General features: G+C 38.5%; 2 protein-coding genes and 1 pseudogene across 2 annotated transcripts; all 3 read right to left on the bottom strand.

Annotated features, from left to right (window-relative positions):
- Window positions 1-12,573: 12,573 nt before the first annotated feature.
- On the bottom strand, window positions 12,574-14,853 carry LOC145117048 (exocyst complex component EXO70A1-like). Its single transcript, XM_079053358.1, has one exon. The coding sequence runs from the start codon at window positions 14,606-14,608 to the stop codon at window positions 12,755-12,757; it is 1,854 nt and encodes a 617-aa protein (XP_078909484.1). The 5' UTR covers window positions 14,609-14,853; the 3' UTR covers window positions 12,574-12,754.
- Window positions 14,854-17,598: 2,745 nt separating this feature from the next.
- Window positions 17,599-28,355, bottom strand: LOC145113581 (pentatricopeptide repeat-containing protein At2g15690, mitochondrial-like; annotated as a pseudogene).
- A 2,584-nt stretch (window positions 28,356-30,939) lies between these two features.
- Window positions 30,940-33,501, bottom strand: LOC145117279 (pollen receptor-like kinase 3). The gene is made up of 2 exons (XM_079053586.1): window positions 32,105-33,501; window positions 30,940-32,021 (listed from the first exon to the last, which is right to left on the bottom strand). Exons 1-2 carry the CDS (start codon window positions 33,426-33,428, stop codon window positions 31,288-31,290), a joined length of 2,058 nt encoding a protein of 685 aa, XP_078909712.1. The 5' UTR covers window positions 33,429-33,501; the 3' UTR covers window positions 30,940-31,287.
- Between the last annotated feature and the right edge of the window lie 38,588 nt (window positions 33,502-72,089).

The following is a 72,089-nucleotide window of genomic DNA, read 5'->3' on the forward strand; positions in this document are numbered from 1 at the left end:
ATAACAAAAATCAAGTTTCAAAAACTCTGAAAATTTGAAATCATAATATAAAAAAAGGAAAATTATTTTACATACATACCTTGTTACTGTTTATCATTACTGCCATTTTTCTTGGCAAAAGGTTCACTCGTATATTTTAGTTCAACCATAAACACTACAACCAAGCAATTCAGTTATTCATGGTGAGAACCTTTGGAAAATAGAAACCGAAACTATATTCTCCTGTATCGATTATTTTGCAATGATAGGATAGAATTAATTGGGGAAAATAGTAAACAAATTGATTATAATAGATATTGGAAAAGTCAATGTATACATTCGGACAATAAACCTGTCAGTAGCTCTACCTCGCAAAAACCTGATAGGCTTAAAATGATGAGGTCATGACATTTCACCATCTCGAGAGATCTACAAAACAATAAAACGGTTTAAAAGTTATGACCGATGACCTTTGTTATGCCGCGGCTCGGACTTCTACCCTTATGGTTGTTGCCGCCGACCGGGTTTGCCGCGCCAGCATGAATGAAAAACAGTTGAAAACTTTGCAAGGTGTCATGGAAAGCATAAAGGAGGAACTCCGTGATTCAGAGGCTGAGCGCCGAGTCCTTTCGGAGCAGAATTGTAGTGTGGCCTACGAGAAGGCCGCTTTGGAAGATCATGTGGCCACTTTGGAGGACCAAACAGAGCGACTCGAAAGCCAAGTGAGTTCTCTTACTCGGGAGAAGGGTGTGCTAGCGAGTGAGTTGGCCAGGTGCCAACGCCAACTGGCCCGTGCTCATGTTGATGGTGTTGTCGCCCGAGGTGATTTGCAATGGATGCTGGAGAAGGGGGTGGTTCGCCTAATTAATAAAGTTATCGAAAGCGCGAAATTTTCCAGCGGGATCCAGGGTGTTCGTGAGGCGTGTGAAGCCCTTGGGTTTGAAAAGGGGAAGCAACTAGGTGGTTGTTCCTAAATTTCCGGTGAACCTGAAGTCCCGGATCCTGGCCGTATCGCGAAAAGGACCGAAGAGGTGGATACTGCTCTATCGTCCCTTGCTAAGACGGATTTTACGGGCCTCTTTTGCTTAGGGGTGCTAGATTATGACAGCTTCTGCCAATTTTGTCACAGGCCGAGTCCGAGAGGTTCTTCCTCAGACTCTGAGGACTGATTTGTGTTTGTCCCTTCTATTCGTTTTGTAATGTAGTTGCCTTTCTATGTATCATGTGTATAGTGGAAAACACTGGTTGTTAATAACCATGAACTGTGCGTTTTGCTTTGTATTTGGCATGGAAGTGTTCTCTTCCTTTTTTTGTTTTATATGTATACACATATTTTGAATTGTCCTGTGGTATCTTTAAGGATGGGCTATTCGACGTTTCTACTGTAACTCTTTTCTGCACTCCCCTTTGTTCTAGGGTTCGTATTAATCGGTTAATGTGTGCCTCAAACGTCGTATAACCGCTACTACTGACTTATATTTCACTGATTTGTATGTTGTAACCAGGCTTTTTTATGTTAAGTCAAGAAACGTTGGTCGATTTTCTGGACCATATTTTGAGGTTTAGCTACCTTTATGCTGGCCGAGATCGTCACCTTAAGGCCTTGCACTGCTCAATTGTCAGGGGAAAGGTTATAAATCTTTTAGAACCCTTTTATCTGTGCCATTAATTAGGATTTATACATTCTCAGCTCTGAGATGTTATTGTCACATTGTAGGTAAAGATTATGACTCTTTTAAGACCTACGGTTGCATCCTTGCATAGATTTTTCTCAAGTAGCGTAGATGATAAGTCGTTGTTGCTACTTGGAAAATATGCACAACCTCTATACTTTGTATTTTTGCAAACAAAATTCTGGAAGGCTCTTTCAAAATGCAAGTTATATTATTTCCAGAAAGAAAAAGAAAGACATGAAACAATAGACCCTGAATGTCTACGTATCAGGGCGTATGCCCGGTCTTCGCTTCGACACCTGGAGTATGGTTATCCTGTGTGGAATTTGACTATACTCCTTTTCCTAATCCTGCGCTTTATTTTTGATTGGGTGCTCTGCTATCGCTACCATGTTGCGGCTATGTATCTTTTCCTCATATGCTGAAAGTGCTTCTTGATAGGTTGGGGTTTCTTCTTGTTTCCACCATCGGTGCCCAGCGTGAGAGAGCTGAATTTCGCTGTTCATGCTCTGGAGGTGTGTGGACTTTCCCTTATTCTCGACACAGCGCATGATGCAACCGTGAGAAACGCCTCCCCGCGACCTAATGAGAGTACCACCCGCGCTTTCTTACGCGCCTATCAACCTTGTGTTCTACACTGTCGCTTGGGGTCTCGTTTAGCTCGTTAGAGGCCCTTGTCAGTTTTCTTTTGTAGCAAGGCTTGCGTGTTAAAATGAGTGGCACTCTACGTCTATTTTTGTTGCACCTGGTGCCTATCTCCTACATTCCACAGAATTTTGGTTCATGCTTGGCATCGGCCAACATCTGCTTCGAGTCCCAAATCGCTCCGTGGCTGGGCATGGCTCGGCCATCAATTGCGGGCCATGCTGGTGCCCTTACCCGCCGGTAGACGCTCCTTTGCTTTGCGATTTTTGCTTCATGCTCTGGCTGAGCCATCCTTAGGTCAGCGCTTGTTCCTTTCTGTAGGAGATATGTTGTGAGCCGTCTGAACACATTTCTTTGCCTTTTTCTGGATTTGTGGACCAACGCTCGTGCTATTGCAGTTCTCCGCTGTGGATCTTCCACCTTCTGGCAACTTTCACTTCGACGCAATTGAGTTTGTTGCTTTGTTTCTCGTTGAGCACCGTGTCCGTTATCTGGCTTGGTTACCAGTACCATGGTTGACCCGTAACTCGTACTGAATTTGAGAATACCGTGGAGAGTAGACGGAATTGCTTATAGCTGGAAAAGTGTTGGCCGGCCTAGTAAAATATTGTGTTCAGTCGGTCCATCAACGACCGAGAATTCGAGCACCCTTGTTATGTGTGTTACCCCATCGTGACCGATCAATGTAAACGGGAGCTTGACTGTTCATGTTGGCCAGATGTCGTGACCGGTGAACCCAACTAGCGGGCCTTGGCGTGGTGGTTGGAGGAGCTCTTTCCATTCAATTGGTAACCGTCGGAGGTAGTGTTCGTAGATCATGTTGACCCTACTTCCGTTATCGATGTACACTTGTTCAACACGGTTTTGGCGAATGAAGCCGGTGATGTACAATGGGTCATTTGGATCCCAGTGTTCTGGCATGGGGTCATTCATTGAAAATGTTATGTTGAGTATGTTTTGATGGTATACCTTCATGCCCACGTGTTGGCTCTGGCGATTGCTGCATGGGTGGGGCGCAGTGATGGTAAGTATCTCTGCCCTCCGGTCATGGTCCTTTCCCCATCCTTTTGATTTTTAGGCTAGTGTTTGTCCTCGTCAAATTTTGCCCTGAGCTCTTTGGCTATGTCAACTATGTTTCCGACTAGTTTTTTTTCATCGATCTCCCGCTTCAATACCGTGCACTCGCTGGTATCGTGAGTTTTGCTTTTATGATATTCATAGAACTTGGTCTTGTCCTTGCTCTCCTTTGCTGGAGTTTTGTTGATTGCATGAACATCATTATGACCACTCCTGTTGTCATCTCTGTTGAACGGTTGATACCTCCGTGACATGTGCCTGGAGTGGCGATTATGCCTCTGTTGGTTGCCATCTTTCCTCTCTTGCTGGTTTGGGCTCGGTCGGAACGCCGCTTCTTCCTGTTTGATGTATGCATTAGCCACAGCTTTGATATTGGCCTCCTTTCCTTCTTCACTCTCGATTTGTCTCGGGTATTTTTCAACACAGAACTTGAGTTTGTCCCTGGATCTAGGAACTGTTCCTTGCATCTTCCTCGATAGGGGTCCAAGAAGCAGACCTTGGGCGAAGGCGCCTGTCACCAGGAACTTTTCATGTCCTGGGACATTCAAGGTGGCTAGCGTAAATCGGTCGGAATAGTCACGGATCGATTCTCCTTCTTTTTGCTTGCACGCCATCACATAGTTTGGGTCCCCTTTTCCTTTCCTCAATTGCATGAAGTTGTTGAGGAAAAGGTATTTCAGCTGCTCAAAACTCGAGATACTGCCTGGCCTTAGAGACTTGAACCACTTTCCTGCATTTCCTATTAAGGTGCAGGGGAAATACGTGCAGGTGAAACGACGATCCATCTTAAGAGATGTCATCGTCCACTCGTAGTTGTCGATGTGGTCATCAGGGTCTGTAGTGTCGTCGTACTTTGGCATGTTCGGTATCATTGCAGTGTGCGGGATCTCATATTGCAGCAGTTCATGGCTGAAATTGGAGCTTGTGCTTCGCATGGGGTTGTCCATGTATGAGTACGACATACCACCATAAGCCATGTGTTGTTGCATCTGGTAGGGGCTCGCATACATCTAGTTATACATGGCCGCCGACAAGATGTACGGTTCATACTACTATAGGTGTGGCGGCAATCCAAAGTGTTGGATTACGTATTGCCCTGCCGGGGGAGCCATATATGGGCTTGACCCTGTGTACTGTTGCGTGTACGGATTGAACGGTTGAGCGGCTGCCATGAGGGAGTTGAATTTAGATGCTACTGAGAGCTGAACACTGGATCCATAAGAACTGGATCCCTGGCTGGTCGAGGTCTGCACGCTTGTCACTTGCGGCTGAGACAGTACATGGATTGAACTTGGGGTCTGTTGTACAAATTGGTTGAAGATCAGTGGTTGTTGTGCGAACAGCGGCACATGAGGCAAGCCTGCCATGGCGGCGTGTGGGTGGACCGTCGGGGAATATTGTGGATGCGGCTGAATATTGTGAGGGATCCAGGTTCCGGTGCCGGAAGTATGCGGGAAGGATTGTTGTTGGGAAACAGGGATCTCTGTTTGTTGCGTTGCGATGATCTGTGGCTTTTTGGTTACGATTGCTATTTGTGGAGTTGTGCTAGTTGTTGGGCGCCATAGACTGGCTATATAAGTTGCCATCGTTTCAGCTGCAGAACTGGATGGTGTCTGTGAGACTGGTGTGCGGTTTAAATCGTGTTCTTCCTGAACGAAAGTTTGCCCTCCATCTAGTGACTGCATTGGACGCAACAGACTTCTCTCCACTGTTCCTGATGTCACTGGGATGTCTCCTGCCAGCGTTGCTTTCTGGGTTTGCTTCGTGGATGTATCGTTCTAGAGATACGCCCGGATGGTGCCAAATGTTGTGATAAGTCGGAGATGGTTGAGTTGAGATCGTTGATGAGATCCTGAGCAGGTTTCTTCTCCTGATATCACAGTGCAAAAGAGAAAGAATATCGTTAGTCGACGTCCGGGAGGAATTCCCGGGACGAACCTCTAACGACCAAGTTAGTATGAGGTCTGAGAGGGATAAGAGTAATCACAGGAAAAAAGAGTTTCGTTCCCTTCTTCGTGAGGAAGAAGGATCCTTTTATACCTGTTTGAGAGGCGTGTGTCCCTCAACTGATTCTGTTGAGCATTCCCTCGTGGGGTGCGACGTGGCAGACCCATATTGGAGGATCCTCCGTCACGTCTTTTTACCTCATCCCCTCATTGTCTAGAGGGGGATCATTTAATTATTTGGGGGATCGTGGCTATCGTCAGATGGGCAAATGGAACTCTCTGATTGGTCCCACGTTTTCCGGGGTGTAATTCCTTGGAGAAGAGGTTAAGGCGCGGTTCTACACCTTAACCGCCATGCCAGTGATCTTCGAGTTGGCGAAGGCCCGACCTTGGCCTCGGACTGGGTCCGACTGGGTTCTGACTAGGCCAAGCTCGGCGTTAGTTTGACTTCTCCTTTTTTGACGTTCTCCCTGAGGGGTACGTTAACAAACATATTTTAGACAACACCACTATAACACCCGTAAGATAGGATTAGATTATTAAAATATATTAATAATTATTATAATTAAAATCCCCAAAATAGATGTTTTTTATAGAAGATTATTTGCGCTTTGGCAGCCTGTAGAGACGAGTTTTACTTCGTTTTGAAGTCTATAAACCATATAGTGGTCAATTTTGAAGATAGAAATTCAATTGGAGCAGGGATTTGTAGATTCAAGCGCTATTGTATCGAGATTTCATTTCGAGTTTGCTTGATGATCGTGTCTTGCAATCTTTTGGTGATGTTTTTCTGCTTTAGTTTACTGAATATGGTGTAAAAACCTTTACCTTCACTAGATTTTGATGAACCTTCGTTGATATATTTTGATTTTGTTAGTTGGATTATGTGAATTTTACTTGTGTTCAATTGATCACCTTACCTTTCATGATAAAGTTATGATTTTTATTGTGTATTGCTGAGTGATGTATATTTGAGAGGATCAATCTAATTACATTAACTTGAATCTTAATTAGTTTATGACCATTAAACTGTTAGAACTAGAGATTGACCATATCCTAGGGTTAGGTAATATTAATCGGCGACTTTGATTGTGTTAGAGAGTTAATTATCCATGTTATGCTTCGATTGATTGTCATGACCATTAACAAGAAATCACTAGATCATATCGTTCATAATTCGAATATGTTTAATTAATTATGTGTTTACTAATTGCATGACTATTGAGTTAGTTGTTCATTAATTATTAGTACTAGGAAATCTGACTAAGATAACTAGTCATATTACAATTCGGTAATCAACTCATTAATCCATTGCACTTCTAATAAATCAAACATATAAACTTGGGGAATTCGTATTCTAGTGGAAGTACTTCTTATCTATTGTTTTCGTTTAGTTCTTTAGTTCGGTGTGATTTTAGACCGTTAAAATTAGTTTAATTTAGTTTAAATAAGAACATTCTTTTTTACTTTACTGTTATAACATTAATTAACTCTTGAATTGTTTGATCTAAACTATCCAGTTCTCTGAGTTCGAAACCATTTCTTACCATAACTATATTACTTCATGACTAGGTACAATGTCTATTTGTGTTTAAGACTAACTGAGATCTTATAAGACTTTATAAATAAAAAAAACTACTGCAAATAAGACACATCAAAGCCCTTGTTCGTATTTTTTCAGTTCGTTTACAACCCTATATAAATGTTATATAGTAAAATAATCTTTGTTAATATATAATAATTCAATCAAAAAATTAATCCAATAAAAAAAATAAAAGAACAAGAATTAATTAAAATAATTAATGTATAATAATTAAATAAAATTAAAAAGAGAGATGCAGAAATGGTCCTTATAGTTTTGTAAAAAGACAGTTGCAAAGATGGTCCTAAAGGGTAAAACTATCATTTTAAAGAAGTTCATAGCGAAGTTGTTAAAGTTAACGAAATAGGGACTAAAACTGCACAAAGTATCCAAAATTGGACCAGTGATGCACCACCAAACGTTTTTGGACCAAAACCACATATTTTTGACTACCACATGGACCATTTTTGCAATTTTGTCTAAAAAAATAGCATGCTTAAATATACAATTCTTGAACAAATGCACTTGATTTTCTTCAATGGTCCAGAGTCGATTTGATTCCAATCATTCTTACGAGAATGACATTCTGTGAGACTAACATCATACGAGAATTACATTATGTAAGACTACCATTCTGTGATAACACATTTATCTTCATCATCTAATATATGCAATGCTCATGTCTCTGTCAAAAAAATACACATTATCGAATCCTATGATTAACCTTTACAAAATTTAGTGATTATGAGTGGTCCTAAACAAGACACATACAAACAAAACACAAACCCAATCAAAACCCAAAAACGATACATTCTAACAACCTTGCTACATTCTAAGTGGCCATGAGTGTGTGTGTGTGTGATACTAACTTCTAACCACTAACCGGCCATTCAAAAAACATAACCTTATTCTAATAGATTGATTTGATGTACATTCTAACATAATTTTTAGATAAATGAAAGTAGGAGATTCCATTCAATTGAAAAAATTGAAAAAAAAAAAGTAATTAAATAACCAAAATCATAGTTAAGTGAAATTACGACATACCATTATGTGATGTGTTTGGTAATTCACAGTTTAAGTTGACTTAGAATTCGAGATTCCATTCTAACATAACTAGAATTCGAGATTCCATTCCCGCAAAATTGTTGTCAGAAATACACCCTCGGACTCCGTCTTTTTTCTAGCGAAAATAGATTATAAAATCACATAAATTCATTCATAAGTTCCTTCACTTGTTCTATTTCTCCACAACACCCTTTTAACCACTAAAATAATTACTATTTGAAATTGTATGAAACCCTCGGTATTTGATTTATATTGAATCAATTATATGCTTTTTAGGGTGTTTCCTAGGTTAATTGATAAGAAACAGTAATAAAATCCCAATTTTTACCATGGTTAGCCGAAGAACGGTTCCTCAGAGAGGTGTGCTGATGAAGAACAGATCCGTAGAGCCTCAACAACCTATCCGTAGACCCCCCTCTTAGGAAGTATGCAACAAACTTTTTTTTGTCTTTTTCCGCTGCCACCTCAATTCCTCGTTACTATTCACATTTCTCAGAAGGTAAAAGACTTCTGCAAAGCCCCCTCTGTGGATCCCTTGGTCATCTTACAAAACTCAAATTTTCATGGTCAAAATGTTCAAACACCCCCTTCCCTTTGGTCATTTGATGAAATTTCTCTTTCTATTGGATTTTGAGTATTAAGTAATGTGTATATTGTTTAAGTAGACATTATATCTTTTTTGATAAATATTACTTTGTAGCACACATAAAAATTATGAAATTGTAATATTGAAAAAGGGTCGGGTTAATGAGTCTGGTATTCGATGATTTGGTGGATACGAGTATGGATTCAATTATTCAAAACTCTGAGGGTTATTGGAACAGGACGGGTCATGTTTTTGATTTTTTTAAAGGGTTTGGATCAAGGATGATTCGCTCCGAACCCGCCCCATTAACAGGTCTAGCTAGCATACAATAAACATAATCCAGTGGGTCGACATTGGTGCCTTTGACCTACGAATACATTGACGAGACTCACCTCACAGACGAAATCAACAGCAGCTCTCACAACAGAAGTACACGTTCTAAACACAACCTAATCAACCACACAAGGGTAACCCCTAGTCCACTTTCTAAATATACCAATTTGGTCAAAAGTCAACAAGGTCAAAGTCAAAGCCAAAGTCATAACAATCGACCTCCACGCCGTGGCCCACAGGTCTAAACCCGATCAAAATCCAAATCAAACAGTCAATATGGCCTCAGCCAATCTCCACGTCGTGACCCCCAATGGCCATGTCGTGGCAGCTAACAGACAAAATAAGTGTGGCTCTCCTTCAGTTCCCACACTATGGCAGCCACTCGCCACGCCGTGGCGACACTGAAATGTCGTTCATAAGCCATTCAATCCTTAGTCCACTAAGCCTTTAACCCATCTTCTCCATAATGCTTCTAGGTCCCCTAAAGGTCCATAAAAATCCAAGCTTTATGGACAAGCATGCCCATGCATGTCCTTTCCCAAGTTAGGTCAAATATGGAGAAATATGACCTAAAACCCAAGCATGATTCACAAATTACCACAAGGTTCTATATCTAAAAGATATAATACCCAAGGGACATAGAGGAGTCATAAAGTTGCTAACTTTAGCCCTTCTAACCTACCAATCACAAACAAAAGTCCAAAATGTGCCCAAAACCTCTAGATCTATGAGATAACACTATCAAGAATGGAACTAGGAAGCTCACCAAAGATCCAGAGAGTAAACACAAGGGGTGGAGGCAGATTGCTTGTTGATTCTTGCACTACACTTCCTTGTTCTCCCTTCAAAGATCACAAAAGTACCAAAAATGAGCTCACAACATGAAAAGAAGGCTAGGGTTAGGGTTTCTGAGTTTAAGGGGTTAATGGAGGTTGAATGATCACGAAACCCTAGCCATCATGTCATTTAAATAGGGCCCAAAGCCCAAGAATTAGGGTTTTCTCAAAAACAGTCGCCACACCGTGGCAATTCATGGCGACCTTGTGGCGGTCATTAAAACCCCACGATCAAAAAAACACTGCCATGCTGTGGTGAAGCCTCCACCACGTCGTGGCCACCCAAAATAAAATTTAAAAATTAGGAATTAATTTATACCTAAAACGGATGTTACATCTGAAGTGGCAACTAGAATATGGGATGAAGTTTTTAAATGGTTGGGGTTGCAAAATGTTCAAATTACTTCAATTGATTCTCTTTTCGATTACGTGGACTCTCTTCATTGTCGAGCGAATAAGAACAATGCAATTGATGTTGTGGTGGGGATGACTCTATGGTATATTTTGAGATTCCGGAATGATAAGTTTTTGCTAATGGAAAGTTGAAAAAATGGTGTATTGTTGATTCCATTCGTGAATTTTCATTTTTATGGTATTCTAATAGAAATAGGAAAAGTGTTGTCAAATGGACTTGCTGGTTGCAAGGTCCTTTAAATTATTTGTAATTTTGTTCCCTCTAGTTTCTTGCCATAATTTTTTCTTTATTTCAAGCTGACTGTTTCAAAAAAAAATGATCTAACGCCTATGTGGCGACAATAAAAGTGTGACAAAAATGACAGACCTAATAGTATAATCAATGAACCTTACATTTCTTATTAAACTCGCATAATGAATGCTCTAAATATTGATGATTTAGAAGGAAAATCTTTCAGATTTCTCTTTCCTTTCTAGATATGTTTTTCCAAACCACTCAAATTAGCAAAAGGGGCGGAATATTGGTTGAATTTAGAAATATAAATGTCATTTCCACTATAAAAAAGGGTTCATTAGAAGACGTTATATCTTGATATGCTTGTATAAGTTGGGGTTCAAGTTTTCGAGTATACATATAACGACCCATGTAACCACATCGGTACCATCTTCATTTTCACTCGTCCCCCTTCAGGAGGGGCGGTGTTCTCTACCCCTCATGTCATGACGAGGGCCAAGAAGGAAGAAATGCATATAAAGAAGAGATAATAAGAAATAAATAAGGAAGAAATTGGCGTGACACACCGTGGCAAAGGTCATGGCCTTCAACGCCAACCCATCCATACATTTCGGGGGTCAAAAAATAAAAAAATAAGTATGGGACTGTCCCACCCCTACTGTACCCCATCCTTTTTTTCTTTCTTTCTCAGCGAGTCGTCCCTCTTTGTCTTTCTTCATAACCCAAACAAGTAATCCACAAAGAACACAGCCTTATTCCATGGTTGCCTACGATCATGAATCCACCATCCACCACTTCTCTCATCGTAAACTCAGGAACACAGAGAACAACTAGGATCCATCTCCACCAAACCTCGTTTATTTATGCCATCCAATTAACTCCAACATCCACTTCACCCTCCCAATAGATATCTATGATCCACCTACCTACGTCTTTCTCTCTCTCTCTCTCTCTCTCACACACACACACGCGCACACACACACACACACACTCTCTCTCTCTCTCTCTCTCTCTCTCTCTCTCTCTCTCTCTCTCTCTCTCTCTCTCTCTCTCTCTCCTCTTAGAATGTCACCTTACCTCTTGATTTTTTCTATTCTCATTAACCTAAGCTTTAATGACTTCTAATAAGCTTTAATGACTTCTAATAAGAGCTTTAAATCACCATGTGCGGAGGTGAAATCATCATGACGAAGCCTTCTTATGGTTGAAACGTCATGAATAAGAGATGAAGGAAAACAACTAGCTTATATACTTGTTTTGTTGCACATTAAGCCCCTCAAGTTTCTTGTTTTTACACATTGGCCACCATATGACCACCCCGTTCCCGAGTTTAATTTAAAGAGAGAAAAGAAAGGAAATAGGTGGAAGTGTTGGTGTTCCCGAGTTTCATTAAAGGAAGGAAGTGGAAGGAAATGAAATGATCACTTTCCCTCCTAACTTTCCTTCCGATTTGGAAGGATTTGGAGAGAAAGAACAAATTGTTTAACTTTCCTTCCACTTCTCTCCAACTCGGGAACACAAAAGACAAATTTTTTTTTCCTTTCTTTTCTCTTCTTTTCTCTCCTTACTTTCTTTTCTCTTCTCTTCTTTTCTTTGCTACAACTCGGGAACGGGTAGCAACTTAAGAAATTTCATAAATGACCATTCTCCACCATTTTGTTAACATTCAAGTCCTATTTATTCAACAAGGCTTAACTTTCGTGATTTAGAAACCTTGGTTCTTAATCATATTTTTCTCAATTTTACTCTAGGAAACTTCTAATTTATCTATGATATCATCATACTTATAATATATTTTATTTATTATCTTTTGGTTGGTTATACTTATAACTTTTTATTATTTACTTGTATCTATTTTATTTTATTTACAAAAAAATCATTAAAAATAACAAAAACGTCTAGATTCTGACGACGTTACACAGACGGCACCACATAAATCATATGTCGTAGTATAAATCTATTTTAACACAGTTTTTTTAAGTGACGTTAAAATCACTAATATATAGAATTGAAAGGGGTTTTGAAATTAAATTTGGCGCAAAACAACAAACAAGACTGCGAAGTCTTTTTCATTTGGGTTTGGTTCTTGCATGTCATTTTCCTTTACTCCTTTTTCTAGTTTATAAAATCCAACTTTCAAACATGCATATTCATGTATTCACAACAACACATATAAATACTAAACAAAAACATAAAAAAGGCATACTAAAGCAGTTATGCAAGTTTTATTAAATATGAGTATTCATGTTAATAATTAACAAGAAAAGTGAAACAAAGTGATGAAATAACATACAACGTGCTAACAGATTATGAGGCTTCATCTTTCTTTTACTCAAAAAATAATCAAAGAATGATATCCTACAAGATCCGACACTCCCTTTTACTGTGATCTTCTTCTCGAGTGCTGTGAAGCTGCATATCCTTCAAACAAATCCAACACAGCAGTCTCAAGATCTTCAACAGAGTACTTGATGTAATTCTCAGGGTGCCTCCCACTCTCAATATGATTCCTGAATCTCCCAAGAAACGACCTGTAAGCCGGAATTAGTGTTTCCAATATGGAAATTCTGAGCTCCTCACGAAGCTGTTCATCGGGTATCAACCATAACGATTGTGTCCTGTGAACTTCATCGAATATGGCATTAAACGATTTGAATCGTTCTCTCAGAGAGCTCTTTGAAACTCCAGCAGATGAGAAAGTTTTGGTGGTGTGTAATCCTTCGTCTCTCAAACACCGCAGTACTCCGACCCAGGTTGCTCGTTGGTGGTTTGTAGCTGCCTGTCTGAAGATCCTGGTAAGAGTTCTCAGGTACTGATCTCCGATCATCTCCCTCAACTCCGATGAACCTTTGATCTTTTGAACGATGTAGTGGACGTTGTTCATGATGAACAAATGAGCTAAGGAATTGTCTTTGTAGTGTTTGGATTTTCCTTCCAGGTTGAATTGCAGTATCGCAATTATCCAGATTAAGTGGAGAGCTAATGGTGATTGACCTTCGTGGTCGGTGAAATCCATGTCCGGAGTAGTGGAATTATCCGAGTATCTAGATCCGGTTGTAGGTTTGGAGACGATTAATTCTCCTAGGGTTTGCTTGTAATCTGAAATCAAGCTTATGTAGTTCATTACATACCTCGTTAATGGATGAATGGTTCCACCGGGGACAGGAACACGAGAAGGTTCTCGAAGAACTGCACCTTCAAACTCCGATAGCATGCCTCTAGCAGCCTCCGCTAATCTGGAGAGTATCTCCGTCGCCTGAGTTTTGATTGATTCGGCTGGTTTGGAATCAAAAACGTCGTCAATGTCAGGTAATAAGTCCAATAAGGAATCGTGTAAATCCAAGATCTTGAACAGCTTCTCCGGCGACCTACGGCTAATACTAATGGCTTCCACGAAGTTAAAAAGCTGAATCGCCGGACCTTTAACTGTTTCCATGAAACAAGCATCATCCGCCGCTGTTCCGAGATCCTCGAAGATCTGTTTGCAGAGTTTCTTCTCGCTTGCGAACAAGACTCTAACACAGATTTTGACAGCTCGTATCCACCTTCCGATTTTGGTGTTCAACGCATCCCATTCCAGCCTCTGGATATCGCCGATGCTCAGTTTCTCAACACCGAGCTTCTTGAAGCTTCCATCCACCACAGACTTCCGTACGCTTCCATATACCTGCACGCACTCTCTAGAGTAACCGGCGGTGAACATACGTTCGGCGATGCATCGGAGATCAGCAATGCTTTCCGATGGTATGAGATCTTGCTCGCGAATGCTGGTCATAGATCTGCAGCTCTCAAATGTCGCACTGCGTTCCGGAAAGGAAGAAGAGCCATCTCTGGAAACAGCGTCGTCTTCCCCTCTGTTGCTGCAATCATCGTTTTCCGGCGACTCACTGCGGGAGCTATTGGTTCTGGTAGTCAAGCGAGTTGAAGAGATCGACTCAGTGACAGATTCGGTCTCGATCGGAGTAGAGTTGGTGATGAGTATATTACGAAACTCATCCTCGAGACGAGCCATGGCGATCTGGATTGCATTGTTGACTTTTGTTGACTGCTGGTCATCATCCGACAGTGTAGTTGAGTCCATGGATCGTTGAATTTGATCGACGGCCTGCAAGTAACGCTCAATCTCTTGCCGATCCCCGTCGAAGATCATACGGACCCTGGCGTCTTCCGAGGCCGTGGCATCCCATCGGAGGATAATCTGTTCGGCGGCGCCGTCGTTCACCACCGGTTCCATTACAGTAATCAAGAAAAAGGAAGTACTTTTTTGTTTCAAAAAGCGGGGTAAAACGAAAATCTAAAAGGAGGGTTGGATCTTTGTATCGATAAAATGTATAATTTGTTTCTAGCTTTTGTGATTCGTTAAGGTCGGTGAGATTGGGGGAAGAAGATGACTTCAATCCAAGAGACTTAAAAAATAATCGAAATACAAACGATTCTGCTGGAATAATTAAATCCAAGGGAATTCGTGAAGGTTTTAAAATTACATTATTCAGTACTTTTAATATTTTATGTTAGAATATTATTTTTAATATAAAACTTATATATTATTACTCACACCATTAATTATGAACGACAAAATAGAAAAAAGAAAGAAAAGAAATGAGATTAAAAATATACGCTACATTATTTGGAATGATTCTAACAGAAAGATATATGTTTTTGGATGGAAAAATATAAATATCTGAGTATGGTTGAAGAATTTTTTTAGACAAACTTTAGCTTTCCTAATTTATAAGATTCATGGAAATCATGTATTTTATATGAACCGGATATAATTACTTTACTAAGAAAAGGCTACGGTCCATTTAAAAGATATATGAGTTTGAGTTTATGGGTTTGTATCACTCACAGTTAATCGTTAAGTATCAAGTTTGATTTTAAAGAGTTATTCATACAAATATCATATAAGGTAAAAGGATATCTCCATTAACCATATTTTATACATCGTAATAAAATAACCACAAGTCACGTTAACTAGTTTTACGAACTCTCTAAAGTTCTTTGTGTCATGTAGAACCTCGGCTATACATTCGCAACCACATTTTATTTTTCGTGTGATTTGTTTAAGTTAGTTTCAAGTGTCACTAACAAATATAATAGTTAAACATACATGAGAAATAATTTGTGTACATTCGTGACGTACTCCCACTCCACGGTGGTAAAGTCTCATCTTGTGTGTTGGCCGAAGTTACAATAATGACATTGAACCCTCGAATATGTTCGAAGATCTCGAAATGATCTTCCAGTTCCGGGGAGAATTCGCAAAACTCCATTTCCATCAAGAATTGAATGGACTTTTCCCGTATTTCGACTGGAAAATCTAACAGAGACATTACTGCAGAGATTCTTACCAAAAAAAATGAGACATTCCATGCCCTTGGAGAGTGCTTTGTCGTGCTAGGTCACTGATATCCTTTTTTGTCTTGATTTTTTCCCAAGAATGGATCAGTCAATCATGCATACATAGATATTCTTTGTTGTCAATGGTGAGGTTATATATGTATTCAACTATGACATATGTCTATGTGTTTAAAATGAAGAATAAGGTATGAGAAAGCAAACATGTAGCTTATAATGTATTCAATTCAGAACTCTATCATCCGCCGAGAATGTTACATACTTACATTCTTCGTCAATGTTCTATCATCATCGAGTTTAAAAGAACCATTGAGTAATTGATGAATTTGGGGATATGAGCATCATTCAAGATATGTCCCTTAGTTGCAAATGATACAACTAAGATCAGCCAACAACTTATTAGTCTTTTGTTTATATATATATATATATATATATATATATATATATATATATATATATATATATATATATATATATAATATAACATTTTTTTTTGTTTCTTATGGTCACTTAAGTTTATTTAGTTGTTTGTTTGACTTTTTTTTTTGAACGGCAGTTGTTTGTTTGAATTATTGAGATAAAACTACCAAGAGCAATAATAATAAAATTGTTGCATTTAAAAAGAAATGATTGAAAAATACATTTTCATGAAAGACTTTTTCTCGAGCATAAGTAGGGAGATCAAGTTTCAATCACTAATATGGTCGTTGCCTTAATGATCAAGTTCCACTCACTAAAAATGTATGAAATTTTATCGCATTTCAGTTGAATGTTTGGATGTTATTTGTATAGATTATCCACTAAGAAGAGAGAATATCAAAGTTTCTGAAGATTTTATGTAATCTTCGTTTCGAGCATCCTATAACGCACAAATGTTCTATCGTATGTTGACTACAAAAACATTAATCCTTATAAGTTGCTTGTTCGTCTTCTCATGCATCTCTAAATATTAATTGGACACTTCAATTACACATTGATGTTCTTATTCGCCCTAGTGAACTCTTTCTAACCTATGTGTTTGCCTTCTCACGACACGCTAATAAGAGTAACAATGATATATTTGGTGATATCATAACTTTCATCGTCTTCATGATCGGGCATATCTAACGACGTATGTCTAAAAACAAAAACCTACTGATTCATAATGTTGTACGTTCATGTAGATATTAGATAAGATACAAATAGTAGGCTCAAAAGTAACCACGAAAACAAATGCAAAATCGCAAGGCTCGCCAACCAAGACAAATCAAAATTGTGTGTTGTTTTTTATATACTTAATTTTTGCGGTCCTATTTTATGTAATCTATGCAAGGGGTTATCGTGAATGAGACTATTAACTCATGAGGTTATTTGTGTCTATTTATAGACATGAGTTGGAGTAGATTTAGATATGCTTATATCCATATTTGCCTTTTCAAAAATAAATAGGTTATTGTCACTATAGCCCAACAATGTTTAGTATATTGGTTTAAATGGTCCCTCGTGATTTTTTTTTTGCCTTTGAAGGGTACGAACTTGTGTTTTACCGATTAATTTGGTACCTTTACCCATTTGTAAAGGTTACAGTGCCTTGTCAACTGCCAACTAGGCAGGTGAATCAACAATGACTCAGTGGTGAGTCGACTCATCGTTGCCATGTAAGCCAAAACCTAATTGCCATGAAGATATAACTAATCCATCAGTTTACATCAGGACGTGAGGGCTTACGAACAGTAACAATAGAGCTTCTTTGTCATTAACGCCATGTACTTCTCCTACGTTCTAATTCCAAAACCAGAATATGTAGGTGAGATTTCTGATGTGGTGGTGGGTGTAAACAGAGAGAATGGGGTGGCAGAGAAGACAGCGGTGGAGCCAACATCAGGGTCACCGCCCTCGATTTCGGTATTCATAGACTTTGTTCTTCTTTCCTTCAAGCATATTACTTGCAGATTTGATTAAGTAAAGGAAGTTTGTGTACTGCGATTGATGGTTGAAGAAATACCATGGCTCGATCTTCGAGCTCAATATCACCATGGATTCGAGCAGAATTCATCAATGATTCCTATATTTCAAATGTAGGTTCAAAAGGAATGTTTTCGATGAACTCAAAATCTTCGTTTAGATGCACAGATTTCCCCAAAACATCAATAACCCCTAAATAATGATCAATTTTTGGATCTAGATTGTAGTCGTTCTTCATTGATTTGAAGTATTTGAAGCATTCTTGAATTGAATTAACATTGGCACATGCTGAAAAAAGTAATCGAAAAGTCTCCTTGTTTGGAGTTTACCCCAACTCTTTCATCTGGTCGTATAACAACAAACCCACATCGGGTTCTCGTTATATGTGTAGCCCTTTATCATTGAATGCCATAAGCTTAAGTCATCTCGTTCACGCATTCTGTCAAACACCCTGCGTGCATCCCTTACGTTGTTGCATATTATGTATAGTACTATCAATTTAGAGTTCAAATTCACAAAACCGTAGTAGGGAGATCGAATAAGAAGCTGTTAAACCTTCTTCCCCAGTTCAAGATCGTCACACAAATCCAAAACAAGCTCGAAAACATCGATGTAACATCCTGTTTCGAATTGTCCATGATTAGGGTTCGTGGGCTGCAAACCGGGCATGAGAAGGTCTCGGGGTTGCGACGAGTTGCTTGAAGAGTAGGGTTTCCCGTCACCTTTCCATGGATATGAGTTTCTGTTGGATATAGTGTCTAAGTCCATAACTTTATTTGGTATGAACTTGACCCGACCCGGCATGGTCCATTTGGGTTGCATGGCATTGCAATACTTGGATAGACTAAATGAGAGAATAAGGCACTTATGATTATTAATATATTATAAGTTCTAATATATTAATAATAGTATTATTTAATTAGTATTGATCAAGTATTAATCTAGTATTAATTTGGTGATCAAAATGAGACTAATTAAATATATAGGGTTGATTATGACAATCATCAATTCTTTTATGGTGGATTAATGATCCATGGTTTATGGGTTTGGTTGTAATCATATGGAGATCCATAGATAGTCCATGGGAGTTACAAACCCATGGGTCATGAGAAATGAAGAGTCATGACAATTAGGGTTTACATTTGTAACTCCTAATTATGACACACTATAAAAGAAACCCTATAGCATGCAAAATGGGCACTAAGGGTTTCTAGAGAGGGCATAACCGATTTTGAGGCTAAGTGACATTCTCTCAAGTTATTCCAAGTCTTGTGGTGTTGTGTGAAGCATTTGAGGCACAACATTTGGGGTGATAGGCTCACAAAGTCTTGAAGGAATCCAAGCAACAACAAGGTATGTATTTCTACTAGTTTTATGTTCTATGTAATCCCCATGCCATGCTAGTTAGGAAATAACCTTGAAAAGAAATTTGCATGTATATAGAGAAAACATAGATTCAAGGTTATTAGGGTTGCATGTACACTTAGGAAGTGTTATAATGCTCAAAACCCATCAGTGGTATCAGAGACTGGTTTTGTTTTCTGTATACTTGATGCAAAACTGCTTAAAAATCGAAAATTCTGCACTCTGACGACTGGACTCGCCGAGTCCATGGGGAGGACTCGCCGAGTCCATGAACAAATTCATCCTACTCGCCGAGTAGAATAATGCACTCGACGAGTAGGAGCGTGTTGGGCAGTTTTTTCGAGTTTTGTTGCTGAAAATGGATTAAGATCATTATCCCAATCTGTTTTGGACTTGTAAAATCTGTTTTTCAAAATGATAATGATTATGTTAACCCATTTTACATGACTTTTATCAATTTTCAAGTATTGTATATGTTTATATGATTTTCTTGAAATTGCTTGACATGAATTTGTGTTCATATGAGTTTAGAAGATCATAGGAATTATGTGTAACCTCCATGTGTGTTTAATTCATGATCTTAATGGCTATGATGGTGTCCATAACTTGTCCTCAAGTTATGGATAACCAAAAGTCACTTCTTTTAATTATGATTAAAGAACTAAAGAGGTTTCATAAAATGAAGAGTCTTCATTTTTATGAGCCATTAAAACTCATAAGTTACAAATTGAAGAGACTTGGAATAGTTTCAAATCTTGCCCTCAAGTTTTGGAATTTGAAAAGTCTTACACTTTAATACTTTAATTCCAAATTAAACCTTAGATTTTTAAAAAGTTTAAAAAGCAACACTTATACTATTATTATAATTTTATTATATAGATATGTATAAGAATATGTCATTCTTACCGTTAGTAGGCCTCATTCTCGAAGCTGGTCTATAAGGGGGGTATAAGGTTGTTGCCTATAAAATGGTGACTTAATGGGTGTCCACTCTCACCCACCGCTTCCTTGATCGGTGGAGGGTCGTTAGCCGAACGGGTAGGATACGACTTTAAATACTCGTTAAAAGTATAATGAATTATAAAGTAACTATACATTATAAATTCCCAATCTTAGTTACTTTAGGAAAATGTGAAATTGGTGCTAGCCCATAAAATTACACTTTGTACCTTACCAAGTCGTTAGTGGAGCGTGTTTGGTTAACCGGCACACTAACATGGACTAGTAAGAGTGGCAAAGGGTAACTTAACTTTATTATATATCGGTGGAGCGTGTGTGGTTAACCGGCACATCGATTAGGTAATATTGTTGAGGGTACCAAGTCAATTTGTATGGTTATTCACACCTTGTTTGTGATCCTCGGCATCCCAGTCACAAACTTGAGAGGGCACAAATCGAGATTCAAACATGCCATTGAAAAGTTCAATGTATCTCAAAAGATCTAGGAGTTTCAAAACCAATAAAACCTAATAATAAAATATTTCGTTCTTATGGTGGAAATTGGTAAATCGTCATTTACCTACCTTCAAATATTTTATAGTATGGATTACGGCATCCCTCTTCCAACTATAAATAGTTTGTTGGATCCTAGCCTTAATATTTCATTTAGGTGAATTATTAAGGATTCCTAATCTAACGAAACTTGTCTTTCTTTCCTTTCAGATGTCTTCCAACAATGCTTCTGGCTCAAACCCAACAGGCTCCTTTTCCCTTATGAACTTGTGTGGTAAGGTCATCTTTGATGGATCCAATTTCAATGAGTGGATCAGAAACATCAGAATGATTACCCGCTATGAGGACAAAGAATATGTCCTCGATAGGGAGCTTAAGGTTGTGAGTGAAGCCACTGCTACTCCTGAAGAGTTTGTGGAGTTTGTTGCACATGAAAAGGATGCTACTAAAGTAGCATGCATCATGATGGCCACCATGACTCCTGAACTTCAAAAATCCTATGAAGATTTCTACCCCTATGAGATGCACCTGGATCTGATGGAAAGGTACCATCAGAGCGCGCGTCAGGAGAGGTATGAAATCATCTCCTCCATGATAACCGCAAGGATGAAGGATGGTGAACCCATCACCGGTCACTTGCAGAAGATGCAAAGGTTCGTTGACCGGTTGCTGAAGCTAAATGTTGACTTTCCTGAGGAAATGGCGATTGACATCATTCTCCATTCCTTACCTCCAAGTTATGATCAGTTTCGTATGACTTATCATATGAACAAGGAGGAAGTCACACTTAGCAAACTTCAAGGACTCTTAAGGACAACTGAAAATGGCCTTAATGGTAAAGTGGTTGCTACTTCTACTCCTTCAACAGCCCCTGTTCTGGCTATTGGGCAGGGAAAGGGTAAGAAGAGGAAAAGCCCTTCGAAGGGTACCAAGGGTAAGACTCTTGATGGTTCCTCTTCAAGTGGGACAAAGAAAGGTCTCATTGCTCCTTCTTCAAACCCAAAGGAAGCACAATGCTTCTATTGCCAGGATAAGGGACACTTCAAGCGAAGCTGCCCTAAATATCTGCAAGATGTACAGGATGGGAAGGTTAAACCCACCCATGCAGGTATTTACACAATATTGTCTAATAACTCATCTAATGCTAATTCTTGGGTGCTTGATACAGGTTGTGGTATTCACATTTGTACTGATTTGCAGGCACTAAGAAGAAGTGAGCAAGTGGAGCACGAGAAGATAAACTTAGTCATGGGCAACAGGAAAGCATCACCTGTTACCAAGATAGGAGTTTATTCTTTATTGCTTAATAATGGGTTAATGTTAGATTTGAATAAGTGTTGTTACTCGCCCGAAATGGCGAGAAATATTATTTCTTTTCATGGCTTGTACAAACAAGGTTTTTCATTTTCATTTGATAATAAAAATGGTGCTATTAATGTTTATTACAATGATGTATTTTACTTTAAAGCATTACCTTGTGATGGTGTATATGAAGCCGTGAATGTTGTAGACAATCTAGGAAATAATGTGTTGTATATTGATTCTTCAGATAGAATGGATAAAGCATCCTTGTGGCATTGTCGTCTTGGACATGTTAACAAGAAGCGCATAGGCCAACTCCAAAAGGCTGGAGTCTTGGAATCATTTGACCTCAAGTCAGATGATAGTTGCGAGTCTTGTTTACTTGGAAAAATGACAAAGTCACCCTTCACAGGTACTTGTGATAGGGGTGAAGGTTTGTTGGAACTTGTACACACGGATGTGTGGGCCCTTCATAGTTGCTACAAGGGATGCTAATCGCTATTATGTGACTTTTACTGATGATTACAGTAGATATGGATGTATTTACTTAATCAAGCATAAGTCAGAAACATTTGAAAAGTTCAAAGAGTTTAAGCAGGAAGTGGAGAATCAATTGGTCAGGAACATCAAGATGCTCCGATCCGATCGGGGAGGAGAGTATCTTAGCTTTGAGTTCCTTGACTATCTTAAGGAATGTGGGATTGTCTCACAATTGACACCTCCCAGAACACCACAGTTGAATGGTGTAGCTGAGAGGCGCAATCGAACCTTGTTGGATATGGTTCGTTCCATGATGAGTCGAGCTTCGTTACCAATCTCTTTCTGGGGGTATGCCTTAGAGACTGCCGCCCATATCCTTAATCTAGTCCCTACTAAAAAGGTTGCCAAAACACCTCACGAGATGTGGACTGGGAAAGTTCCCAATCTGGACCACATCAAGATTTGGGGTTGTGAAGCTTTCGTGAGGCGTGAGACTCATGATAAGCTTGAACCTCGAAGTGAGAGGTGTATTTTCATCGGCTACCCACAGAGATCCTTTGGTTACCTCTTCTACAGACCCAATGATAATGTGGTCTTTGTAGCAAGAAGAGGAGTCTTTCGTGAGAGAGAATTCATAAGCCAAGGGGACAGTGGGAGGCAAATTGACCTTGAAGAGCTTCAAGAGTCAAGTGGTGAAGGAACCTCAAATGCTATCGACCAACCTGAGGAGGAAACTCCTGTTGATCCGATAGATGAGTATGTACCTCCAAGACGTTCCACTAGGGTGAGGAACACACCTGATTTTTATTATGGTTATCACATCACCACTGAAGGTGATACATTTATTAGTGATAGTACACTAATAGATTTGGATGAACCTAATAATTACAGGGAAGCCATGGCAGGCCCTGAGTCTGCTAAATGGAAGGAGGCTATGGACAGCGAGATTCAGTCCATGTATGACAATCAAGTTTGGAACTTGGTTGACAATGTACTAGGTCGTAAGACAGTTGGGTGCAAATGGATCTTCCAGAAGAAGACCGACATGGATGGGAAGGTACATACTTACAAAGCGCGACTGGTTGCGAAGGGCTTTACTCAAACTCTGGGAGTTGACTATGATGAGACCTTCTCACCAGTAGCTAAGATTAAGTCTATTAGAGTATTGTTAGCCATAGCTGCATTTCATGATTATGAAATATGGCAAATGGATGTCAAAACCGCTTTCCTTAATGGAAAGTTGGCTGAGGATGTTTACATGGCTCAACCAGAGGGTTTTGTCGATACAAGATACCCTAATAGAGTGTGTAAGCTTGATATATCCATTTATGGATTGAAAGAAGCATCTCGCAGATGGAATCTTTACTTTAATGAGAAAGTCAAAGAGTTTGGCTTTTCTAGGAGTGAGGATGAGTCTTGTGTGTATGTCAGGGCTAGTGGGAGCATAGTTAGCTTCTTGGTGTTGTATGTGGATGACATACTTCTCATAGGAAATGACGTCCCAACCTTGCAGGAGGTTAAGTCCTGGCTTGGGAAGTGTTTCGCTATGAAGGACCTTGGGGAAGCTGCCTATATCCTAGGGATAAGGATATTGAGAGATAGGAGTAAGAGACTAATTGGACTTAGTTAAAGTACTTACTTGGATAAGGTGCTGAAGATGTTCAGCATGCAAGAATCCAAGAAAGGGGAATTACCCGTCCAGTGTAATGCCAAGTTGAGTAAGACTCAGAGTCCGAGTACAGAGACTGAGATAGCTGAGATGAGTCATATACCATATGCTTCCGCTATGAGCTCGATCATGTATGCTATGACTTGTACTCGCCTTGATGTGGCCTTTGCTTTGAGCATGGTCAGTAGATATCAAGGGAACCCTGGCAAGGCACACTGGACAGCGGTAAAGAACATTCTCAAGTATCTGCGGAGGACTAAGAATTGGGTCCTTACCCTCGGAGGCAGTGATGACTTGAGAGTGGAAGGATATAGCGATGCTAGCTTCCAGACTGATAGGGATAATTTCCGCTCTCAGTCAGGCTGGGTCTTTATCCTAAATGGAGGGGCAATTACTTGGAAAAGTTCCAAGCAGGAGACAGTAGCTGATTCTACTTGTGAATCAGAGTACATAGCAGCAAGTGAAGCAGCTAAGGAGGCGATATGGCTAAAGAACTTCATCGGAGACCTTGGAGTTGTACCAGCTATAAAGGAGCCAATGGAAATTTTCTGTGACAGCGAAAGTGCGGTTGCTTTGGCTAAGGAACCGAGAGATCATGGGAGATCTAGGCACATTGACAGAAAAATACCATTTCATCAGACATCGAATAGAAGGACTCCTCGTGGCTAAGAGGGTATCATCAGATGAGAACCCGGCAGATCCCCTCACGAAGGGACTGAGCAGGGTTAAGCATTTACAGCATGCGAGGCGCATTGGGCTGAAGGATGATATTAGTTTCAATAATTAGATTCCTGAAACTTGTAAAATGTAATTGACATTTGATGATAAATAAAAGTTGTTATTTATTTATGAGTAAGGTGTTACTATCTTGTGTTGATTGTTTACTATGTTTCAATTTTGCATGTTTTTACTTCCAGAATAATTATGTTATTATTCAAACCATCCACAGTCAGTCAAACTTTGGAAGTAAGTATTGATTTAAGACTGTCATGAATTTGGCTTGTATGATTTGTCTAAAAGTGCTTTGGACAATGCAATGGTTGCTACAACATTCATGAGTACTCATAAGGGCTGAGTATTGGATCCAACCCACGCTCACTTGCATCACTTCATGGAATTTATCTCGAGTGATCGTGAGACGGTAATATCATATAAATCTTCAAACCTAGAGATATGAGTTGTTGACTATGAGTTGGTTATTCATTGATTGCACGAAAACGCATTGGTAACTCGATGTCATAAAACGTGCCTTTGTGAATAATTCAACAAGTAGTTAGTACAAGCATATCAGTCGAAGTTTATCTGTTCCTTCTAGAAATAGAAGCGATATCTGGGCCCCTCGATGATTTGGTTTTGACCTATGTACCGGGCCCGGTCAGAACCTAATTGATGTGTTCAATTTAGTTCTATGTCGAAACAAATCAGAGATCGAGAAACAAATGCTGGACAATAAGTAAGACCATGTTCCATGTGTTTGTCCGGCTGATATCATGAGAACAGAGGATTATATGATCACTTATCTTAAATGGCGTATCATCATCATCTCAGTTCCGAGAGACTTTGAAAGAGCTACGATTGCTAGTCGGATTTTGAAGTCATATTTGCAAATATAGTTATTAGACTTATCCAAGTGTGAGACTGTTGGATATAGTGTCTAAGTCCATAACTTTATTTGGTATGAACTTGACCCGACCCAGGATGGTCCATTTGGGTTGCATGGCATTGCAATACTTGGATAGACTAAATGAGAGAATAAGGCACTTATGATTATTAATATATTATAAGTTCTAATATATTAATAATAGTATTATTTAATTAGTATTGATCAAGTATTAATCTAGTATTAATTTGGTGATCAAAATGAGACTAATTAAATATATAGGGTTGATTATGACAATCATCAATTCTTTTATGGTGGATTAATGATCCATGGTTTATGGGTTTGGTTGTAACCATATGGAGATCCATAGATAGTCCATGGGAGTTACAAACCCATGGGTCATGAGAAATGAAGAGTCATGACAATTAGGGTTTACATTTGTAACTCCTAATTATGACACACTATAAAAGAAACCCTATAGCATGCAAAATGGGCACTAAGGGTTTCTAGAGAGGGCATAACCGATTTTGAGGCTAAGTGACATTCTCTCAAGTTATTCCAAGTCTTATGGTGTTGTGTGAAGCATTTGAGGCACAACATTTGGGGTGCTAGGCTCACAAAGTCTTGAAGGAATCCAAGCAACAACAAGGTATGTATTTCTACTAGTTTTATGTTCTATGTAATCCCCATGCCATGCTAGTTAGGAAATAACCTTGAAAAGAAATTTGCATGTATATAGAGAAAACATAGATTCAAGGTTATTAGGGTTGCATGTACACTTAGGAAGTGTTAGAATGCTCAAAACCCATCAGTTTCAAGGGGAATGGACTTATAACAAGGGAGCTATGACAGTTTGAAGATTGGGCAAGATAAGTCCTTTAATTGAAAATGGTGGCAGCAGAGTACGTTGGGCGTACGTGTGTGTACGCTTAGCGTACTCATGCGCGTGACTTTTAAGCAGAGCCACCTAGTACGCTGGGCGTACCAGAGGGTACGTTGGGCGTACTAAGCACAGAAGGAAAAACCCTAATTAAGGAGTGTCCCTATATAAAGAATGTGATGGCCTCATTCCTTGCCACAATTCTCAGACAAAAAACATTCTAACCCTAAATCTTCATTCTTATAGCTTGTGAGTGCATTTGAGAGCTTGTGGGTGAATTCTTGTGTTCTTGAAGTGAAGAAGAAGCTTTGGAGAAGAAGGAGTGAGAGTCCAGGCCCTTGGATCTGAGCATATTTGTGTTAGTAGCTTCATATAGAGGTATAAAGCTTCAAGCTTTCTCACTCTTTTGATTTGTGCATTTTTAATGGAGTATTTTAGGGTTTTGTCCCAAAAGATGGAGACTTTATGAGATAATGAGCTCCAGAGACCTTGATCAACCTCCTTTTAGTGTATTTTGTGGAGTAAAGGCATAACAATCCAATCTTAGACGTTAGAATCAAGTCATGCATGAGATATGAGCTTCATGAGAAAAAGGGATAAGTGTTTTGAGTGTTTGTGACCAAATCAGCCATGCAAAGGCTTAAAGTCACTGACTTTATGGAGTAAGAGCTGTTAGGGAGTCCAGATCTGAGAGATGAGCTAAGGTCTTAACGGGTTAAGGCCAAGAGAATGGACTAAGCAAAACTGGGCGTACGCCCAGCGTAAGTTCCAGTACGCTCCGCGTACTAGGTTAGTGTCCCCGATCAGTTTCATGCATGCGTGAGTACGTTGAGCGTACCAAGAGAGGTACGCCCCGCGTAACTTCACTATGGGCTTTTTGGGCTAGATCTTATTATGGGCCTTAAGGGTTGGGCCTGAATCTTTGGGCTCGTGAATTCGAGACTATGAGCAGGGAAATATTATAATTATGCCTTGGGCCTTGAGTTGGGCTTGTCACTTGGACTTGAGAGTTGGGCCTCGGGAGAGCCCATTCATTATTAGGCCTTGGTGGCCCAATGGGTTTTAGGTTGTTGATGGTCTGGTTAGTGGACTTCCTTTAGACCTAATGAGTGAGAGTCTGGACTTAGTTCCTAATTGGGTTATTTGTGGATTTGGCTCAGAGTTAGGGGCCGGTGTGTAGCAACAGCGTTATAGGGGCTGTTCATCATTCGAGGTGAGTCTTCTCACTATACTTTACCATGAGTGGTATTTTGTGTGACTGAGATGTCTTATGTGCTTATCTGTGTATTGTGATATCCTGCATTATTTCTTTGTGATTTATGCTGTGTATTACTCAGAGTTTACAGAGTTAGGACCGGAGGGTCCACAGATTTAGAACCGGAGGGTCCATCAGAGTTGTGGGACTGGAGGGTCCCACTGAGACACATTGACCGGAGGGTCTTACAGATTTATAGCCTCGAGTGGCTAATGTGTGTATGTGATATTTTGGGGAACTCACTAAGCTTCGTGCTTACCGTGTTATGTGATATGTGTTTCAGGTTTTCTCAGAGTTGCGGGAAGGCACCAGCTTGATTGTACACACCAGAGGAAGAGTTATGTTTCGAGGATCCTGGTTTATTAAATTAAACAATTATGGGGTTATGTTTTGTAAACTTAATGAATGCGATTTTTGTGAAATGTGTTATGAGAATATTATGATTTTAAAAAGAAAAATTTGCTTAGAAATTTACGTCGTTACAATCGGATCCTGTGGGCACACCTTGAGACATTAACTCAATCGTTTCTTTAATCAACCCATTTTTGCATAGCGCCATTAAATCCACATCCGGTGGTGGAGATGGGTTGGTGTTTTTTCGTGTTTTGGGAAGAGTTGGTGATTTTGTGGATGGATTGAGTCGGCGATTGGTGTTCGATTCTACCAGAGTCAACATCGGTCAGAGAAGACATCGATGGAGCCGGAGAAGACAGCAACGGAGCAGGTGAAGATGAAAGACGGTAAGGGATTAGATTTGATTCGGGTTCTACAAAAAGCATTACATTAGGTGTTACACGTGGCAATTGAGTTGGCATCTAAACTTGTTGATTAGGATAGGTGTCATCGGGTGACCCCTTCAAATTTTCCAAAAGGACCTTTTAAAACTTAAAAATACAAGTTCATGCCCTTCAAATGCAAAAAATAGTCACGAGGGACCATTTAAACCAATATACTAAAGTTTGTTGGGCTACAATGACAATAACCCAAATAAATATATCACTACCTTCACCATAGATATTAACAAATCAAACAATCACCTTAAAAAGATCCCCAAATGAGCAAGGATACACATGTCGAGACATACGAAGCTTTCAGTAACCCAACACACGCACTTCCCCGACATGAAGATATCTTTCTAAGAAAGAAAAAAACAGCTTAAAAGATCCCAAAAGAAGCTAGAATAACATGTTGAGGGATACAAAAGTGTTCGATAAGACGATACATACAACCCCATGACATGAAGATATTCCAATAACGACTAAAATATACATTCTTCAATGGAATCATCTACAACAATATTTTCACAACACTTAGTTGAAATGTCAGTAAGTATTTGAGGCCTTATCAGTGTTCAGTATAAGAGCTTGAATCCCTCGACAATATCGATGACTTATCATTTTTTTTAATTTATATAGTAGTTAGTTAGAGATGAAGATGCACGTGTCCATACTTTCCACTGTTAACCTATGTATTTCCGAATATATTATTATTAGACTGTCTATTTGGTTGATTTATGTGATGTTATGTAACAATTTTTGTTATAGTAATTTATCATATATTAAAAGTAAAATATATAAAGTTAACGTAACTATGTAAGATGCTTTTTATTGTTAAATAAAAAACCAACAACGCATCGATAGGGAACAAAATGTTACATTAGCACTAAATAGATAACATCGTATTTATTATTATTGTTTTTTAGCATATTCTTGTGGCATTTTTGTTGCACAATTCTTTGAAGCATTATGGTTTTTCCTTGTTTTTTTTATGGCTTCTCTTCCCTTTTATGTTATTTAAGGATTATTGTGGCCTTCATTTTCACTTGATTAAACCGTAATGCTTAGTTGGCATTTTTTTGCAACATTATGGTTTTTCCACAAAAGGGCTCATCCTCCTTCACGTTTGAAAATCATTATAAGTTACCTGTTTGTGTACTTTTCTGTTTGTATTCATCTTAAACGCATTGAGTAATGACGACAAGGATGTCGAAACACTAACAGTTAGAAGAGACTTATGGGAATGACATACTTATGCATTGTTGTTTGGAAACACAATCAAATCGAAAATATAACAATTAACCTACAATTCAAAAGACTCCAACAACTACGTTGTAATAATCAGACAAAACTTTAAGATATAATCTCCAAACTCTTACATATATGGAAATAAAAGACATCACAATCATTTAGCAAGTAGAACTTATGACTTCTATATGTGCATGGTTAAACGTTGCATCAGAAATGGCCATAACATTATTACCTGCGAGGAATCTGATACTTCGCGAACAAATATCGAGACTTGTTAGGCGGAGATGATGACTCTTTAAGAAATATTCCCCACGAAAAATGAACTAGAAAAGTAAAAGTCAGCGGAGTTCTATTTATGTCATACTTAGTATACACGCGACTTCCTGAATATATACTTGCGAAGCTGTTGGTTATTTATTAAAATTCAAAAAATTAAAATTGTATAGTTATAGTATAATCTTCTAATATGGTCGAATGAATAGCCTAAGACTAAATTTTGGTTTTACCATTAAGAAAAAAGTCTATAACTTTTGGTTTTCCCATGAATCAAATCTCATCTAAAGAGACTTTTTATGATAAGATCACATGTATATGAGCCGAATGACATCTTTTCACATTTTTATATTTTAAATGTACTTTGTCAGTTTGTTGTACATTATATTAAATAAACTTACTTTGTTGTATATCATGTTAAAGTTTATTGATTTTTTTGTGGTCCCAATGGATGTAAAGGTGGGTTATGTGCTATCGGCTTATGGGGAGTAACAAAGAGTGTTGTGTATTAGTTGTCAATTTTAATTAGTGTGCAGGTGCAGGTTTAGATTCTGCTACTCCTCTTCCATGAATGGAGAGAGTATCTCTCTGAATCCGCTGTGCACGTGTGATTTACAGCTGCAATTTGCAATCCATTTTTCCTAATTAATATAATCAAATGATCTATCATTCCCCTCTGCCTCTTTTCTTTCATAATCACCATCTCACATTTTCTTTATCGAACACAAAAATAATTCAATCTATTCATCTAAATCTAAAAGTAAATCAACCAAAACAAAAAAGAAAACTGAAACTTAAGTAGACTGAACCATACCCAAAGTCATACAAAATATATCCAACTTTCTATAGTTTTTTAGATTATTCTGTTATAAATAGTTTAATTTAATATTTAATTTTAATCATATAAATACTCAAATTATAATTTAATGTGTTAATCATACGTTAGAAAATCAACCCATTTTAAGTCTGTTAAAAATTGTCCACTTTAATCAAAGTATCAAGCCCAAAATTTCAAATGTTGTCGACTGTTGAGTGGGCCGAAGAACCATTAAAGGCCCATAAAAGCTCTTCAAGGTCGTTCATCCTCGAAAACACACCTGCTCCTATCATTTGAAGGAAAAAGATATAAAGTACATTGCCCTTCTTCCTTTCTTCTAATTATCACATCCGAAGGCTAACCCTAGTTAGGAGCATCCATTGTTGCAGGCGGATAGCACTAGCACAGCTCCAGAAGGAAACCATGGGCCCAATGATATTTACAAATCTTGGGGACATCTTTCGATTTCGATTTCACATACTAATAATTAATTAGGATACTCGATACCCAAAAGTATCGTTATTCCGTTGGGTCAATTCGTTGTTCCCGGTTTTAGCCTCAGCGGCGAACGACAAATACGAAGCATCCGATATCGTACTCGCTGCATCGTCGTATCTATCTCCATACGATGAAATCATCTGAATCGCTCTCTCGTCTCCGCCTTGAATATTCTCTATGCTACAAATTACGTCTCTAATGTCTAATCGGGACTCCGGATCACTTTCCGTACAGGCTGCACCGATATGTAACAGCTTTCTCATTTCACCGATGTATTTACTCGATCCGGTGATCTCCGGATCCAACAATTCCACCTCCCGACGTTCCTCCATCGCCGATTTTACCCATTGAACCACATCTGTTCCCCTTTGGCCACTGCTAACGTACTGAGAAGGGAATTTTCCGGTGAGGACTTCGAGAATTACGATTCCGAGGCAATAAACGTCGGATTTAGGTGACACTTGACGATTTTCTACTGCCTCGGGAGCTTTGTAAGCTGCTAATGCATTTGCGACGTAGTGTTTATCAATCATGGGATGCAGACCGAAATCCACGACTAGTGGCTGGTAACCAGGGCCGATAAGTACGTTGCTCGATTTCAGATTGCCGTGAGGCAACTCTAATGTGGCGAGTTCGGTGTGGATGTAGCCCATTCCTTGTGCGATTCCTTGGATGATTTTCAAACGAGCATACCAGTTGAGCTCCGCGTGCCTCTCTCCTCTGTCACCTGAAAGATATGAATCATGAATTCATCTATCTTCAAATTAGGTAAAACAAATTACTAATTCTGCTAAGGTCGATGCTAATTACCATGCAATAAGTAAAGTAGACTTCCGTAGGGAATGTAGTCGTAAATCAAGAGCTTCTCCTGTTTCCAATAATGGCATGCTAGTGGCGACAAGATGTTTGGGTGGTTGAGTCTTGCTAGCTTCATCATCTCACCTTCGAAACCATTTTTATCGATCAAAGTCATTTCTTTCAATCTCTTCACCACCACAGTCATCCCATTTGACATGGTGGCTTTGTATGATGACCCCAGCGAGCCATTTCCGAGCACCTCTGCAGCGGCCTTCATCACATCCGACAACCGGAAAACTCCTTTAGTGTTGTTTAACAACATCAAATCGACAGCTGCAGCTTTCTTTTTTGCCAATAACGACGCCTGACCTGCTCCAAATCCTTGCTGCCCCGGAATAGCTTCTGGTCTGCCGATACTACATATCGTTAAACCTACAGAACCTTCAAGATTATCTCTCTCCATGATCCCAATCGTCTCTGAATTATCTCTTCTCCTCCTCGCCAATACGAAGATTCCGACAACCATTAGAACAAGAATTATCAGAGACACAAGCATGAGTAGGTATTCTATCCTTAGAAACTTTTTAGATGGTTTTTCTTTTCGTTTATCAGCGGTAAGTGGAGTTTTAATATGACACACCTTCCCAAATTTCGCCCCACAAAGCCCAGGATTTTCTTCAAAAGACGATGCATCGAATCTTATCAAACCCGTTGGAATTTCCCCGGTCAAGTTATTATACGAAAGGTTGACCGACTCCAAACTCCGTTGACCGATTGGCGGAATTTGCCCGGAAAACTGATTTTCTTCGAGATGTAATTCCAAAAGGTTCGGGAGTTGAGCAATTGAAGAAGGGATTTTACCTGTGAATTTGTTTCGATCGAACCATATTTTCTTCAAGGAATTCATGTTCGCGAAGTAATCCGGCGGGATTTCGCCGGAGTATTGGTTCCTTGACAGGTAAAGACCCTTCAAAGATCCAAGCTTATTGAATTCCGGAATAGGGCCTGAGAAAGAATTATTTTCAAGGGAAATGATTCTCAAGCCTGGCATTTGCGAAAGGGCATTTAAGTCAATATTACCAGAAAGACTCATTGATTTAAGATGAAGATTAGAAACGATCCCATTTGTACAAACAAGACCAACCCATCTTATTACATCATCACACGGCTGTGTTCCGAGTTTCCAAGAATCAAGAGGCTCAGGATTATTCAAAGATTTCTTGATTCTAAGCAAAGCGTCTGAATCGGTCATGTAAGCTTTCAGCATCCATGGAAACATGATGATGATGATAATATACAGGAAAAAGGGTGGTTTAAGGAGAAAAAGAATGGCCATTTACTTAGCCAGGAGAAAGAAAAGAAATAATTGCGATGATTATTGCCTTGTTTTTTTCCATTAGCAGATTGGAGAAAATCTGGTGCTTTTGTGATTCTTCTGGTGTTGAAAAATGCAAGAGTGGCTCAGAATGAAAAAAGCCTATATGCTTTTGACCAAGTCAAATAATTAACCGTTTATCTTTCATTTCATTGGTGGGATTTGCAACTGTAACACAAATCTTGCATTCATTGTAGATATAATATATGGGCGCCCAAAATTTTGGAGGAATTTACATATATTCCCAGATTTAACCCTATGATTTTATGACACGAATTTTAAGGGGTGAAATAACTGGAAACAGAAAAAAATTGCTGCAGGAAACAAGTTCATTTGTTTGTATGAAAATTATGTATTGCGACACATGTAGCATATAATAGTTTGTACATATACTATTATTTTCGGCAATTGAATGTCGTGTGCTTCAACTTTTTGGTGGTATGGAGAAATAGTTACACACTCAAACTATCAACTACGTTTTAATCATATCATTAAACATAAGTTTTCAATAAAAACTGCAAGTAGAGGTGCACAAAACCGGATCTTGAAAAGATCCGGACCGAAGTGTGAAAATTTCCAACCACGCTTGGCAAAGCTAGTCCTAGGCTTCATCACAGAAAACCATAATTAGGTTTTGATCAACCGTGAGTAACCATGGGCCATGGCTTCCAAAACCGGAAATTGTAATTTTTTTATTTTTCCACAATGCCAAAAGATCTAAAATTTATAAATTTCTTCATACTCGTAAATTTTATAAAATACGATCTCATATAGTTTCCTAAGCAGGTCACATGCCGCTATTTGAAATCGCGGTTATCGCGGTGGTATGACAGTAATATAACGGTTTTTTAATATTATGTATAATTTATATTATATATTTATACAAAATTTGTATATTAGATTATTAATACTATATAGAACTAAAATCATAAAAAATCATATAAAAACATAACATAATCTATATATAATATTCTAATATAGTAATATGGAAACTAAAAAGTGTCAAAATGTCATCGCAGCTCAAGTCGTTCGTGGTTTCTAAGTATTGAAACTGGCGAGAAATGGAAGTTGTCATTTGTTGCTTTGTAGTTTGTAATTAATTATATTTATTATTTTGACTTATTAAGACAAAAAGTATAGTGGACTAGTTAAAAAAATAAAGATTTAATATTGAAATAACACACAATCGTTTTTTTTTTCTTTGTCAAAATAGCCTAATATGTACGAAATTGTAAAAGCGGGTGTAGCGTCACTATAGCGCTGATGAGGTTAGTGGTAAATAGCGGTCAATAGCACCGCTAATAGCGTCACAGCTATTCATAAACGCTATTTCAAAATAGCGGTTCAATAACATCACAAAACGTTATAGCGCCGCTATAGCGCTCTATTGGTAGCCTAGATAGTTTCATAATTCACTACTAAATGTGTTGGTTCGTACTTGTGTACTTTGTCGAGGTTACGAAAAGTTGTATGGCATAGTCGCCAGTGGTATACGATTTACTGCTACGTAATGATGTTTCTCCTTTACCATTCCCCATTATATGTACATAAGTATGATCTTCATACTTGTCATTAAAAATATTGAATAAATTTCCAAAACCTAATTTTATGTTTTTATTTTGTTTTCTACATAAAAGGGGTCATCTTGAGTTAAGGCCTAACCCACTGTAGATTTAAATTATTAAAACATCGACACCGACAACATTTATAGTTGTGTCAAAACGATAAAATGTATAAATACATTAGACAACTCTTTGTAATATTTTATAATTTTTTCCTTATAAACACACAATTTTCTGTTATTTAATCATCATCACAAGCACTGTGTTCTTGAGTTTTTTTAGGAGAGAAAGGGAAGGAAATGAGATGATTGAGAGAGAGAGAGAGAGAGACATGAGAGAGAGAGAGAGAGACAGGTGTTCTTGAACTTTTTTTAAGGAGAGAAAAGAAGGGGTGGGGGGGGGGGGAGGATTGTGAGGGAGAGGGAAGAAGAAAAGAGGCAAGCTCTCTTTCCGCTCAAATTTGGGTGGATTGAGAAGAAAACAAGAAAATGACTGATTTTACCTTCATCTTCTCCTTCTTCTTCCTTGATAAAGCATTGAAGCTGATGAACCCTAAACAAGGATAAAAACGTAATTTGGCCGTAAACTGCATTTCCTTCCCCTTGAACTCGAGAAGGCATCTATCCCTTCCTCTTCTCCTTCCATCTTCTTCCATTTCTTCCCCTCCCCTCGCTTTCCTTCCCCCTCTTTAAAATTTAAACTCAAGAACACAGTGAAACAAGACACCGTCTCTGTTACCTATTATTTCAGCTAGATTGGGCATTTGTTCTTTGTCCAATATAGGCTCATCAACAATACAATAACCATCACATACTTGCTCCATAAAGTAGTCTTGTGTTTTCTTTTGAGATATAATAGGTTGATGAGAAGGGACTATACCAAGTGACTGAAGTTTTAATTTACTGTAAACCTCATTCTCATATCGTTTGATAAACTGCGAATATCTACACACTATAAGAAAAAATGGCTTTTGAAGAAGACATGTCGTCTCTGTAGGTAAAAATTTTCGAAAACTTCTAAAATTCCATCAACAACGAAAAATTGTCCCTTTAGCATAGCTTTTATGGACGGCTTGATGTCGTCACTAAAAAACAAGGCAATATTTGTGTAGTAACATTTTGGGTTGAAACATATTGATTTCTTTCTCTTTTTTGTGTATGTTTTCTTATTGCAGTGACTATGATGAAGACAAATGGTCGGATGAAGAATCTTCGAAAAAGATGAATGGGCATCTTCTTGGTGAAGACGATGAACTATAGATTACAAAGTGATATGCATAATTAAGAGTTGTAATGGTGATAAGTCGTTAGGAGTAGAAAGAGAAACCGAATAACAAAATTATTATGTCTTTTGGCAGAACTTTTTAGACGATAACAATCTTAAAGACCATACATGCAACATTTGAAAACCAAAAGAATGATGTACGTCAACTTGACAACTTTTGAAAACTTAGACTCAAACCTTATATTTATGTAAACCACATGGACATAAACTGTAATTTACTCATACAAATATTATAAGCATTTTGAATACAATGATAAAATTGTATTGAACCTCATTTAAATATAGAGATATGATATCTATTGCTCGAATCTCCACCCTCAGGTTGTTGTAATTTGTCAATAAAGTCCAATTGGATTATAATTATAAACATTAGCATTTGTCAAAATGTTAAAACATTGTAGATAAGATCACATCAAACTACAGTGTAGCTTGAAGACTTTGTTCCACTCTACTTTCTCTTGTACTCCCTTTTCCCCATTATCTCTTCAAAACTCTTTCACACGCTTCCTAGAGAAACCCATTAGTTCTTTTGCATTATGCTTTTGAAAGGTCTTCTCCCGTACTTCCTCTTCCCCACCATCCATTCAAAACTTCTCACACGCTTCATGAAGAAATCTATTTGGTCTCACTCAAAGAACCCTTGTTCTCACCCCCCACCACCACCGTTGACGTCGTAGGTCTGGGGAGTGCAGACATTAGAATTTTAGCCAATAAAAAATCAGAGCGGGAAAGATGGTTTTACACTCCTTCTTTCTCATAAATTATCATTCACGACCTCACATCACTTACATGTTACCACCATACATTTGCTACATCGCACAACCCACCACCGCCACAACTCCTCTAACCACTGCCACCCATCACATTTGATCTCATACCACTTACCTGTTATGAATGAAGATCACTTCCACATCTGCTACACCGCACCACGACCACGACCGCCACACACTCTTCCAAGTTCCAACCGTTGCCGCCAACACCACCGCAGACAAAGGTTTGAATTCCCTCTTCTCACAAGCTGGAAGAGCCACAAGAAGCTTTATGGTCAATATTGAAAACTAAGGGTTTATTTGCAATTTCAGTTGAATAGGTTGGTTGGAAAGATGGTTTTACACTCCTTCTTTCTCATTAATTATCATTTACGACCTCACATCACTTACATGTTACCACCATACATTTGCTACATCGCACAACCCACCACCGCCACAACTCCTCTAACTACTGCCACCCATCACATTTGATATCATACCACTTACCTGTTATGAATGAAGATCACTTCCACATCTGCTATACCGCACCACGACCGCCACACACGCTTCCAAGTTCCAACCGTTGCTGCCAACACCACCAACACCACCATAGACAAAGGTTTGAATTCCCTTTTCTCACAAGCTGGAAGAGTGTAACGCTCGTGCTTCTGGCTAAGCATTATTATGATGATGTACTAATTAAGGTCAACAATTGTAACCTATTTTGAAGTAATGAAGAAGAATTATTTGAGTATTATGTGATTTATGTGCAATATACGTGCTTACAACGATATAATAAAATAGGAATAAAATACGCGTCTAGAATAAAATAATAATTAGACCCAATATCTTTGAAAAAAATTGAAGTAGTCGTAACAAGGATTCCGTAGATATAAAGAACGCTGAAATCCGACTTATAACGAAGAAGTTATGACCCGTCGAAGTTTTGCGACTAAACCGACACGTCGCCGCGTATCGTAAAAAATTAATTTTTGATAAAATACTTTTTATCCTTATAGATCTAAACGAAAGTCGTAGTAGACGTTAAACCGAGAGTATGTATATAGAGAACGTCCAAATCTGACTTCGTTAGAGGGAATTATGATTTTCTAAGATTTAGCGTAGCAGTACACAGCCCGAAAATTGAATTTTATACCGATCGATTATTAGCCGACACAATCTAAATGAGAAATGAAGATCTCGTTAATAGGAGCTCAACGATATAAAGACAGTAGAAAATGGACGTCGGATGACAAAGTTATGAATTTTTAACGGACGTTAACTGTCTAAGCCTGTTAAAATATAACTTTAAATATAAATTCAAAATTAGCCGACGAAGTCTAAACGAAAGTTGTAGATCACATCGCTAAATACGCGTGGATATAAAGAACGTCAAAAACGGAGCTCGTATGCGAAAGTTACGGATTTTAGAAGATAATTAGTTTTTTGCATTAAACCTCGGAGTGACACGTGGCAAGATCTGGGCCACTACTTCTTCCCCACAACTTGGAACGAGATTGCGACATGTGGCATGCGTACGCCCAACATACAGAAGTACACCCCGCATACATCTCAATTACGCCTCACGTAAGGCAATTTCCCAGCCTATAAATAGAAGGCGCAAATCACTCGTTTTTCTCACACCATTCTAACCCATTCTCTCTCAAACACCCCCAAACCCTCTAAGCCTTTCCCTAGCACCTCCTAGGTGTTAGTAGCGAAGCCCGGAGTGCAAGAAGGCCCTGAGAAGAAGAGCTTTCGGCTAGGAAGTTCTGCCCGCGCAGAGCCCGGTTCCTCGCTAAACCCCCTTGTAAGTGAGTTATGTTTACCGTACTTTAAGTATAACTTATGTTTAAGTTCATTATCGTTATTATGAACCTATAAACAAGATTTATCAATGATTCAAAGTTGTTATACTGATTAATCTGCTTACGAGGATGATGTCTAGGCTGTGATTTAGTGAGATGTTTAAAGTGGGATTTCCAAACAATATACTTCTTATACCAAACAGACCTACCTCTGATATGATCCTACCTGGTTGTTCCTTACTTGATAGATCATGAAAGTAGACTTTGAGTTAATGACGAATCTAGACTAATAACTAGTCTCAATAAATAATAGACTAAGACTTGGTGATAATAATACTAGGTTTCGTCAAAGGAAAAGACAATTGTTAGAAGCGAAGTGTTGCCTGAATTTCGAGTCGTCACTTTAACAAGTGAGTGCATAGTTACTTTCATCTTACACATAGATATTAAGTATTTAATATAAAGTACATGATATATGTCCATATTATTTGTGTTCTTGATATTTATGTTGGATGAACAATGTATACATGTTTTACTTGATTTAAACTGTATATGTATTTTATACCTATACATATGTTGGGTAAAGATGGGTAGATGAAATTGATGATGAAAGATGAACTAAAATGATGGGAGGCCTCGATGTTAAAGCTAATCCAGTCATCTAACAGAGTATAGATGACGACCACAGACTATTCTAGACAGTCCAGTGGAACGCTGACAGGCTCGCAACCAATAGGTGTTTTTGAACTATGTGTTCACTAGGTGTACTCCATCCCCCTCATGGTTGCCTTACTGACATATATTGCTGAGGAATCCCCTAAGAATTATTGTCAATCTCGAAGATAATCCTTAGGCTAGGTCCCTTAAATTAGATGCTTTAGGGACAGAAAGTGAGGATAACGGGAACGGGTAATTAGGTTGAATGATTTGATGAAAATTAAAGAACTTAATTATTGTGGGTTGAAAACCCTATGTGCTCACCAGGCTCCCAAGTGTGACCCACTCAGTTTCTTTTAGGCCATTAGAATAACAAATGTTTGTAAGGCCTGTACTATTTCTGTTTATGCTTATGTACTGTATTGACGATGACATTTTTAATATAATTAAAACACATTTCTTCGGAAATTCTTTGATAAAATCTTTATCATATTTTTAGGAACAAATTCCGAAACATTATTCTTCAAAAGGATACTCTGATTTTTAAAATAAAACATAAACAAATCGGTCTTTTCTGGCCGTGAAATTGGGGATGTCACAAAGAGTCACAAGAAGCTTTATGGTCAGTATTTCAAACTAAGGGTTTATTTGCAATTTCAGTTGAACAAGTTGGTTGTTTCTCCATTTCATCTCTTCTATTTTAGTTTTTCCCAAACTAAGGCTCGCCAACTGTATGATGAAATGCCTAAGAGAAAAATTACAACAAAAAGTGTATTTTGATGCCCTTTCAAACACTTTAACTAACTATAAGCTTAATTGTCAAGCAATTCGGAGATCTTACGTTTTTTTCTTTGAGTGTTAATATATATGAAAAATGTTGAGGTTTATTGTAAATAGATTTGGCTAAAATCTGAATATTTTTTATTGGCTCAAATATGGTCTTTAACCTTCCATTTAGGTGATCTTTTTGAAAACAGACCCACAAATTTACAGCTAGTTATTACTAATTGGTGTGTTAATAACTTCATATGTACTAGACTGGACCCATTAGTCGAATTTATTTATGGAATTTTGTAATATGTTCGTATGTGGGAAATATTAAATAGAGGTGATGTTGAGACCAAGACCCATAGCTTTAATTTTAAAATGTTTTTGTTGAGTATGATGTGTTTGTTCTTCATTATTCATCTTTGTTTATACATACAATCAGAAGACAGTCATGAGGTTTCAAGATATTTACTGTGTTTCATTAATCTTAAGCTAATAACATCTTCCCCTGATTATTTCACACAAATATAATGTCCAAATAAGAAAAATGAAATGAAGAAATAAAATAAGACGTTTTGAAAATAAGATGTTATATTTACAAATCAACGGAAGTTCGTTGTTCCCATCTATCGATCATCTTTAACCCTGATTTTAGAAATACTCAATATAGTATCATTGGTAAAAATAGTACTTTTTACACTTTAAATACATATATTTCTACAAAACACATGAAATATGCCCCATTTATACAAAGTAAATAAGGGAACAACCCCATTTTGCAAAAACCTATCAGATATAGTTGTTGGATTGTGCAAAAGAAAAACAGAGCATGGACCTCCAAATCTCTAGGCGTTAATCATCATTTTTCTGATCCATTTGCAAATTTAGCTTTCAAAGTTTCCACTATTTTAGCATAACAGGTCCTTTTTATTTAAAGTTCAACTTTCTGTTCAGCTTAGCATGATAGTGAAACATCCCAAAAATACGGCCCAAAAATTTCATTTTTCAATCATTATAAAAATCATAAACCATCCAGTATCATAAGTAAAATCGTGGGTCATGTATCTGTTGGATTAATGTCTAAGTCCATAACTATATTTGGTATGTACTTGACCCGACCCGGCATGGTCCATTTGGGTTGCACTTCACCGACACAATTTATATGGATAGTCTTTTGAGAATAGTATATTTATGATTTATATTAATATATTATAAGTTCTAATATATTAATATGGAATCATATTATTTAATTAGTATTGATCAAGAATTAATTTAGAATTAATTAAGTGATCAAAAAGAACTAATTAAATATGAACTCTTATATATATGGAATGGGCCAGTTCATTTAGGTTGGGCTAAGCTTTCATGGATGGTCCATGGAGCTTTTAACCCATGGATATTAGGGTTTACATGGATGTAACCCTAATCCTCCATAATATATAAAGGGGTCCTTGGCTCACAAAATTGGCACAAGTGTGTGAAAATAAGAGTGGGCCGATTTTAGTGTGCATACATATTCTCTCAAGTTCTTCCAAGGTGTTTTGGTGATTTGTGATTCCATTTGAGGCTTCCACACTATTGGGGCTAAGCTCTTAAAGCTTGAAGACATCAAGCTACATCAAAAGGTATGTCATCTAACTAGAACTTTGTAGTATAGGTGCTTCATAATATGCTAGTTAGGATGAAACCTTGGAATAGTTAATATTTGCATGTATAATAGAGAAAACATAGATCCAAGGTTTATAGGGTTGCATGTACACCATAGGAGTGTTAGAATGCTCAAAACCCAACAGTGGTATCAGAGCCAGGTTGTTTTCTGTTATATTGATGCAAATGTTTTATTTTCAAGTTGAAAAAAAAAAGGAAAAAAAACATGACGTTTGTCAAATTTTAAGATAATTACTTGTTTTTGTGAAAAACTAATTATTTGTAAAATTTGAATTATTTGCTATATGAGTTGAATTAGGTCAAATTTAGTAAAAGATAAAATGATATGATTATTTTATTAGTTTTAAAAGTTTGATCTAAAGAGTTTTTTGAAACCTCCATAAGTTATGGATATGAAAAGGTTTTTTAAAAAAAAATTGATTCAAAGTTTTTTATGGAGTTACAAAACTTGGTCTTAATGTTTTAAAGATTTCCATAACTTGTTCTTAAGTTATGGAATATGAAAAGTTTCATCATAAAACAAGTATTTAACTCCATAAGTTATGGAATCCAAAAGTTTTCAAGAGTTACAAAACTTGCCCTCAAGTTTTGGAATTTGGAAAAAGTTTTTTTATGATAAAAAAAAAAGAATTGAATTCTAAAACTCTTGGGTTCATAACTTAAACAATTAATTAAATGGTTTTAATTTTGAATTTAATAATTGGAACTATGATGTTTTTATTGAATAATTCAATTAACTCTTATGGACTTTATTAATAAATAATTAAAGTGTTTAATTAAAAGAGAATTAATAATTCCATAATGACATGGTTTAAATTTAATTAAATTAAGAGTATAGTTTAATTAATAGATTAAACCACCAAGTATTTTAAATGTCTAAAATACACCTTTATACTATTATAATATTAAAAGTTTAATATATTATATATATAAGAGCAAGTCGTCTTACCATTAGTAGGTCTCATTCACGAAGCCGGTCTATAAGGGGGGTATAAGGTTACTGCCTATAAAATGGCAGTTTAATGGGTGTCCACTCTCACCCACCGCTTCCTTGACTGGTGGAGGGTCGTTAGCCGAACAGGTAGGACAAGGACTATAATTCTCCCTTCATTATAAGTATAATGATAAATACTAAGTAACTAAACACTTATAAATTCCCAATCTTAGTTACTTAGGAAAATGTGAATAAGGTGCTAATCCATGAAATTACACTTTGCACTTTGTTTAAGCTGTTAGTGGAGCGTGTGTGGTTAACCGGCACACTAACCTGGACTTAACAAGGTAGGCAAAGGGTAACTTAATGTTTATCATAGTATCGTTGGAGCGTGTGTGGTTAACCGGCACATCGATTGAGGGGTAAATATTAAGGGTACCAAGTATATTTGCATGGTTACTTCACACCTTGTTTTGTGATCCTCGACATCCCAGTCACAAAACCTGAAGGGCACACTCGAGATTGAAACATGCCATTGAAAAGTTCAATGAATCTCAAAAGAATCTAGCAGTTTCAAAACCAATTAAAACATAATTATACATTTCGTTTATCTTGGTGGAAATTGGTGAATCGTCATTCACCTACCTTCAAATATTTTATAGCTTGGATTACGGCATCCCTCTTCCAAGTTATAAAATAGTTTGTTGGGTCCTAGCCTTAATATATCATATTGGGTGTTATATTAAGGACTTAAATCAACTTTACGTGAATTTCTCCCATTGTTGATGTCTGGTTTAGACAACAATGATCTTCCCAAACCAAGCTTTCCTAATGAATATGACTTCCCGAGTTTGGCTCATGGAAGTCATACTTCTCTTCCTCCACCTCCTCCAATTATTCTCCCTAACCCACAAGTTCAAGGTCACTCAAGCCCTAATGGCAAGCAAGGTCTATGTGTGATCACATCTTAGAGATGAAGTCACATATTGACAAGCCGGGAGAGTTGGGTTTCAAAGTCTTGAGAAAGTTGGATGTTCAATCACTTTCTAAGTCACATAGTGAGTTCCTTTGGGACTACTATGAAACAGACTATGACATGAACCTTAATGATCATATCTATTTGCTTGGTGCTGCTGAATCAACAATGATTTGGAACGATAGTAAAGCAAATTTGATTAGAAGATCAACTTCCCAAAAACTTTATGGACAGTGACAATGGTGACACTGGAAATCCAGAAAAAACATTCTCTTCCCAATGGAAAGGGATTGGCCATAGTCAACCCGGTTGACCAAATGGTAAAGAGAAAGGCTAAGTCTAAGATAGTCCCATTACCAAAGGGTCCATATGTTTATTTTGCCAAAGGAAGGGGCGTTGATTGCAAAGCTGCCAAATTTACCTAAGGATGTTAAAGTCAATAAGTTTGACTCTGCATCAGGTAGAGCCCATTATCTAACTCTGTTAAGTTCTATTCTGAGATCCTCATTACATGATGTGATTGGGTCACATGTTGATGTTTTAAGAATCAAAGAATAGAGAGAAATCTTAAAGGAAGTATATGTTGATTCTGATCGCGAAGGTGGATTTCGATCGCATCAGAATTTTGAGCAGTTGCTTAAGAAGTTATGATACATTGCTAAGGAATAGATAACAACAATTTTCCATGTGGATTGTTGATGGGTTTTATGCATAAGAAACAATCCTATGTGCTCATACAAACCCTAATGCTTGGATCTAGGTTTCTCTATTGTACATGCTTTGAATCCAAGTCTTGCAAACCCTAAACTAGCATACATATTATCAAAATAACAAACAACATCAGATCTAGATGTTTACCTCTTCAAATAGCTTGAATCTTCTTTGCTTGAGCTTAGAATCACAATTGTAATTCCTCTAATGGATCACAAACACCAAGTAGCAAAAAGGCAATAAGAGAGAGGAGGGAGGATGCTAGAAATCGGCCTAGGGTTTCTCTTGGAATAATGTCTAGCTGATTTCCATAGCCTAGGGGTCATATTTATACTTGCAGGCTACTAGGGTTTCAGTCTAAACCCTAATGGACAGCTTAGCCACCAAGCAGCCCAAGGAACCTTCTGGAATAGGGCCTTGGACGAAATATGATGATCCTTTCATCATATTTTCGTTCCCCCTCTAGTCCATTAGGTTTCCTAGCCTAAAATCCAACTATCACACATTTGACAGTTTATACCCCTTTATTTAATTACTCTCTTTTAGTCACCAAATTAATTCCTAATTAATTTATGACTAATACTAATTAAATAAATATGATTTCTCCTTTAATATATTATTCTTATCATATACTAATAAACCATAATATCCTCTCTCTCATATCAAATTACCTTGTCAAGTTGCTTTGGTGAAGGCAACCCAGAAGGACCATGCACAACCGGGTCAAGTACATACCAAATATAGTTACGGGCTTAGACACTAATCCAACAGTCTCTCACTTGAATAAGTCTAGTAACTATATCTCACATTCGTCTTCAGAATCCGATTAGCAATCGTAGCTCTTATACGCTTCTGTCACTCTGATCAAAATCCTGTCCTTCAGATAAGGGATCGTATGATCCTCTGTTCTAGATATCATGCAGACAATACTTATTGTCTAGCATTTTGTTTCTCGATCTCTGATTCGTTCGACATAGAATTCAGTTGAACACATCAACATCATCCTGACCGGGCCCGGCACATAAGTCAAACCAAATCATCGAGTGGCCAAGATATCGCTTTTATCCTCTTAGAATAAAAGGAACATATAAACTTCGACTTATATGCTCTTATTATCTACTAGATAAGTTACACACAATAATACATTTTATAACATCAAGTTACTGATGCGTTTTCGTATTATCAATATATAATCAACTAGCAAACAACAACCATATCTCTAGGTTTTAAGATTATATGATATTATCATCTTGCGATCACTTATGATAACATTCAAGAAGTGATACTAGCAAGTGCGGGTTTATTCCAATGCTCAAAACATATTTCATAAGCACTCATAAACTTTGCAGCAAACCTTTGCTATGTCTAAAACCTTTTAGACAATCTACAAACTAATTTATGACAATCTTCTTTCATATCTACTTCCAACATATGATCGATTGTGGACTGTTCGAATAATCTTATTATTCAGGAAGTCAAAAGATGCAAAAATTGAAACAATAGATAAATAATCAACATAGGATAGTAACTTTCTTATAAATAAAACACCTTTATTTAATCATCAAATGTTGAATATAAAATTATCTATTACAAGTTTCCTACCTATCTAATCTAAACTAATATCGTCCTTTAGCCCAATGCTCCTAACGTGCTTCAAATGCTTGACCCTACTCAGTCCCTTCGTAAGGGGATCTGCTGAGTTATCTTCTGACGATACCCTCTTCACAACGAGGAGTCCCTCTTCTACCCGATGTCTAATAAAATGATATTTCCTGTCGATATGTCGAGATCTGCCATGATCCCTTTTGGTTCCTTGGTCAAGGCAACCGCTCCTTCATTATCACAGAAAATTTCCATGGGCTCCTTTATGGTTGGCACAACTCCAAGGTCTCCTATGAAGTTCTTCAACCATATAGCCTCCTTTGACGTTTCGCTTGCCGCAATGTACTCCGATTCGCACGTTGAATCAGCTACGGTCTCTTGCTTGGAACTCTTCCAAGTCACTGCTCCTCCATTCAGGGTAAAGACCCAGCCCGACTGTGATCGGTAATTATCCCGATATGTCTGGAAACTAGCGTCACTGTACCCTCGCACCCTTAAGTCATCACTCCCACCGAGGACTAGAAACCATTCCTTGGTCCTTCGTAGGTACTTAAGAATATTCTTGACAGCAATCCAATGTGCTCTACCGGGGTTCCCTTGATATCTGCTGACCATGCTCAAAGCGAAAGCCACATCAGGGCGAGTACAGGTCATAGCGTACATAATCGAGCCAACTGCGGAAGCGTAAGGTACTCGACTCATATCTGTTATCTCTGCCTCTGTACTTGGGCTCTGAGTCTTACTCAGTTTGGTATTGCATTGGATTGGTAACTCCCCTCTCTTGGAATTTTCCATACTAAAACGTTTTAGTACCTTTTCCAAATATGTATCCTGACTGAGTTCTATCAGTCTCTTACTTCTATCTCTCACTATCCTTATTCCCAGAATATATGCAGCTTCTACGAGGTCCTTCATAGCGAAACACTTCCCAAGCCAGGACTTTACTTCCTGCAAGGTTGGGATGTCGTTTCCTATGAGTAGTATGTCATCGACATACAATACGAGGAAGCTCACTATACTCCCACTGGCCTTGACATACACACATGACTCATCCTCGTTTCGCAGAAAACCAAACTCTTTGACTTTCTCGTCAAAACAAAGATTCCATCTGCGAGATGCTTGCTTTAATCCATAAATGGATTTCTCAAGCTTGCATACTCTATTTGGATTCCATCGTCCAGATTTACTAGTGTACTATCACTAATAAACGTATCCCCGTCAGTAGTAATATGGAAACCATAAAACTGGGGTGGAACAACAACTCTACTTGAACGTCTGAGAGGTAAGGACTGGTCAATTGGTTCAACAGGAGTTTCCTCCTCAGGTTGCATGCCAGTGTCATAGGTTCCTTCATCTCCTTACTCTTGAAGCTCTTCAAGGTCAATCTGACTCCCACTGTCTCCTTGACTTATGAGTTCTCTCTCTTTGAAAACCCCTCTCCTAGCAACAAAGACAACATTGTCACTTGGTCTATAGAAGAGATAGCCAAAAGACTTCTGTGGGTAGCCGATGAAATAACACTTCTCACTACGAGGTTCTAGCTTGTCGTGAGTCTCTCGTCTTACGAAAGCTTCACAACCCCAAACCTTGATATGTGCTAACGAGGGAGCTTTCCCTGTCCACATCTCGTGAGGTGTCTTGGTAACCTTCTTGGTGGGAACTAAGTTAAGGATATGGGCGGCAGTCTCTAAGGCATACCCCAAGAATGAGATTGGTAACGAAGCACGACTCATCATAGAGCGAACCATGTCCAACAAGGTTCGATTACGTCTCTCAGCCACACCATTCAATTGTGGCGTTCTAGGAGGCGTCAATTGTGAAACTATTCCGCATTCTTTTAGATAGTCGTGAAATTCAAGACTTAGGTACTCTCCTCCTCGATCAGATCGAAGCATCTTGATTTTCCTGCCCAACTGATTCTCCACTTCATTCTTGAACTCTTTGAACTTTTCAAAGGTTTCTGACTTCTGTTTGATTAAGTAGATATATCCATATCTGCTATAATCGTCTGTAAAAGTCACGTAGAAGCGACAAGCGTCCCTTGTGGTGGATCTAAAGGGTCCACATACATCTGTATGTATGAGATCCAATACACCCTCACCCCTTTCACATGAGTCAGTAAAGGGTGACTTGGTCATCTTCCCAAGCAAACAAGACTCGCACACGTCATCGTCCCTAAGGTCGAATGACTCCAAGACTCCATCCTTTTGGAGTTGGGCTATGCGTTTCTTGTTAACATGGCCAAGGCGACAATGCCACAAGCATGCTTTGTCCAAACTTGTGGACGAATCAATATTCAAAACATCATTTCCTAAATTACCAATAACTGACACAGATTCATAAATCCCATTACAAGGTAATGCATTGAAATAAAAGACACCATTCAAATAAGCATTAATAGAACCATTACTATTATCAAACGAATATCTGAAACCTTGTCTAAACAATCCATGAAAATAAATGATGTTCCTTGCCATATCTGGCGAATAGCAATAATTATTTAAATCTAGTCCTAACCTATTACTCAACACTAAGGAATAAACTCCGATCTTGGTTACTGGTGAAGACTTCTTGTTTCCCATGATCAAGCTTATCCTTCCATGCTTCACTTCCCTACTTTTTCTTAGCCCCTGCAAATCAGAACAAATATGGTAACCACATCCTGTATCAAGGACCCATGAAGTAGCAAGTGATGAGTTATTAGATTTAATTAAATACATACCTGCGAAGGTGGGCTTTATCTTCCCATCCTTGATATCCTGCAGATACTTGGGGCAACTTCGTTTCCAGTGGCCCTTCTGGTGGCAGTAGAAGCACTCTGCTTCCTTGGGGTCAGAAGAGGGTTTAATAGAACCTGTTTTGGTCCCACTAGAAGAGGAACCATCTTGGGTCTTACCCTTATGGTGGCTCTTGGAAGGAGCCTTCCTCTTCTTACCCTTTCCTTGGCTAATTGCCAACACAGGAGCAGCTACAGTAGAGGATGATGCAACAGATTTGTCCTTGAGGTTGCTCTCAGCTGTCCTCAGGAGCCCTTGGAGTTTACTCAGGGTGACCTCTTCCTTGTTCATGTGGTAGGTCATCCTGACTTGGTTGTAGCAGGAAGGCAAGGAGTGGAGGATGATGTCGATAGCCAAATCCTCATCAAACTTAACATTAAGTTTGTGAAGACGATCAACATATCTTTGCATTCTTTGCAAATGAGATGTTAGGGATTCTCCACTTCCCATCCTAGCGGTGATCATGTTGGTGATGATCTCATAGCGCTCTTGCCTCGCGCTCTGGTGGTACCTGTCCAGCAAATCTTGATGCATTTCATATGGATACATGTCCTCATAGGACTTTTGGAGTTCGAGGTTCATGGTGGCCAACATGATGCAATGAACTTTCGTTGCATCACGCTCGTGGGCCTCAAAGGCGGCCAACTCTTCAGGAGTAGCTTCTTCTGGGTTAATCTTCTCTAGCTTCTCGTCGAGGACATATTCTCTGTCCTCGTAGCGAGTTATCATGCGAATGTATCTCATCCACTCGTTGAAGTTCGAGCCATCAAATGTCACCTTTTGACACAGGTTCATTAACGAGAACGACCCAGAAGTGTTGTTGTTTGCGTTTGCATTAGACATGTGAAATAGAAAGGAACAAGGTTTGATTAAAACTGAATCCCCAATTAAACACCCAAATGAGAAATTAGGGCAAGGATCCAACAACATTATATACAACTTAGAAAAGGGATGCCGTAATCTAAAAGTAAATAATATTGAAGGTAAGTGAATGACGATTCACTAATTTTCACCATGCAAAACGAAAAGAATTAAGTTTTAAATGTATTTGAAAATTCCTAGATTTCTTTTGAGATTCATTGAACATTTCAATGGCATGTTTAAATCTCGATATGCGCTTCAGATTTGCGACTGGGATGCCGAGGATCGCAAATAAGTTTGTGAATAACCATGCGAATCAACATGGCGCACTCAATGTCTTCATCACCTAATCAATGTGCTGGTTAGCCACGCACGCTCCATTGATCTATGATAAAACCTCGAGCCACCCTTTGTCACCAATGTCAATCCCAAATTAGTGTGCCGGTTAACCACGCACGCTCCACTAACGTTTGACAGGGGTACGAAGTGTAATTCCATGGAGTAGCATCATTTTTCACATTTTACCCTAAAGTAACTAAGATTGGGAATTTATAAAACAATGTAGTTACTTTAATATTTCCATTATACTTATAATGATGAATTAAATGCCCTATCCTATCCGTTCGGCTAACGACCCTCCACCAGTCAAGCAAGCGGTAGGTGTGAGTGTACACCCATTAAGCGCCATTTTATAGGCAGCAACCTTATACCCACCTTATAGACTGGCTTCGTGAATGAGGCCTACTAGCGATAAGACTAGCTTATTCTTATACATATATATTAATTAATCTTGTAATAATATAATAGCATAAAGTTGAATTTTAAGCTTGTAAAATTCTAAGGGTTTGAAATTTAAAATTTCAAATTAAACTTCTAATCACAAAATTCAAATTTCAAAACTTGAGGGCAAGTTTTGAACTTTTCAAAACATAAGGGATCAAATAACACATAATTTAAATTAAACAATTAATTTTATAATTATCTATATTTGATCTAACTTTATTTAGTCATTAGATAATTACCAAATAATTTTAAATAATCCATATTTATATAAACAACCAATATTCAAAAGATTTGAAATTATCTATTGTTTTGGCAAGGATAATCATTTAATTAAGATAAAATTCGGATTTTAACTTCAAAAAACGATTTAGGCATTGTATCCAAGTCAAAACAGCAACTAAATCCCGAAATATCCTCTGTCTGACGCTCGAACTCGCCGAGTCAGCTCTGAACTCGCCGAGTTGAGTCGGGCAGAGGCAAAAAACTCGATTTTCAGCAAGCAAAAGAGTTAAGCATCACATACAATTGAAACCAATCAAGGCTCTGATACCACTGATGGGTTTTATGCATAAGAAACAATCCTATGTGCTCATACAAACCCTAATGCTTGGATCTAGGTTTCTCTATTGTACATGCTTTGAATCCAAGTCTTGCAAACCCTAAACTAGCATACATATTATCAAAATAACAAACAACATCAGATCTAGATGTTTACCTCTTCAAATAGCTTGAATCTTCTTTGCTTGAGCTTAGAATCACAATTGTAATTCCTCTAATGGATCACAAACACCAAGTAGCAAAAAGGCAATAAGAGAGAGGAGGGAGGATGCTAGAAATCGGCCTAGGGTTTCTCTTGGAATAATGTCTAGCTGATTTCCATAGCCTAGGGGTCATATTTATACTTGCAGGCTACTAGGGTTTCAGTCTAAACCCTAATGGACAGCTTAGCCACCAAGCAGCCCAAGGAACCTTCTGGAATAGGGCCTTGGACGAAATATGATGATCCTTTCATCATATTTTCGTTCCCCCTCTAGTCCATTAGGTTTCCTAGCCTAAAATCCAACTATCACACATTTGACAGTTTATACCCCTTTATTTAATTAATCTCTTTTAGTCACCAAATTAATTCCTAATTAATTTATGACTAATACTAATTAAATAAATATGATTTCTCCTTTAATATATTATTCTTATCATATACTAATAAACCATAATATCCTCTCTCTCATATCAAATTACCTTGTCAAGTTGCTTTGGTGAAGGCAACCCAGAAGGACCATACACAACCGGGTCAAGTACATACCAAATATAGTTACGGGCTTAGACACTAATCCAACAATTGTAAGGATAAGTTTTTCCGCAAAGTTTTAAAATAAAAGAAAATTGTTGAATTTTGTTTATTTGAAGTATCCTTACAATGGCATTTGTGGAAAATTGTTGCTTATATGATTCCACTGACAGCAATATTGGAAAATGGATTTGATTCTTTCATTTGTGGTAGTGTCTAAATTTACCAAATCAGGAAAGTTCCTCATCACCCAAGTTTCAATTGGACCGAAACTTGGAATCATGCAAGTTGAATAGTATGATGAATGAGAACTTTCAAGCATTGGAAAATCAAGACTAATTACTTGTTCACATGGATGTGTGAGTCAAGTGAAGGACTAAAGGGATCGAGTACACATTCTTGTGCACTGGTCATGTCCACCACAAAGCTCGTTAAGACTATTTGATTTACTAAAGTTTAGTAAATATGCTTATACTTACAAGTTTAAGTATAATTCTGAAACATTGGAAAAGTCTCAATGTATGGCAGAACGAATGGGAAGAATCAAATTAGGCAGAAAGATAAAAGTTTCTCAAATCTGAAAAGATGGGAGAGTACTTTAGTATCATGTTTGTGATCATCTTAATGATTTAGAAATCATATCACAATTAGTCCTCTAAAGGTCATCTTAGTGCATTCTTATGACTAAGAAGAGGAGTCATGAATTGTTGAAATGGTTAGATCAGGAAGATGAGTCATACTTCGTTCCAAAACAATTCTTAGAGTCATACTCCAAGATTGTAACTTGAGTGACATATCTTAAAGAAAGGTTTAAAACACTTGTCAAATGTAAGAGTAAAAGTGTCCTACTCTTGTACATTTGAAATTGGTAAGTTGTGATGTTTTGGATAAAACAAAGACCAACTAAGGCCAATTGTGTGAAGTGTTTGTCTTGATAAAGAATCCGCACTATCTCTTGAATATTTGGCAAGATAGTCTTATATGTCAAGAGGATAGTGGGAGTCTTAAAGATCCTAAAAAGAATTTCAAGAACTAATCAAGAATAAAACCTGAGGTTCTTCACTAGCACACGACTTGAGGTTTATAACCTATCGTGTTGACATATTCTGTGCCCATTCCAGTTAAAGTTGGCTTTGCATAGGAGTTCTGAAAGTTCTCAATTGGTTGGAGCATGGGACAACTAGTGTTTTTAATTCAAGTATAAAGTTGATAAAACCGAAACAATGAATAATGAGTAATCAGTATGGTGATAAATAAAAGTGTTTATTTATATTCATAGGGTTTGATACCATATTTGATTCATTTATTCTTGTGTTTCACTTTGCATGTTTTGACTTCCAGAATAACTAAGTCGCTCTTCCTGAATGATTAAGTTATTCAAACCATCCACAGTCGGTCATATGTTGGAAGTAGATATGAATCAAGACTGTGATGGGTTGGTTTGTAGAGGTCCAAGTTGGTGGACAAAGTGGTGCTACAACACTCATGAGTGCTCATAAGTTCTGAGTATTGGATTCAACCCGCGCTCATTTGAATCACTTCATGGATTTTATCACGAGTGATCATGAGACGATAATATCTTATATTCTTCAAACCTAGAGATATGAGTTGTTACTATGAGTTGGTTATACATTGATTGCACGAAAACGCATTTGGTAACTCGATGTTATAAAACGTGCCTTTATGTATGATTCAACAAGTAGTAGAACAAGCCATATGAGTCGAAGTTTATCCATTCCTTTTACCTTCGGGATAAAAGCGATATCTGTGGGACCTTCGATGATTTAGCGATGACACATGTGAGTGCTTGGCCAAGCCAAGACTGATTTGATTTGTTCAATTAGTCAGTCATCATAAATCGAAAATCGGGAAACAAAAAATGGACAGAGAGAATGATTATAATCCATGTCTCAGTCAATATGATATCTAGAATGGAGGAATATATGATCCCTTATCTAATGGACAAGTCATTGACAAGGTCAAAGTTCGACAGCGGCTTTAAGAGCTACGATTGCCAGTTAGGTTTTGAAGTCATACTCAATAATAGTTTTAGACTTATCCAAGTGGGAGACTGTTGGATTAATGTCTAAGTCCATAACTATATTTGGTATGTACTTGACCCGACCCGGCATGGTCCATTTGGGTTGCACTTCACCGGCACAATTTATATGGATAGTCTTTTGAGAATAGTATATTTATGATTTATATTAATATATTATAAGTTCTAATATATTAATATGGAATCATATTATTTAATTAGTATTGATCAAGAATTAATTTAGAATTAATTAAGTGATCAAAAAGAACTAATTAAATATGAACTCTTATATATATGGAATGGGCCAAGTTCATTTAGGTTGGGCTAAGCTTTCATGGATGGTCCATGGAGCTTTTAACCCATGGATATTAGGGTTTACATGGATGTAACCCTAATCCTCCATAATATATAAAGGGGTCCTTGGCTCACAAAATTGGCACAAGTGTGTGAAAATAAGAGTGGGCCGATTTTAGTGTGCATACATATTCTCTCAAGTTCTTCCAAGGTGTTTTGGTGATTTGTGATTCCATTTGAGGCTTCCACACTATTGGGGCTAAGCTCTTAAAGCTTGAAGACATCAAGCTACATCAAAAGGTATGTCATCTAACTAGAACTTTGTAGTATAGGTGCTTCATAATATGCTAGTTAGGATGAAACCTTGGAATAGTTAATATTTGCATGTATAATAGAGAAAACATAGATCCAAGGTTTATAGGGTTGCATGTACACCATAGGAGTGTTAGAATGCTCAAAACCCAACAGTATCATAACATATCATAAAATCTGTCTCATATATATCTCATAACAAAAATATCAGAGTGAAACTCCCAGGCTGAAAACTGTGGTGTGTGCCATGCGATCATCCCGAGCCCTTCCCTTTGCTAGTGGAAGTACCTGAAACCAAAACTGAAACCGTAAGCACGAAGCTTAGTGAGCTCCCCCAAACTACCCCATACCATAGACATATAACATGCAACTAGGAGATACGGGCCCCGCCCACACTCATGGAGATACGGGCCCCGCCCACACTCCGCTAACTAGGAGATACGGGCCCCGCCCACACCCTGCTGTCTTTGAGATACGGGCCCCGCCCACACTCAGCTACTCGAGATACGGGCTCCGCCCATACTCGCCTGCTATGAGATACGGACCCCGCCCACACTCAGCTACTCGAGATACGGGCTCCGCCCACACTCGCCTGCTATGAGATACGGGCCTCGCCCATACTCAGCTATTACACTAACATACAAGTATCACACATAAACAAGTATACTAAATCTATCATTCAATCATGAATCATATTGCAACCAAACTACTAGGAGATACGGGCCCCGCCCACACTCAACTAACTAAGAGATACGGGCCCCGCCCACATTCAACTAATAATAAACTCATACTGCGGGCCGGCCTTGGTGTGTTAGACCCGTTCCTACTGAAGGGACACTCACCTCGTGTGTCTGGCTGTTGACACCCTAAGTGAGAATTATCTGGCTGCTGCTCCGACGACTCTCCGGCTATAATTCCCATAATGACACATAGTTAAAAACTGATAACTAATCTCAGGGTGAAATGACCATTTCACCCTTGGTCAAAGTCAATATTCCAGTCAAATTCAACATTCCAGTTGATCGGACTCGCCGAGTTGGCCCGACAACTCGCCGAGTCCCTATTCTTTTATCTACCCCCAACCCGACTCTACTCGTCGAGTTTAGCAAGAACTCGACGAGTTATCCTTCAATCATATCATCGGGACAATCCTCATCTGACTCGCCGAGTTCCTCCTGAACTCGTCGAGTTTATCTTCATCATAAGAACGTGACTAGTCTGTGACTCGCCGAGTTGTATGAACAACTCGTCGAGTTCATCTTCATAAGTTGGGAGATGGCCTTGGACTCGCCGAGTACGTTCCTGCACTCGCCGAGTCTCATGGTTTCCAGATCCATGGCTATGTCTATTTCGTTGAGTCCCTTCCCTGGACTCGTCTAAATCCCTTCTAAACTTAATTGGGTCTCCCCTGAAACATAACAGTTTTGGGAACCAAGCCACGACTCGCTGAGTCCCAAGAACGACTCGTCGAGTCTATGCATGGCCAGGTCTATAACTCGATTTCTGATATACAAAACTCATCCAGAAGGTAGATCTAGGCTCCTAAGATCGGTATGGTACGTAAATTCATGAACTTTACGTTCATGCATGGGTCTTTTATGCTCAAAGGACCAAAAATGGGGTTTACTTCATACTTAGGGTTCTCATGGCCATAAAGATGGCACCTTTATGCCATGAGGACCCTCCAAGGTTCCAGATCTGAGTGTAAATCGACTTGGGACGTCCGAGTCCCAAGGATCAAGCTTCTTGGACCCAAAACTTCATAAAGATGACCACAAGGAGATCTAAGAAACTACAAGTCAAGTATGAGGCTTGATTACCAGAAAGTGAAGAGAAACTGATGTTGTTCTTGGATCTACAATCTTCTCTTGAAGTCCTCCTTCTTCCTCTACTTCCCATAAGCTTCAAATACACCAAATAACTCTCAAAATCACCAAGAAAGCTCAAGTTCACTTATGGAGGATTAGGGTTTCGGGATTACTGCTCTGGAGGTGATGGAGGCTGGACAAGAGGCCTATAATGTTGCTTAAATAGGGTGCAAACCCTAAATATTAGGGTTTCCCCCAGACTGGCCTACTCGTCGAGTCAAGGCGTGGACTCGCCGAGTAGATCACTTAAAACCCGCGTCCAAACCTGGCATCTACTCGACGAGTTAGGGCTGCTACTCGTCGAGTAGCTCTCATAAAATTACATTTAATGAATTAAATATGTACCAGGAACGGGGCATTACAATTCTCCCCCACTTTTATTAGACTTCATCCTCGAAGTATGCTGTCTCTGAAAACAACTCTGGGTAGTGCTCTCTCATCTCCTCTTCGGGCTCCCATGTCCACTCCGATCCCTTGCGGTGCTGCCACTGCACCTTAACTAACTCTACCCTTTTGTTCCTCAGCTCCTTTGTATTGCGATCCAAAATCGCCACTGGTCTCTCGATATAGTTCAGGCTATCGTCAACCTGAATGTCCTCAAGGGGTACTACTGCTGACTCATCCACTAAGCACTTATGCAACTGAGAAACATGGAAGGTGCTGTGGATATGGCTGAGCTCTGTTGGAAGATCTAGTCGATAAGCAACCCGATCCACCTGGGCGTCGGCCAGGGCGTTGGCCACGACGTTGGCCTTTCCTGGGTGATAAAGGATCTCACAGTCATAATCCTTTACCACATCTAACCACCGACGCTGCCTCATGTTCAGATTTGGCTGATCCATGAGGTACCTCAAACTCCTGTGGTCCGTGTAGATAGTACACCGGACCCCATAGAGGTAATGCCGCCAGATCTTGAGGGCGAACACCATTGCCCCTAGCTCTAAATCGTGCGTCGGGTAGTTAGCCTCATGAGGCTTCAACTGCCTCGAGGCATAAGCTATCACATGCCCCCGCTGCATCAATACTGCCCCCATGCCTGTGATTGAAGTGTCACAGTAAACTACGAAGTCGTCTACTCCCTCAAAGGCTGTCTGCTGCTCAGGACCCCAGCGAAACACTACCGACTTCTTGGTCAGTCGGGTCAATGGTACTGCTATCTTGGAGAAATCCTGGATGAATCTCCTGTAGTACCCTGTCAGGCCCAGGAAGCTCCGAATCTCGGATGGAGACCTCGGGACTTCCCACTGCATCACGGCCTCTATCTTGGCCGGATCAACTAATATACCCCTCTGATTGACAAGGTGCCCCAAAAACTGCACCTCGCTCAACCAGAACTCACACTTGGAGAACTTTGCGAAAAGCCTCTCCCTCCTCAAGGTCTCTAGCACCTCCCTCAGGTGTTCCCCATGTTGCTCCTCTGTCTTGGAATAAACCAAGATGTCATCAATGAATACTATCACAGACCGATCCAGCATCGGCCTACACACGCGGTTCATGAGGTCCATGAACGCGGCTGGAGCATTGGTGAGCCCAAACGGCATCACCACAAACTCATAATTGATGGGTTTTGAGCATTCTAACACTTACTAAGTGTACATGCAACCCTAATAAACTTGGATCTATGTTTGTCTAATAATCATGCAAAGTTGAATTCCAAGGTTATATTCCTATCTAGCATACATGGGGAACATTTTTAACTTGAATGAAAGATAGAATAACTTACCTTGTTGTTGATTATGATCCTTGAAACCTTGTGAGCCTAGCACCCCAAGTGTGATTCCTCAAATGCTTCACACAACACCAAATGCAAAGGAGTAAACTTTGAGAGAATCTTACACTTGCAAAATCGGCTCTAGCCCTCTTGTTTCTTAGTGTCGCCGATTTTGGTGGAGAACATGTTGCTTATATAGTGTGTCAAATCTAGGGTTACACCATGTAAACCCTAATGTGGCATGACTCTTCATTTCCATGACCCATGGGTTTGTAACTCCCATGGAGCCTCCATGGAGCATCCTATGGGTGGAACCCAACTTGATAATCCATGGAGCCTCTTAGCCCACTATATAAGATATGGAAGATTTACATAATCTACCCATATATTTAATTAGTTATCTTTTGATCACTTAATTAATTCTAAATTAATTCTTGATCAAACTAATTAAATAATATTATTAATATATTAGAACTTATAATATATTAATAAACCATAAGTGTTATTTCTCTTATTTTAGTTTATCCAATTGCATGGTGCCATGCAACCCAAATGGACCATGCCGGGTCGGGTCAAGTACATACCAGAAATAGTTATGGACTTATACACCTTATCCAACAATAATGACCATAGCGGGTCCTAAAAGCGGTCTTCTGCACATCATCATCTCTGACCCGCATCTGGTGATATCCGGACCGTAGATCAATCTTGGAAAACCAAGATGCTCCCTGAAGCTGATCGAACAAATCATCTATCCTCGGGAGTGGGTAACGGTTCTTCACCGTTACCTTATTCAGCTCCCGGTAATCAATGCACATACGGTGCGACCCGTCCTTCTTCTTCACAAACAGGATCGGGGCTCCCCATGGTGAACTGCTCGGCCTGATAAAACCCTTGTCTAGCAGCTCTTGCAGCTGCGTAGACAACTCCTGCATCTCGGGAGGAGCCAACTGATACGGTGCCTTGGCTATCGGAGCCGCACCAGGAACCAGGTCAATCCGAAACTCAACCTGTCTCTCAGGAGGTATCCCAGGCAATTCCTCCGGGAACACATCCGGGTACTCACGTATCACCGGTACATCATCAACCGTCGCCTTACCCTTATCCCGGGCATCCATAACATAGGCGACGTACCCCGCGCAACCCTGCTGAAAATAGCGCCTTGCTCTCATTGCTGAACAAAGAATCGGTCCGCGCTGTGGCCTCTCGCCCTGAATCACTAACTCTCCCCCACTAGGAGTGCGAACCCTCACCAACTGTAGCTCACAATCAATCACTGCTCCATTGGAACTCAGCCAATCCATACCCACTATAACCTTGTTCCCTCGCAGGGGGATAGGAACCAAATCTACTGGGAGCTGCTCATCAAATAATCGCAGTGTACATCCTCTATGAACTCTCGCGACCCTGACGGTCCTGTCGTCGGCTATCTCCACGTCGAGTGGGCAATCCAGCTCCCCCGGAGCTCTGCTAAATCGCTTGCTAAGTGCAAGCGACACAAATGATCGGGTAGCCCCCGAATCAAAAAGTACCATAGCTGAAATGTCGTTCACTAGGAACGACCCTATGCACATATACATAACATAATCAATAATCAAATAAAATGATAATAAGAAGATGGGGAAGTTACATACCAGTAACCACATCTGGAGTCGCTCGCGCCTCCTCTACTGTCAACTAGAAGGCTCTGCTCTTCGCCACTGGCGCCTCAGCCCGGCCCTGACGGCCGTCTGTAATCCTCATAGTAGCAGGAGCGGGTGCCACCACCTTTCCTGCTAATGCTAAACTCGGACACTGGGACTTCTTGTGTCCCCTCTGATTGCAATGGAAGCAAATCAGATCAGATGTTGCGGTGGTAGTAGTGGTTTAAGTAGAGGTACAGTCTCTGCTCACATGTCCAGTTCGGCCGCATTTGAACCAGCCCGAACTCCCCGCCCTGCACGTCCCCTCGTGCGACCTGCCACACTTCCCGTAGCGGCCTCCGCCCTGCTGGCCCTTCCCTCGGGAATCTGTCTTGGGCTTCTTGCCCGAGCCCTCCATGCCAGATACTGACTCTGGCTTCCTCTTCCTCTCCATCTCTAAATCTATCTCTCTCTCACGAGCCCTCGCAATCATGTCCTCCAGCTTCTTGCAGCTGGAGCGGCTCACAAACTGACGTTTATCATTCCGCAACATCTCATGATATCGGGCCTTCTTCATCTCCTCGGCTGCCACATACTGCAGAACAAGAAGGCCCCCCTCCCGGAACTTGGCAGTAATCTCCGCCACAGTCTCCGTCGTCTGCTGGAGGTCCTGGAACTCCCTAGCAAGCTGATGCACCTCAATGACAGGTGCGAACTCGGCCCTGAACCTGGTCGTGAAATCCCCCCAGGTCATCGCATCTAATACCGCGTCATTACCTACGGCCTGTCAGACCTCCTCCCACCAATCTCTCGCCCTGTCCTTCAGAAGGCAGGACGTTAATCTGACCTTGTCCCCCTCGGGACATCTGCTAGTGCGGAACGCGTTGGCGACATCTGGCAACCACCTTGTACTGGCAATGGGGCCCCGGGCCCCATGATAATCGGGAGCCCCACATGCTCTGAACTCCCTGAAGTTGAGCATGCGTGACCCCATCATGGCCACCACCTCAGTGCGAAAGGCGCTCAACTTCTCGTCCAGAAGCTCTAGAATACCCTCCTTGAACGTACCGAAGATCACAGGAGTCTGCTCGAGTATAACGCAAGTAACCTCTGAGGAGAGGAACTCCCTAGTCTGCTCATCTAGCTGCCCGACTCCAGAGCCCGAGCCTGATCCCTCCCTGGCACCTGAACTGCCGACTGCTGGTCTGGATCGTAAAACCACCATTCTGAAAACACAACATAACAGACATCAGCATACTAATATAACTGGAGGGATCACATACACTACAAGTTCCCTGATCTTGTCTCAACCTTCCTTGATTCGAGTACGGATCCTCTGCTTTCAGTAGTACGGGCCCATACTACCTTCCACATCTATCCGTACTTTCCTCAAGTACTGCCTTGACTCCACCAAGTCCTTTCTACTACTATTGCTGATCTCATGCTACTCTCATCCTAGGCTTGCCCTAGGGTAATCTCCAACCCACTCTCCGCCATCAGCTACATAAGAAGTCCCTGCTTTCTTTCACTAACTAGCTCGCAAATACTATTACATATTACTCAGACTAGATAATTCTTCGAATGAGAGATCCTACTCTACAACGGTTGGACTCAGACAAGAGCTGTGAAATAGAGCTAGACTTAACCTTCTGGAATTATTTAGTCCTTGCAATATGTAATGTAACATATTCGTTTACTACCTAGTGAAAGATAACTAAGACTCCTAAAAGCACAAAGCAAGCAACATTCGAGCATTGAGTACACATAATCAAACATCTGCTACTCTGGCTATCATACTGGGTAATCTGTACTAGCATGCGGTTCTCATAAAGCTGAACACATATAACAGGCACATAAGGCCTCCTTCCTAGATCCTTAGTCCTAATCTAGCATGTTGTTCTAATAAGGCTCATAATCATATCATAGCATAAACTTGTATGGGTAATTTGGGAGTACTTACTTGAGCTCGGTTGATTGCATGCACCACACCCTTTCTCTTTTCAAAGTTCTTTTCTATTTTCAAAATCCTTTTTGAAAAAATGATTTTCTTTTGAAAATTTCATACCACTACCTTAGTTTGAGTTCAGACACACCCGAAAGTGTGCCCGAATCCCTCAAACCAAGGCTCTAATACCAACTTGAAACATCCCAAAAATGCGGCCCAAAAATTTCATTTTTCAATGATTATAAAAATCATAAACCATCCAGTATCATAAAATGTTTTTGTTGAGAATGATGTGTTTGTTCTTCATTATTCATCTTTGTTTATACATACAATCAGAAGACAGTCATGAGGTTTCAAGATATTTACTGTGTTTCATTAATCTTAAGCTAATAACATCTTCCCCTGATTATTTCACACAAATATAATGTCCAAATAAGAAAAATGAAATGAAGAAATAAAATAAGACGTTTTGAAAATAAGATGTTATATTTACAAATCAACGGAAGTTCGTTGTTCCCATCTATCGATCATCTTTAACCCTGATTTTAGAAATACTAAATATAGTATCATTGGTAAAAATAGTACTTTTTACACTTTAAATACATATATTTCTACAAAACACATGAAATATGCCCCATTTATACAAAGTAAATAAGGGAACAACCCCATTTTGCAAAAACCTATCAGATATAGCTGTTGGATTGTGCAAAAGAAAAACAGAGCATGGACCTCCAAATCTCTAGGCGTTAATCATCATTTTTCTGATCCATTTGCAAATTTAGCTTTCAAAGTTTCCACTAGTTTACCATAACAGGTCCTTTTTATTTAAAGTTCAACTTTCTGTTCAACTTAGCATGATAGTGAAACATCCCAAAAATACGACCCAAAAATTTCATTTTTCAATCATTATAAAAATCATAAACCATCCAGTATCATAAGTAAAATCGTGGGTCATGTATCATAACATATCATAAAATCTGTCTCACGTATATCTCATAACAAAAATATCAGAGTGAAACTCCCAGGCTGAAGACTGTGGTGTGTGCCATGCGATCATCCCGAGCCCTTCCCTTTGCTAGTGGAAGTACCTGAAACCAAAACTGAAACCGTAAGAACGAAGCTTAGTGAGCTCCCCCAAACTACTACATACCATACACATATAACATGCAACTAGGAGATACGGGCCCCGCCCACACTCATGGAGATACGGGCCCCGCCCATACTCCGCTAACTAGGAGATACGGGCCCCGCCCACACTCCGCTAACTAGGAGATATGGGCCCCGCCCACACCCTGCTGTCTTTGAGATACGGGCCCCGCCCACACTCAGCTACTCGAGATACGGGCTCCGCCCACACTCGCCTGCTATGAGATACGGACCCCGCCCACACTCAGCTACTCGAGATACGGGCTCCGCCCACACTCGCCTGCTATGAGATACGGGCCCCGCCCACACTCAGCTATTACACTGACATACAAGTATCACACATTAACAAGTATACTAAATCTATCATTCAATCATGAATCATATTGCAACCAAACTGCTAGGAGATACGGGCCCCGCCCACACTCAACTAACTAAGAGATACGGGCCCCGCCCACATTCAACTAATAATAAACTCATACTGCGGGCCGGCCTTGGTGCCTTAGACCCGTTCCTACTGAAGGGACACTCACCTCGTGTGTCTGGCTGCTGAAACCCTGAGTGAGAATTATCTGGCTGCTGCTCCGGCGACTCTCCGGCTATAATTCCCACAATGACACATAGTCAAAAACTGATAACTAATCTCAGGGTGAAATGACTATTTCACCCTTGGTCAAAGTCAATATTCCAGTCAAAGTCAACATTCCAGTTGATCGGACTCGTCGAGTTAGCCCGATAACTCGCTAAGTCCCTATTCTTTTATCCGCCCCAACCCGACTCTACTCGTCGAGTTTAGCAAGAACTCGACGAGTTCTCCTTTAATCATATCATCGAGACAATCCTCATCTGACTCGCCGAGTTCCTCCTGAACTCGTCGAGTTTATCTTCATCATAAGAACGTGACTAGTCTGTGACTCACCGAGTTGTATGAACAACTCGTCGAGTTCATCTTCATAAGTTGGGAGATGGCCTTGGACTCGCCGAGTACGTTCCTGCACTCGCCGAGTCCCATGGTTTCCAGATCCATGGCTCTGTCTGTTTCGTTGAGTCCTTTCCCTGGACTCGTCTAAATCCCTTCTAAACTTAACTGGGTCTCCCCTGAAACATAACAGTTTTGGGAACCAAGCCACGACTCGCCGACTCCCAAGAACGACTCGTCGAGTCTATGCATGGCCAGGTCTATAACTCTATTTCTGATATACAAAACTCATCCAGAAGGTAGATCTAGGCTCCTAAGATCGGTATGGCACGTAAAGTCATGAACTTTACGTTCATGCGTGGGACTTTTATGCTCAAAGGACCAAAAATGGGGTTTACTTCATACTTGGGGTTCTCATGGCCATAAAGATGGCACCTTTATGCCATGAGGACCCTCCAAGGTACCAGATCTGAGTGTAAATCGACTTGGGACGTCCAAGTCCCAAGGATCAAGCTTCTTGGACCCAAAACTTCATAAATATGACCACAAGGAGATCTAAGAAACTACAAGTCAAGTATGAGGCTTGATTACCAGAAAGTGAAGAGAAACTGATGTTGTTCTTGGATCTACAATCTTCTCTTGAAGTCCTCCTTCTTCCTCTTCTTCCCACAAGCTTCAAATACACCAAATAACTCTCAAAATCACCAAGAAAGCTCAAGTTCACTTATGGAGGATTAGGGTTTCGGGATTACTGCTCTGGAGGTGATGGAGGCTGGACAAGAGGCTTATAATGTTGCATAAATAGGGTGCAAACCCTAAATATTAGGGTTTCCCCCAGACTGGCCTACTCGTCGAGTCAAGGCGTGGACTCGCCGAGTAGATCACTTAAAACCCGCGTCCAAACCTGGCATCTACTCGACGGGTTAGGGCTGCTACTCGTCGAGTAACTCTCATAAAATGACATTTAATGAATTAAATACGTACCAGGAACGGGGCATTACAGTTAGAAAGTCCAATTTACATCTATTATATGTGTGAATGTCATGTGGTTTGACATTATTACGTCACCACTTGTTAAAAGTTCTAATCATTAAAGGTTAAACTTATGTTTTATGCTTGAATAAATTGGAAAACTTTTTTCGTATGCCAAGCCATATATTAAACCTTAAATTGAGAATCAAATACAACTATAAAAATCCTAAATGCTAGAGATACCACCATACTTTGGTTTATTTGTCTATTATAGAAACTTTCTTTTGTTTTTTATTACAGTAAAAGAGTTCCACTAAGAATTATGCCAAGCCTAATAATAAAAATGCTTCAAGTAATTCATGAAAGGAATAAATGTAATTGAAGTAAGTAGGCCACATGTTTCTTCTTATTACACATTGTACTTTAAATATAGTTACATGCTTCCATTATTTGTTATTATAAGGTTTCATTTTGTTTAGTTCTTCAAATAATTAACTGTCAGTTGTCATTTGGACAAAATATTTTTTCTACAAGGCTTCTTTAATTAATGTTGATTAGTTTCAATATAAATCAAAACAAAATGGTTGCTATTTAGTTAACGTTGGTTTTGATGCATTTATAGGTTAAGGGTTATGGATTGATTGTTAGAAAAGAAGAAACCATATGTAGTGAAGTGGGGAATGCTTCCTTTAATTATCTCTACATGTATCTATATATTTTTCCTGATTTATGCTATATGCAACAATATAAATGCATGGAGGATTGAATTGTATGGCTGACTTCAGACAAGGTCGTTGCATCTTTAATTATGCAACAATATAAATGCATGGAGGATTGAATACATGATATTACTGCACATTAATCGCCACAACAAGTTGGCATCACGGAAAGGAAAAACCACACCTTTAAGGAAATGATGAATGCCATGTTGTTAAGTTTGGGTTGTTACCCTCAATGTGGGGGAAGTTGTGTTATCAACTAATTACTTTTTAAATAAGGTACCCTAAAAGAAAACAAATAAAAAACCATCCAAGTTATGGTCGGGTATAAAATCATCTTACAAATACATTTAAATGTAGGGGTGTCTCGCAAAGGTTGTTGTATCTAACCCTCAGGCTGTAAGGATTGGACACTAGATTGTCGGTTGCATCTTTATTGGTTATACACAAAACAATAGTGCTTATTGTTCTCTTGTACACTAATGGAATCAACAAATGCATCATACTTTGAAAATGTGTTTCCATGTTCTGATAAATAAAAGAAAAGTGCTCCAAAACAATTGGGGCACAAAGAATCCTCTCATGAAGAAGAAACGGAGGAAGAAATAGATCATGATGGAGTAAAAGGGGACAAGTGAGAAATCATTTGGAGATGATTTCTGCATGTATATGGTTGAAAAGAGCCACAAACTTTCAAAAAGGAATTCACTTCCTCTGAAAGACCTTAGTGCAAAGAGGCATTAAAAATGAAATGGATTCTTTCTTGCAAAATCACACATGAAAGCTAGTGGATATACCTCTAGCATGTAAACCACTAGACTACAAATGGATTTCCAAGAGGCAAATGAAAGTAGATAGATCCAAATAATATAAGAATCGCTTAGAACATAACGGTCTTATACACCAATTTCTTGTTTGAAATTTAGAATCTAATGATACTTCTATTCTCCAAGAAGCTATTTCCATTAAATCCAATAATATTGGTTGGAATTCATCAAAACAAGATAAAGGTTTTGATGAATATTAAGATATTTAACATGAAGTTGAAAGGACTATGAATGGAAATACGAGTTTTTAAATTTTGAAATCCTATGATCGTTTCTTAGAAGATCATATTGGATTAGGTTGTAAAAAATTAATAATGGTTCTATCGTTTGAATTATTGAGCTTGAGAAATCACTGCGGTTTAGTGGGGTTTTAAATGAGAATAAGAGCTGATGACATATTTGAAATATATGTTTGGATTACAAACATAAGAATGACTTGATTAATTTCATTTGTATGCTCTTATAATTATATATTGTTGTAACTTCTCGAAATTTGGAAGTATATCATTTTGATATAAAACTAAAACTTCTAAACAAATATTTAGAAGTATAAATCTACGTGGAACTGCCAAGCAGTTATCTTACCCGAGGGAAAGAAACAAAATGTGTAAATTATAAAGTCATTATATGACTTAAAGCAAGCTTTGGAGAAACGGGTATCAAAAGTTTGAATATGTCATTCAACATCAATGGATGTGATGAAATAGATCCATATAAATGACACTTTAAAGTGTTATTCTATTTTATGACATAGTAGGATCTTTGAGATTGGATGCCTTACGAATTTTACATGTAGATGGTTAAAGCAAGAAATTGCATGGAATTTCTTAAGGCATCCAATCTCAAAGATGATAAATTACATCTGGTCAATGTTATTGTGAATTCACAAATACATGTAGTGCATATGTTTATCGTATTATGTTGACACAATTATGCATATTCAATAGTGGTAACTATGGTGTAGTAATAACCATATGGATAATTGTCAACATTTGTTGGAAAATATATGAGAACAAGTTAACAAGTTTATCCAAGGTTGGACAATGAACTAAAGGGCTTTGTAAGTTCTTGGGAGACGTCCCATGATGAGCCAATAACTCATATATATATATGTACATGATGATGTAAATAATGGTGAGTCTACACATGTATGTACATGATGATGTAAATAATGGTGAGTCTACACATATTTGTGAATCACTGTAGGGGTCAACCCCATACCTATTCCTAAAACAAACAGTGATGCAGGTTAAGCTAATAGTCGTAGATGGTAAATTGGAAATCATTACAAATTAGCTTTTAATGATTATTATAGAATCACCTATGTGAGAGACAAGTCGGCTCGCTTCAAAAGGAATTGTATCGGTAGATTCCTAAGACCTCTTACAGAGCCAGACAAGTGTCCATGACCATAACGGACACATCAATGAGAACCTAACTAGGCCAGGGAGAATCATGTGAGACACATATTGATTATTTACACAAATGACAGAACAATTCAAGGACATCGAGTCTACTGGTCAGCTAGTAAAATAAATATGTATCTTAAGGGAAGGTTCAAAGGGTAATACCTACCTATCCTATGCATGATTCAACTACTAGATTTTATCTAAGTAGCTTGAAAATGTTTGATCAAGTTCAAATCAGGTGGTGGATTGTTGGAAAAATTATTGGTGAATTGAAACTAATCACCAAATTTGAGGGGTTGAATGGAGTATAATCGAAAATTGATGTTCAATTTTCGGTTACAACTCATAATTAAAAACGATATTAAATATAATTTCAGTTACAAATTGTGTTTTAATGACTATTTAATTGTTTGTTAGTTATGGTTTGTAGTATAAATACAACCATTCATCAACCATTTGAGACATACCGAGAACGTAACCAAAATCTCTTCTTCTTCATTTTTGTCTTCTTTATTTTCTTATTATATCGAATGTAAAATCTAGGCCTATTAAGGTTTTGGTTGGTCTTGAAGAGCCACTTCAAACTGTTGTATCCTGGGAAACAAACACCTGGTAGTGGGCGAATTTGTTTTAAGGACAACGTGTTAAACACATGTCTCAGTTTTTTGTTTTCGTGTTTGTTTTCGTACATTACTAGAATATTATTCCTACAACACTTAGGTAGTATACATAGTCAATTTTACAGAATAGTTTAGGTAAGTCGGGTGTCGAACACAGGGAACGAATTTAGCTAATAAAATAATTACTAAAAATTAATCAAAAAAACAATAAATAAAGAAGGGTTTTATCTGATTTTGCAAGTTCAGATTAACTTAAAACTAAACACTCAACTAAAGAGGATTGTAAACAAGATTTTGAAGACACTTCCATTTAGCTTCGAATACCCCCTTTTCCTATGTGTAGTTTCTAAATATAGATCTATTCAGTTGGTTACCAATTTAGAAGTAATTAGCAGTCATGATTCGATCTCCTAATATATTTTTACCAATTCATGAAATACTATGTAATGATCATACACAAGCAAACACATAGTTGATTATTAAAGATAATTGGGATATGTAAGATATATCTAAGTTAATCATTTAAGATCAAGACAAATACTTAAATACAATTATGATCAAATTATGTTCTCTAACACAACTAAAGTTGTTACCTTTATTACCTAATCTAAGATGTGGTTAATCCTAGCTCTAGCAATTTAATGATCATAAACTACTAGGTAAACAAGTTCATGCAATTTAAATGGTCATTAAACTACACTTAACTTGACTCAAAGCAACAAAGATGCAAACTTTAACATGTGAGGTAATGATAATCAAACACATGCATTAACCTACTTCATAAAGTCAATTGGGAGTTGAAAACCCTAAAATCTCAGTTCAAGTTCTTTATGGACTAGGATTTTCTTATTGGGCCTAATGGACCAATAAGCATTCAATTCGACTATATTGGGCTTAGAAACCCTATTTGGATTCTAAATGGACCCAATTCATAAATCCATAACATTTTGGACCATTTGGGCCTAGAATGATTCATTCTAACCCTAATAGGCCTTATTGGGCCATAAATGGATTAATTAGCCCTAATAGACCATAAACCCATTCCTTTATACCATAATGGGCCGTGAACCACCTTACGAGCCTAATGGACCGAAAAATATTATTGGGCCTAGGAAATTCGAACAAAGCCAAGAAATTGAGCCCAACACCATTTTTCTTCATTCCATTAGGCCCATTCTCGGCCCATAGATAAAAAAATTATAATAAAAGCCATAAAAGGGGATGAATTAGAATGGTGACAACACATAATTATCTAGCAAACATCTAGATAATCACATGTATCAATGAGATTATTACCCTCCTCATTCTCTCTAAATTTTTGAGATTTGGTGTGTGTCTTCAAGAGGTTCTCATCTAGATCATCTTTGTTGGTAAGTTATCATCATGCACTACTTGTTATCCTCCATTCCTATGCTAAAACTTCATACTTACAAAGCTTCATTTCGTGATCATGTTTCCTAGAAACATTCAGGTTTGAAAACTTCTTCAAGGAAGCAACCAAGGCCGAAAACACCTTCAAACTTCCTTCATCTCTTCATCAAAACCGATCCAAACCCCAAAGTGAGTTCATACCCCCTTGTTTTCGGTTTTACATGTTTTTTTGGGGGAGGGGGGGGAGAATACAAGTGTTTATGTGTAGATCTATGTATTTATGCATGTTATGTGTGATTTTCTTGGTTTATGTTGTGATTATGTGATAAAACTTGGTGAATCTCGAATACTCTAACAAAATGGCTGAGATTCATAAACTAAAACACTCTAAACATCATACTACAAGGATAAAAGTGTTATACATGCCTAAGATGTGAAAAACAAAACAAAAATCTTGTATAAGGATCATTTTTGACAACTAAACAAAAGATTGGGAAAATTTTCCACTAACGGTTTTGTAAGGATCAAAAGGGTCACATTTGTATAAAAATGAGTTTTTATAAAAACTATACCTTCCAAAGGACCAAAAGTGTAATATTTTGCATTATGGGCCTTAATTTGGGCCTTACGGCTTTTTGGGCCCAATTTGCAAAAATATAAATTTTTATGGACAAAATTGTTATTTGATCAAAACTTGAGTCAAAAATAAAAACTTACAAATTTAGGGGCTGAAAATGACACTTATTTCAAAATTGGGCCAAAAATGTAAATTTTATAAAGTTTGGGCCGAAATGTCATTTTATTCAAATAAGGGCTGAAAATGTAAATTTTCTGCAAAGATGGGCTGAAAATGTCAATATATGTATTTTTGGGCCAAACCCGTCAATTACTAAACATTAGGGTCGAAAATATAAATTTTTATAAATTTATGGGCTAAAATGTTATTTTTAATTAAAATAGACCAAAAATGACATTTTATGTAAAAATAAGCGTTTAAATGTTTAGATTAGTTCTTAAGGGACCTAAAAGGAAATTTTTTTATAAATACGGGTTGAAATTATAGAATTTTGACGTATCGAACTAAAAATATCATTATAACAAAACACTGGACTTTTTATAACATTATGGATAAATGTTTCGACTAAATGAACTATACTATCACAAACAAACGAAATACAACAACGGTACGACTATTGGGCCTAGTACTCACTATACATGCTTATTGGGCCTTCGTGATCCATATGCATGTTTATTGGGCCCAATATAATCATTTCATGTCGATTGGGCCTTCGCGATCCAATTACATGCTTTATGGGCCTAAATTAGCCTTTACATGTTATTGGGCCTTAGTGGCCCATTTACATGCTAATTTAGCCTGGAATAATTCATCATATGCTTAATGGGCTTTAGTGTGTCCATTGCATACTTAACAAGCCTGGAAATAACTTACATGTCTAATGGGCCACATTTGTCTTTTCTTCATGTTTGTTGGGCCTTATCCTTTCACGTTCATGTATCATCTGATGTTCGTAATTTTAAATACATATGACGTTATACATAATCATGTGGCAATAATTGGGATCTAGTGAGACTTATCGGTTGACACCATTAAGTGTATGGTCGTAGTCTGTACTTATAATCAGAGTCTCCTGGAGGGAGAGCGAGAGTTTGTGTATAGATCTATACGGGGGTGACTCCCCCACACCTGAACTGTTCGCTACAGTTAGACTAGGCCAGTCTAGGGTGACAAAACCTTGATCAAAATCCGGCGTTTGGAAAAATGCCAAGACAGGCGAATCGGTCACTATCATGCCTGGTTATAACGACTCATACAAAGATCCATTACCATCACAACATTATGAAAATCAAAACTCGTAAATCATATTGATACAAAACAAATCATACGATAATGCAAGGACTGCAACATTTTTTTTTATAAATCAGAAAATATCGGATTTTCTGGGGAAACACTATTATTCAATTACCTTCTACTTACAACAGAAAGAATACAAAGAAATTTGGACTGCATACTTATACATGTTTTTACTATGAAATTCACACATGCAACTATTCTCGATTTTCACATCATTTTTCCGACTTTTTACAGAAAATATCGGATTTTCTGGGTTTTACAAACAATACAAAATCTTTCATTCAAACATGCTTATGAACTCACCAACATTATATATGTTGACCGTTTTCAAAATAACTTGTATTCTCAGGTGACCGTTAAGCAGAAGAACCTTCAAGTGTGTGGATTTATTTTGTGTAATGTCGATCACCGTACAATTAATATTTTGAGAACATGTAATCTAAGACAATGTACTTGATGTGAACAATACCAGTTGTAATATGTAATGTTTGGTGATGATTGTGTTATGTTTCATGTATATTCATTGTGATGATAATTCAATTGATAGTCAC

The sequence above is a fragment of the Lactuca virosa genome, chromosome 5 (assembly GCF_052849685.1).
Source record: "Lactuca virosa cultivar CGN04683 chromosome 5, Lactuca_virosa_CGN04683_v6, whole genome shotgun sequence".
NCBI classification, from domain to species: Eukaryota; Viridiplantae; Streptophyta; class Magnoliopsida; order Asterales; family Asteraceae; genus Lactuca; species Lactuca virosa.

Bases quoted from the DNA above. Each gene is read 5' to 3' on its own strand.
- LOC145117048 (XM_079053358.1), bottom strand. From the start codon at position 14,608: ATGGAACCGGTGGTGAACGACGGCGCCGCCGAACAGATTATCCTCCGA.
- LOC145117279 (XM_079053586.1), bottom strand. From the start codon at position 33,428: ATGGCCATTCTTTTTCTCCTTAAACCACCCTTTTTCCTGTATATTATC. The intron at 32,022-32,104 runs GTAATTAGCATC...CATATCTTTCAG, and splicing joins TCTACTTTACTTATTGCATG to GTGACAGAGGAGAGAGGCAC.